Source organism: Takifugu rubripes, chromosome 5 (genome assembly GCF_901000725.2).
Source record: "Takifugu rubripes chromosome 5, fTakRub1.2, whole genome shotgun sequence".
NCBI lineage: Eukaryota > Metazoa > Chordata > Actinopteri > Tetraodontiformes > Tetraodontidae > Takifugu > Takifugu rubripes.
In genome coordinates, this window is record NC_042289.1 from 4709460 (window position 1) to 4776353 (window position 66894).

Below are 66894 nucleotides of genomic sequence, written 5' to 3' on the forward strand. Positions count from 1 at the left end.
TGACTCCAAACGCTGCTAAACGTGGCTGATCTTGATGCGGTTGAATAAAAGGACAGGTCAACCGGAGAAACTCACAACGTCTGAACAAAAATGACCCCGCGACATGATACACGAGGCTTTGTTTCTCTCCGACTCTCCTAAATTTTTTATGTCCCCAATTTATTTTGGTCCGGCGGTGTTGCTCCTCTCGCCACCTCCACCTCTCTCCATCGACCTCTGGATGACCTTTATGTCTGCCCTCCTCTGGAGTACACTCTGTCTGCAGCTCTCCCCACTCTGGCCCTCTTTCTGAGGAATGAGTGAGGAGTGAGGACAGATCTCATCTCAGACTAGCTGATTAAGTTACTGAGGCGCACACACACACACACACACACACACACACACACACACACACACAGCTTTGCGGGTGGCTGCGATGGAACAGAGACGGACAGCTCATAATGACAGACCCCCCACTGAGGCAGAGTTGTATAATCCCCTAATCGTCTATTGACGACTGCAAGTGATGAGTACACAAATGTTATCTGTCTTGGCTGCTCACTGGCTGTCTGCTGCCCCGGCTGATTGGTAACCCTCTGCTGAGGCTCGCTGATTTCCTTTCATCCATCCGTCCTATAAGCACATAGTGTTGGTCCACAAGGCAGCTGGGTGGGTGGAATATGTTCAGACTCTGTCTTCACACCGAACCTCTGACAGTGTGTGTGTGTGTCTGTATGGAGACCAGTCGTATCCCAGTCACTGTTTGACTTGGGTGTGAATTCAAATATCTGAGTTCATGTGACTTTTGCTTTTTCTGACTGCAGTGCAGCAAACTTCAAAGATTGGGGGTTTAATATTTATATTAAGAGTGGGGAACAAATCAATTAAAACCAAAGTAGATCAAAGAAATGAAGCAACCGAGGCACCCTCTTTTATACCATCCCCTAAAGCTGAAAAACCCTGCTGTTGGTAGCATAAACCATCAGATTTGATCAGGCCTGTATTGGATCAGAAATGGGATCCAATCAGGGAGTTATTGTGGTGCAAGTCCTGTTTAAAGACCCTGTTTTGGTTCCGGAACATAAAACAGCGGCATCAGGCGTGAGGCACGGCTGCTGGTCTAGAATCTACAGGATGTCCACTTGGCTGAGGGCTGAAGTAGATTTGCTTTTTCGCTGATAGCTGAAGGATGCCGTAAAGCCACATCCGACTGAATTGATGTTTGGTTCTCCAGCTGACAAGATGGATAGGCTTAAACAAATCGCTAACAAGAGTCATCGATACTTTAATGCATTAACATTAGCTATCGATCAGCCAACGGAAGGACGTTTGAGCAAACAAAGCGAAAAAGACTGACAGTATTGGACATCAGGGACGTATGTCCACCATATGCTGGCGTTATTTACTCTAATAATAAGCAACAATCTAGAGGGAGAAATTCGAGACGCACAGTATTGTCTTATGACTTTATTCGTATCCCACAAAGACACCGAGAGCGCTTTGTGCATTTGACTGAGCCTGAGTGAAAGATGAGAGAGATGAAGAAAAGGATCCCAGAACAAACTTGACACAGCTGGGAATACGATCTGGCTGGCTCAGACGGGGGAGGTTTCATGTGCAAATGAAATTTTTACCGAGAGAGAGCCGCTGCCACAAAAGCCCGGGAACATCTGTTAACCTCCAGTGACAGTGTTGTTTCAAGAACTTCTTATTTTTATCTTTAACCCCTCGATGATATTAGACACGGGTTTTTACTCATTCTGGTTGGAGATCCACAAAGACACGCAATACCCAGGATGCACAGAGAAAAGTCATTTTTTGGCAATGCTCCTGTTTAGTGACTGAAAAAAAGAAATCACGAGCATAAATGTTGAATTAATGTTAGATTAAGTGCTTTCTGACATAACCTCTGAGTTCTGTGTGGATGTAGAAGGACAGGCAGGAGGTGTCGCTAAGTTTGTGTGCGCACTCTCACACACACACACACACACACACAATAGAAACTCAAAGATGTGACAGTGTGATGAAAGCAGGACGCCATGAGAGTAGAAAGGTCAGAAAAGGCAACAAAGTGAAGGTCAAGGGAGGACATAACTGGATGTGGCAGATAAAGAGCAAGTTCATCTGTGAGACTTGCTGCAGCACAATAAAGAATCACCAGAGCAATGGTGGCAGTGAGAGGCAGCCTAATAACACTGTAATAACATACCCACGGATGGATGGTCATCGCACAGAACACTGCAGATACGACCCACAGAGATTTATCACTCATACGTCCAGATGTGGACTCCAGGTTGCAGCTGTTGGCACAATTTGAACGGAAAAGAACCTCCAGGGAAGCCCCCTCCCTCCTCCTCATTGACCCCAGAACTGCTCTGTGTTGGAGTCCCTCATGTTTAAGGGGATGAAATCACTTCTCAGACTGAGAAGATCATTGATTTTGAATTACTTTTCTTGACAGGGACGAAAAGCAAACAATTTCTTAAGCAGATCGCAGGTGCCGTGTATTTTTATAGAGATAATCCCACATTATTTTCCTTTTTAAGATTGTTTAAAAGCAAGAGAATGAAGTGCTTTATTATATTGTGGCAGCCAAACCTATGAGCACAAAGGAAATACATCATATGGAGGATTTGAAATCCTCTCAAACAGGCCTGTCTGCTGCTAGTATGTGGATCCAGACAGATGGTGGCTGTAAATTAGAGGGCTGGAAACATTTTAATAAAAGTAATGTTTGAGCTGTGCATAAGGAAGATAAAAAAGGAAAAACAGAGGCAGGGAGATGAAGAGGAGACCAGAGCCGAGCGGAGACAGACGGAGAGAAACGACCCGGGACAGATTTCCTGTCCGCTCTGTCCTCTCTGCTCCCCATTGCTCCCCCGGGACTCCTCCTATCCCATCTCTCTGCCTCTCCATCCACCTCACTTGTTCCCAGTTTGTTTTTCAGCCCGGCCACCTCACTTCCTGCCTCAGCATCCCATGGGGGTGGCGCCGGTGAGCGGAGCAGCCTCACGTCACAATCACTTTTATTTCTGCTCCCGAATGAAGGAAGACACACGTTCCATTGGAGCCAATGAGCGGAGGATGCTCGAGCATCCACACAGTGGTCCTGCAAAGCCAAAATGTGTGTTCAGTCATGGTTATTTACTAGATGTGTGTTTATCCTAGAAATGAATGTGAGCAATTTAAGTGAAAAGATCTTTTATTAGTTATAATTTCTGTTACTTTTGTACTCCTGTCACATCCTTACAAAAGTGGCCTTCAATTAGTAGCCTTTCAGAATAAAAGCACAAGTGTTTATGCTTGAAACTTTGAACTGCCAGATTATATTATAAACCAATGAAGCAACTGCTTATAGTGTCTTCGTTTTCTCTCGCTATCATTGCTAACATAAGCGTAACGGATACGCAGTATTTCAGTCACCTCCGATGTGAAAGGATATTTGCTGCTTGCAATAACCTACGAGAGAGAGAGAGAGAGAGAGAGCCGTTCATGCACAGGTTGTTGCTGGAGTCTCTGCTACATCATTCCTACACTAAGATAACAAACAGGAAGTCAGCCCGAGGTGGCAGCTGATACTGTTGTTATCAGGGGCTGTGCTAGTAAAAAGAAAATGCATGCCAACAAACGCAGTCACAAATGTAGAAATAAGGAAGTTTAAGATTTGTTGGGAAGGGCCACATCTTTCTCAAGGTTAACTTCTATGGGTCTGTTCATAACGTTATCTTGCAAATTATTTCCGACAGCATTGTCTCTTGTCACGTACCATTGACATCATGGACAGCAATTCTCACAGAGTGCATGTCTTAGCACTCCCACCTGATGGCTCATCAACAGCTTTGGAGCATCTTGATCGTTTGCAAATACCTGGCCTGGGAGGGATGAAATGACAGCAGTGACAAATGGGGTCGGACCTGGCTCTGTCTCCTGCACATTTGTAATATATCTGTCACTTTCTATTCCATTTTTAATCCCCGTCCTCTCCCTGCAATCATTCCTCTCATCTTTCCTCTTGAGCTGGCAGTCGCTCCACCATCCTTTCTCCCCTCTCCTCTGTTCCTCTCTGTTTATAGCATCACCCTTCCTCCATCCCTCTTTTCCACCCTCTCCATTTCCGTTCCCTTAAATTTGCGACCGTGTCCTGCAGCGCCTCATATGCTCCTGACATGCTTGCACACACAGTGTGTGTATGTTTACATGCATTAACATGCACACACACGCACATGCACAGACACTGCAAGTTGCTCAGTCAGCAGAGCCGTGCTGCATCGAGAAGAAAAGAAGAGAGGCGGCCAAGTAAATGGGGGGAAAACAGAAAGAATAGACTTGAATGATGGAATAAAGGACTTTAAAGATGAGGGACGGAAAAGGCAGATTGGGGAAAAAAATATGGGGAGCACAAAGAAAAGTGTCAGTGTCACAGAGAGGTAAAAGGGAGGAGGGAGCGCAGCGGGCTGCGACTATTTTCCCACAAAAACCTGTGCGAGAGAGTGAGAGAGAGAGAAGGGGGAGGGAGTGAGGGGAGGAGTGAGCAAGTGAGAGAGGGAGGAGTGAAAAAAAGAGAGAGTCGCTGGGGTCCAGTCCTGCCAGAGCGCAGCAGCATCAGCAGCGGCAGAGCAGGCATCGCGGCGCACAGGACGCAGACGCACCCGGGAGATAAAGGAATACACACTGCCGGAGAACCCACGGACTGGGAGGATGGAATTAAAAAAAGAAAAGGAAGCCTTTTGCCGCTTCTCTTTTCCCATTCCTGTTTGGAGCATCCCACAAGCAGAGCACCAGTGAAAACACATACATATGATATATATATAAAATTCCTATACATATATATCAAATTATGCCTGTTTTCAAAGAAGCTGCAGCTGGAGACGGACTCTTCTGAGAGCAAAATCTGTTGCATGAGAAATTCAGACGCAGAATTTGAATATTATCCTTGGTTTTTTTTTCTAGATTCCGATTTTTTTTAATTATTTTTTTTGCTCAGTTGGTTTTTACCAAAAAAAAAAAATGCAGTGATGCATGTGGAAATTTGGAAAACTGGCAACTGAGTTGAAGCAACAACAACAAAGAGCTTCTGCTGCAGACAGCCCATTTTTTAACAAGGGGGTTTCTTCTGAAAACAGGATATACATATAAATACATATTTTTTTGGTCTGCTCTCCGTTGCCACTTGGTTGTTTGGCCGCTGCATCTCCGCTTGTCTCTGTCGTCCCAGAGGGCTGGGGGAGCGTTATTCCACAGAGGCTTGCTGGAGCGTGTCGCTGAAAGTGCATTCCATGGGCGCCGTGACCCTCCCGTGCTGATATTTACTCAACTAAATCAAGAAAAGCCCACATAGCTGAGATGGGCAGGGTGAGGTAAGTTGTAAGGAAGGTGGGGGGGGCAGCAGATTTTTAAAAAATCAAAAGGGATACAGGGAGATTAGGATAAAGGTGTCAATAGAGAGGTGTTAAAAGCAGCAAACTGAGGAAGCAAAAGGGTTTAAAAAACGCTGTGGTGATCCATTATCTGGGACATTGCAAACAAGTAAATCCAGCATCTCCTTCTAAAGCTTCTCTTGAGTCTTGCAAGACATTGAGATCAGTGATTCAGTGTTGGCCCTCCCCTCTCTTCTTCACCCCCCCTCCCTGGATGAAGCACTTGTAAAGGCTGGATGATGCAGGTCTGAAGAGCACTCGACTGCAGTTGTCCTCTGCCGGGGATCTAGGAGGGTGGGGGTGGGGGTCACGCCGAGGAAGGACCCGGCTGATGCTGAGAGAACACTTCCACAGTCCGGGATTGTGTGCGTGACAGAGCGCACACCTCAGGCGCAAGAGGGACTGCTTTTTTGGACCGGAATTGTCAAGGGATTTACGCTTTAGGAGAGCCGGGGGGGGGGGGGAATCTTTTAAAGGACAGCTGCTGTTACCTGTTGTGTGTGGAACCATCAAGGAGATATTCAACAGAACTGCAGTACTTAACCTCACCACCACAAACGCTCTACTTTTCAAACCGGAGAGGAGGGAAAAGGGGGGTGAAGTTGCTCCGAGGTGGACTCAGGTGTGACAGAAGATGCTCACTGCAAAAATAAAACGGCGCCTTTCACACGGTGACGGTCGGGGGACGGCAGATGCCAGTTAAACTCTGATATTGAAGAGCGGGGGATGCCAGTGAAACTCCAGAGGAGAGGAGAAAGTTTTTTCCAGGACATCTGAACTAATTCGACTGCGCGTGCCGAGCCTCAGAGCCGTTTGCCCCTCGGGGGGCAGGAGTGAAGACCCCTTTATGTTGCACGAGCCTCCGAATGCGCGTGAGTTTGTCTCTTTTGCCGCTCAGAGTCCAGAGTTCCCACTTTTCACGGATTATTCATCCACTCAGCGGGGGAGCACATGGCTGGAAATGCCAGAGGCAAGTCCTTTTGTTCATAACACACCCTCCTAACTGGATCCCCTCCCTCCCCTCCCCACCTCCAGGCAGATTTGGATTTGTCTTCTGCTCTCTAATGTCACCTTTGTGAAAGGTGACATTTCCTGTGCTGGGATATTTATTTCCTTTGATAAAGACGCAGTGTCTGTCTGCGACTGAGAGTTCTTGCTCACGAGGGGATTTGCACGGCCCAGTTGGGAGCATGCTAAGATGGGAGATTGATTTCCTTCACTCACTTCCTCTTTTGTCTCCGGACGCCGATTTAGTTTTCTGTAACTGCGCGCAACAATGACTCCCACAACACTAATTAAACTCCCTTTATTGAACACGCTGAAGCTTAATGACATCTTATCTATCTGATGATAAAAACTTTGAAAAGAATTGCACGGCAACTCTAATTAATTTTCTGTTTCTTTGTTGACTTTTTCCAACCCAGGAAATCAACTTTAGCCTCGTCGTTATCTGCGCAATAACTCTGAGCCATCCAAAAACACGGACAAAACAATTCAAGATGGCTACCTCCTTGCAGCCGCACTTGGTAAACTTCTTGCTGGCCATTCTCCTGGGGTTGACCTCTCTGGGCGGACTCAACTCCCGGCCGCCGGGCCAAGCTGTGGCGCAGGTTCCTACCAATAATCAGACTGAACCCTCCGTCATTCCCGAGGCTGCACTGGCCACGCCTACACCTGAGGAAGACAAGGCGTTTCCAACCGCCGGCAATCGTTGCAGGGGTTACTACGACGTCATGGGCCAATGGGACCCGCCGTTCAACTGCAACGCCGGCATCTACCTGTTCTGCTGCGGCTCCTGTTTCTACCGCTTCTGCTGCCAGTTCAAAGGCCACAGCTTGGACCAGAATTCCTGCTCCAACTACGACACGCCCGTGTGGGCTAACACTGGGCGACCGGCCGCGCCTGTAACGGAGGTCCAGCATGAACCCGACCGCGATCAGACCCACATGATCGTGTATATTATCTGTGGAGTGGTGGCCATCATGGTACTGGTGGGGATTTTCACCAAACTCGGGTTGGAGAAAAGTCAAGGAGGGCAGACGGACATGACCAACTCCAGGTAAGGACGGAGGAAGATGGGGGACGGGAATCCTGACTCCTCAAGTCTATTTTTTTTTAGGTGTTTGTTTACGAGTTTAGAGAGAAGATTTCAAATAAAACAATCACGCTGTGCAATCATAAAGACATACAGCCGGACGTTTGAAGCAGCCGCAGAGTTTTCCATTGAGCATATTTCATATCTTGAGCTCTTGATTGCTGAGCGGATGAGCAACAGATGACAAGATGCAACGGAATATATCGGAATATGACCACGGGGGCCCGGTTCAGCAGCAGGTGGATGCTCACAGGTTATTAAAAAGAATGCAGGAGTTTCTACTCAGGCACAGTGCAGCAGTAGTGTGTTCTGCTCTGGTGTACAGTAGCTGGTTCCCATTGACAGATGATTGATCGCTATGACACAACTGTGACCGTGGAAACGCCAGGCATCCGGTAAACAATGAGACGAGATAGAGGTGGTTTTTGGAAGGGAGGATTATCGAGCGGATGTGACTGGATTGCAGCCAACGGCTAATTCTAGTACAGAGAGCAGCGTGAGTGTATGAGACAGGAAGACAGAGCAAGCGTGCAAGTCCAGGGTGAGTTATCAGCCTGTCAGGTGATTAAAGTGAATCCATGGGGGCAAAAAAGAAACTTTAAAAAAATCAGGTATTGCACACTATTTTTTTTTAGGAATGAGGACTTTTATAGTGAAGTAAAGAATAAGTCCGGTGAATGATTGAGTAACAACATTAACATCTTAAATCCAATCAGAAAAAATAAAGCCTTCCATTCAATAGAAATACAATCACATCTCAGCTGGCAGATAAACGATCAACTGTGTCTTCAGGAAAAATGTTGTGCATCAGTTAGACGTGGGGTGGGATCGCGGATGAGCTGGAAGGCATATTTTGATATTTGCTAGCTTTTAGCTATTCTTTCAGTCAATGGGGGCCACATGTGAGGCATTTCTGGGAGGTTAGCTTGGAGAGTTTGACAGTCCCGGGGCTCAATCAGACTGTCACCGACACCATCCTTTTAGATTGTTACGGGGAGCTTCCTGGTTCGCTAGAACCCATCACTGTGTGCTTTAATTGTGGTTCAATTCGGTTGGGACAGATTTTCAATTTCCTCTCCTCTTTATCTCCCTTTTACCTTCCGGGCTGGTCTGGCATGCGTATCTGTTACTATAGCGTGACATATTAAGATGCACCTTTCTCGCGTGCCAATAAATTCAACAAAGAAGATTTACACAATGGCGAGGCTGGCCCCGGTGGGCCATGCATGCTATATGGCGTGCTGACAATTTTTCATAAAACCAGACACACGAAGGACGCGGACTCTTCTCCGCCTCAGGCATAATCTCCGGGTCAGAACTGAGAGGAAAAAAGAGTTGCTGGTCCTCTTCTCTGGACCAAATGACCTCAAATCATCTAAAGTTCAGCGATAACTTTGCAGAAGTTGAAAATCAATGAGTGAATAAGCGCAGAGCCAAAGCACAACCGCGAGGGTCGGCTCGTCGGCACGGCGGAGGCTGCGGAATTCTGCCAGGCTGCTGTGTCGTGGTGCAGAAGCGATGAGCCCGGGCGAAATTGTTACGTCAAGTCACGAGCGCGGCGTTTGCAATTCGTCGCTAACCGCCCAACGTGAACAACACGCTTGAACCCCAGCTGTGAGCTAAGGTGCACATGTGGGCCGTGAAGGTGCTGATGCCTCCAGCCACAGGCAGCAGTGCAGCCATGTAAAGCAAACACACACACACACGCACGCACACAAACGTATTCAACTCTGCAACAGCCTATCCGAAGCCCCCTTTACTGCCCAACTTCTTATCTAGCACGTCTGTTGGTGCTTTGTTTCGCTCTCTTTGTGGTTATTTGGAGAGGCAATTAAGCAAAGAAGGTCTGTAGAGTTTTAATAATGGGCGTCGAAATGACAACAAAAAAGTTTTGCTTCTCCTCCTTTGGTGGCGAATCAAATGAGGGCCGTCCTCTGAGACCTCAGAGAAGTACAACAATAAGGAAAACATGCGTCTAATAAGCAATTCTATCTATATACGTAATAACTGCCAAGATTTGTTTCACGGGAAAGAATTTATTCAGCAGCACACGCAGGGTGACGCATCTCTCGCTCACTGTAGCTACATTAACACACTTAGCATAAGTTTTTCCCACCATGTGTTCAAGGGCACGGGCGATTGAATGGCACACCGGGGGATTCAAACGGCTGTTTTCATCCGCCATTTGGCTTCTTTATTGTATTGCCTTTCATCAACAATGGCTCCTATTTCCTTTATTACTCTGCTGCGGCGGCGCTCTTCATCACTGCCTGTAACAGATGTTTGGAGACCAGAGATAAACACAGGGGAACCTCTCTGCATTCGGCATGGAGGGGGCAGGCTAGTCCAAATCATGCTGTGGTGTTTTTGATCCCCTGTGAGCCGGAATAACCTGGTAATAAATGCTTTAAAAAAATATATATATATATACGTATATAATTGCATGTTTTCCCTGTAAGGTAAAATTAGACGTGTTAAGCAACACCTTCCTCCTCCTCCTCCTCCTCCTCTTCACAATAAACATTCTGATGCAGTGTATTTATAGTTAAAGTATTACGTAACTTTACCTCAGGATGCAGATTATTACTTAGTGATATCAACTGTTGGTATTTGTGTGCGCTGGAATGTGCGCTCCACCCTGGTTGCCAGCTTTGGACGGTCGTATTGTGCGTATAGGGTGTTCCATGTGTGTGTTGAAGTCAGTTTGTTCATCGCTCTGGACACTGGGTGCTATTCCTCTCCTGAGGTGTCTTCCTAAGCACTTTTATGCCACAGTGACTTCAACAGTTGTCCACTTTGTCTTCACTGATCTCGACAACTTTGTGTTGCCTCAGAGTCAGGGACCTTTTGGACATTGATAGCTTTGCATTGCTATGTTAAACAATTGGATCCAACTGTTTCATGTGAGTAACACCCATGAGCACTCCAACCTGTTTAAGTGCTGACAGTTTCTGTTGTATGCAACATGAAAAACCGACCACTATTTCCATACAAGGCAAATTACCGTCCGTAATCGCTACGGATCCTTTTTTTGGTTTTCGACTGTTGTTGCTCGAAAAGCCACCACATGTGTTACTTCTGTGGGCGGCGGCTGGGGAACTGTAGACCAATAAAAGACCAAGACATCATCAGGCTATGGCAGCTACGTCTCCCTGACGCTTGTCCTTCCATGATTGCATGTGTCCCTTTATCTTGTATTAAAAGACTGTCAAAATTATAATTTCCTCTCTGGGATGAATAAAGTCAATTTTATAGAGCCTCACTGGCTGCAAAAGCATGAAGACAATATGCTCGGTGCTAGAATTAATGTTGCACTTTTTCTATTAGGAAGTGATGGACGAGGCACTCATTCTGACATCAACCGTGCTACCTGTCAGGATGTTCCACAACCTAACAAGGTCTACGGGGGTCGGGTTGTGCTTCTCCGTAGCGTCGCAGAGCCGTGACATTTTAAATGCCACAGTGAGCCAGCAATATTGTAACTCAGCACCACACCTCAGTGCAGCACAACATAATAAGACAGATTGCTGCGGAGTCCAACTGTTGCTCATTAAAAAAAAAGCCACAGTTTACCAGCTTCCTGCTCCATGTGTCAGTATTTCTACGTGAAATAAGGCCGGTGAAGCACAAATACTGTATATTAAACCAAATAGCTACAGATTTAAGGATTTAATTAATTAGTAGCACGTTGCTTGTTACGGAAGGTAGCCCCATTTGATAGCAGCTACATGCAAAGCTAAATTAAGGACCGTGTCTCTGCCTTATTTAGAAGTTCTTATTAGCACATTTAGCATCTGATGGGGTGATAGCCAACGATTTTTTTCTTCCTCTTTGAAAGGGGGATGAAATGAAGCTGCTGTAAATGGCAAGTGATCGTTTCGTAATAGAGGGTTCATTTTAAAGCAGGGCCTCGGGCTAACGAGCATCTGCGTCACTTCCCACTGGTTTTTGGAGGCACCGTGGGAGTTGTTGTGGGAGGCTCCATTGTTAAACTGTGTGAAGATACACTCCTCTCTCTAACTCTTTCCTACAAAGACAGTGAACCGCGTGTGCTGTCAGTCTCTCTGTTGTCGTTCTTCGCTGGGCTTTTGGGTACAGGCCATGTAATGTGGACTCCATTTTCACTCCAGTGATCCCGGTAATGGTCTTGTCCCAGTAGATTGACACTAGCTGCAAGTGGTCCTGACAGAAAATCAACTACTTAGATGTAGCTGTTTGCTGGAGCGCACGGTAACAAGCATTATCACTCTCTCTGTGTTGTAGCTGGTCATCTCTGTGTTCCAAAGCCCCTCAAAATTCCCCTCCCTCATCTTGGATTGCGCAATCCCTTTAATACTAAAGACAGGGCAGGCCAGTGGTTAGTTTGTATATTTTTTGTAAGAAAAAATGATATACCTCTTGTGGAGCTCTCATATGCATTATATCATTCTCCAGTCTATAATGTATATGTACCATGTGAGGCAGCTATGTCCTGCCATTAGCTCGTGCTAACAAACCTTGACATTCTGTGGAAAGAAAGTTAGGTCACAACTCTGTATTTCAGAACTCTTTACCCAATATGAACTTCCAAAGCTTCTCAAACTGAAGACATTCCAAGGACGAGAACAGACGTGGTAACTGCTCTTGTTCAAACCACTGCAGGCTAACAATAGCAGTGATCAGGGATATCATCTTGTCATCTCCGGCATTGTCATTTCAGGTGGTTACCGAGGTAAGATTAATGGCAGAAGACAGTTAAACATTTTAAAGCTTCTTTCTCGGTTCTTCTGACCAGCAGACCAACAGTAGCTTCAAATGCAATTAATTAAAATAAAGTGTGACAACAAAAAACGATCATTAGGCTTTATTCCATTATTATGTAAGTGCAGATGATTCTTCAAAGGATTTGAATAAATCCTCATAGATCTAAAGATCTGCAACAAAATATCTCAAGTTGCTTTACAACCATGTTAGAAATAAGCATTTTTTTTCTTTGATGAAGTGTTTAAGATCAAAGCCCTTATGACTTGAAACATCAGAGAGATCAGAGATGACATAAAATTGCCAGTTACACGTTTTACGTGTTCCACTGTAACTGTCCTCTGCATCTACAGAAAGAACGAAGGGCACCATTAACTAGACAGGATGGAACCCTGAGGACAGGTTCCCCAGGCAAAAACGATTTTAATGATACACCTCCGTTCCACGGACCCCACTGGAAGCCTCAATTATTCGCAGTTGGTCTTTTTCTGTCGTCTTTCAGCCTTTCTCGCGTTGGGGAGAACTGATTCAATCCCCTCCTGAGAATCTATTCTTGCAGGCGACACGAGTGAGAATATACTCAGAGCATAGCTCCGGTCACTGTGGTCGCTAGGTATAGACAGCAGGCTGCCCTTTTGTGAACTCAGTTCAGGATCGTGAAAGTAGCCATCTTTGGGTCTATATGGCGTGAGAATTCTTACTGCGTCTCCCTTTTTGTCCTTTTCTTCCTTTCTTTTGGAACTTGAGTCCATGGCGGATGATTTCTCGTCCTTTGGATCTTCAGTCGGACCCTTTGTGGCTAATGCGTCTCCAGGTGGCGCTTTTCTAATGAACTTCTGTAAATCCTTTGAGAGAACGTCCAGCGTGGCTTTGAAATGATTGCTTTTCTTCGTGGGGGGAGCAGTGGAAGACGTCGTAAGGCTGCTCTTGACTTTGGAAGGCTGAGCCATTTTCTCTGCCAGCCTTTTTTTCATGTTGATCTCTACAAAGTAAAAGGAAAGTTAGCTAAAACGGTATTGTCTGTCGATCTAGCGTATTGGTGAATTATCTTACTCACCCCACTTATCTTTAAACCTCTGTGACAAATCTCCTATCTTCCCATTTCTTCCTTTTGAGAAATTATATAATTCCTCCGTGTATTTAAAGAGGAAGCGTGCGACATCTCTCTCATTTGGGTTCTCCAGGAGTAATACTTTTTGCATGCAGCCCAGCAAACTTCTGCAGTCGCCCTCTGTGAATTGGTCAAATACGTTAACACCCATGTTGTTAATGCAGGTGGTTATTCAAAATGTTTCAAAATAATACATATTGTACATCGCGTATTAAACTATATAAGTTGCCTTTATTTGAAAAAAAACAAAAACAACCAAATATTTAACATCAAAGCTTTAATGTAAGGAGGGAGTTGTTTTTAAATCATTTAAAGTCTTTTTTCTGCCGCCATGTTAAACTAAAGGAAACAAGAATTAATCTTTTTTTCTATTCTTTCATCTTTCATCTTAAAGCTATCTGGAGCTCTTAGATTTTTTGGCCTTTTGCCTTCTTTGAAGCAATATTTTTGATATTATTTGTCATAGCATAATTGATGAGGACCCACTATGAGTCCTAATTCCATCCTTAACCGTCTGGGAAGAGGCAGTGTTAAACGTGTCACAGTAACGTGTTTAGAAGAATGTCACTTCAGCCCTGAAAGCTTATAAATTTCAGTTGTTTTGCTATTTCCACGTCTAACTTTAACCTCAGAGCTTTAATTTGCGCCCCTCAGTCAGAATATTTCGATACAATTTTTACTGATTTGATTCAAACCTTCCATTCAAACAGCATGTTTTTAAGGATCCAGCCATTTTAAAAAAAAAATCTCCAAACAGCATCCAGATAAAAACCAGTGCGTCACTGTGCGGAGGGACGTAGGTGTCATAACACGACGCAACAGTGCGAAGGCATCAAGCCACGTTTCATGTAACCTGACTAATGCTGTCATGTCTAAAATGAGCCGTCGGCATTGAGGATCTTCTATTTAAAAAGTGCCAGCAGTCTGAATATAAAATGTGATGCATAAGTGCCCCCCCCCCCCCCCCCCCCCCCCCACACACACACACATCTGGTCGATGTTTGCATTCTAATGACACATTATCACTGTTATAAATATCAGCATGATGCAGCGTTGAGGCAGGCCGTGGGAATCCTGTCGCTGCCGTGTGGAAAGGGTTAAAGACAGATGGAAAACAACGAGGAAGCGAAAGGCATGAGGGTCACCTCGCCCTCTGGCTCCTCCCACTTCGCTCTTCGATTTCTCTGACTGCAAGTCTGCACACACATAAGAATGATGGTCCAAAACCAAACTGGAAAACAGGGACAGAGAAGCCAACCTGCACACGGGCAGCACCAGAGGACCTTTTTTTACTGTTCATGCATTTCGCTTCAGGTTGACATTTAGGATTCTATATTTGGCAGCAGGCCGGCTTTGATTGATGGGGTGAGAAGAATCCAACGCGCTGTGACACAAACTCCCAGAACACACCTCGCTGTTCCCTCCGTCTCGTGCGCTGTGCATTTGTGACGGTTGTGCATGTCGCCTCACTCATGGGCAATAATCAATAATTGAGGCTAAATAGCCCCTAACATGAAAGATCTAATTAAGCTTTTATATAACACTGGTAACGACCTCAGATATGGCTCAAATAAACCGCACACAGTAGGTCAATCAAGTACAGCGACATATACATTAATGCAAATACTAAACACAGGCATTTTTTTTATTTCCCATGTTTCCTCACGTCTTCACGTGCTGAAGCAGCCTGAATCACCGGGCCGAGGTGTGACCCAAAGGTCCACCTTTGCAGGGATCATGCGTCCCACTGCTGTCTCTCCAATGGAGGAGCGATGGCAGACGGCATTCTGGGTGATTGACACCTGACGCCTCAGGCAACAGTAGCGGTTGTCTCTCAGCTCCGGGCTGTGCTGCTGCACTTGAGACACACAGCAGACAGGTCTGGGCAGCTGCTGATGCGTTTAGGGAATCTGGAAATTTAAAACGTAATTGGGTCTCTAGGCGAAGACCTATTGTTATAGATCTTCATGGAAATGTGTTTCCCCTAAAGTGGCTGTATAATCGATGCGCTAATGAAGACCCCTGCAAACAATCGTCACCACGGAGCTTTTCAATCAGTCCCTGAAAGTAGCAGGAAATAAACAGACGGTAAAAGTGCAAGCCAATCACAGCCCGGTGGTGTGTTTGAGGGGACAAAATGATCATGATATTGTGTGTGTGTGCTTGTGGTGATGTGCACATCAGGAATACCAACAGCCTGAGCAGCCAAGAATATGCTAAATGTGGGAATTGTGTCTCGTACAGCTGGTTATCTGATCAGTAGATCAGATGATCGGTGCTGATGGGAGACGGCCTCGAGTTGTACAAATACAAGCTTGTCTGTAATGAGGCATCCCGGCCACGTCCTTTGTCCTAATTTTTTTTAAAAAGGATGGGGTGGGGGTGGGAAGGATGTTTCTCAATACTCAGTCGCTGCTCCTTCAAAAAGTGGAGCACGAAGGCAGAGCAACACAGTTACATAAGACAGGAGCAGAGAAGAGTGAGAGTAGGAGAGAATATGAGGGAAAGCTACAGAAATAGAGAAATAGCTTAGCAACAATGCTAATGAAAATAGATGTTTAGTGCTTATCTTGCTGTTATTTACCTAAAAACTAGACTCGCCTTAAATCTAATAATGTACAGACAAAATTGAGAGTGCATGTATTGCAATGTGAGTTCCAGTATGTTTGTGTGCATTAGAGGTTTTTATGTTCTTCCATAACATGGCATTCTGTACATTCTGTACATTCATTCACTCATAGCAGTCTGTTCTTCCAACCTTGGTTCTGTGTGTTTATCAGTAAGTCACATTGAACCGTTCGGTCCCCTCAACATTCCATCCACACGCCACGGCTGCTTTGCTACAAATGAGTGTGATAAATCTCCACCCAGTGGCATCACTGTATGTGCTGCATACATATCGCACAGCTAGTCCACAGCAGACGTCGCCGCTTTTCTGCCGCGTGTGTCGAAAAAGGGGGATCCTGCATCTACTCGAGAGGCAGGAAAGCACTCTGGACAGACAGATCACCAGAATCATCAGAGTCCCTGATCAACCTGATGGTTCTGGAGTCTGCGAGGAACCTGGAGAACAATGAGGACACGTGAACATCAGAAACAAAGATCGTGCTGCAGGAAGTAATCAGACTGAGCTTTAGGAGAGAATTATAAACGAGACACAATCGAGTCATTGTGTCTGAAGAAGGTATTTATGTGTATGTGTGCACGTGCGTGTGTGTACAGTCTGGTTTGTAGATTGGTTGGAGAACAGCAGCCACAGAACGAAATCCCCCCCCCCAAACTTCTGTGGGAATTACGTGTAGTTTGTTGCCGCGCAGGATGATGGATGGTTGTGATAAATCCAACGCTTAGAAAAGACAGGTGAATCCCACGTGAGGAGGTGTGCTGTGAAAACAGATATATGTCATCAGCGTATACTAAAGTGGCGTGGTGTCGGAGAAGACGACCAATGAGTTCACCCTGAAGCAAACAGCCTGGGCTCAGTTAGCAATAATTACCTTAGCTGATGAATGCTAACAGATGCCCAGACGGCGGTTCTACACAGGTAACGATAATTCCGAGTTTGAAACCGGAGAAGCATCTGCACTCATGTGCTGCTTTATATCTGCAAAAACACTGCTCCAATTACAAGAGCAGGCAGTGCTCACAGGAAATCTCCCAGCAATTAAGGGAAAAGCTACATTACTGTTATTTACCTAATTGCGAATACAATTCCAACCTCGTTTCTATGGTCTGCCTCTCTGGTCTGTCTCATTCCATCTCTATCTCCCACCGCACTCTGAGTGATGAGTATCCAAGCAGCTTAGCTCATGCTAATATCTTCAGCCATTAAGTGGATTTATGGACCTGCTCTGTGTGAGCCACAGGAACCTCGCTAAGACTCACGATCGCTGTTCTGTCTCCTTACGCTTGATATCTGCACTGCGTGCAATCGCTGTAACCTGAGGAGGAAAGCCAAAAGTTTTGTCGACTACAATCTCGTCGTATAACCCTCCAGAAAATAGCAGCAATTTAATTGCAGAGAAATAACCACATCTACTTGATTGGTTATCTGCAGAATAGAATATGATTGAACAGAATAGAATACAATAGAATAGAACCTCAGGAACCTTTTTTAAAATTATTACATAACATGCAGCGATGCAGTATGTCAATGTGCTCTCAGGACAACACTGCTAAAAGGCCGTCTGCTGCCAGGTTGATCTTTTCGATGGGTCCTCAAAAAGTAGAGCTGCTGTCAGGCCTTTACAACCAGAGCAGCGGTCATGGTCTTCCATGAGCGTGAGCCTGCTCTCACCCTCTGTGGACAAATTCTAAAGTCCTTAATCGAGTGACAAAACGCTTGAGATCAGCCTGCAGGGGGAGCTGTTATTGATAAGGGATAAACACTGTTCTAAAATAGGTCCCTCTCTGGTCTTCTATTTGCTCTACATGCACACTCATGCTGATCCACGTTGGTGGAGAGGGTGGATTTAACATCCTAATCCTGTTATGATGGCCTATTTCTTCTAAATAGTGAAGAATATTATTTCTTAAAAAGCATCTCAGGATGTGTATATAGAAACCCTTTTGACTATGTAGCCTAATTCCGGCATTTTGGAGCTCTTTGTGTAAGGCGACATGCTGTATATTCACCAAGTTGCCGACACGTGAAGGCCAATGCCACATGATGGAGCAACAACTTTCTGGGGTGTGACGATGATCAGGATATAGTCGTCGCTGAGAGGTTTGCGCGTAGGAAGACAGGCTGGAGCAACAGCACAGAACGATAAGCTAGGGAGAGGAAGAGGGCTGGTGCGGCTGGGATTGCTGAGAAGATGCTACAAGTGTGCACACTTCTTGTGTCTGCGTGCGTGTGTGTGAATCAGAGGGCAGTTTGTCATGTTGCTGCTTCACAGCCCTGATCCGAGCTGACAGGTGAAGCTAAGCGCAGCTAAACAGCACACGTAACAGAGAGAGGGAGAGAGGGAGAAAGAGGGGAGAGAGAGAGCGAGGCAGGGGAGATCAGGGAACAATACAGACAATAGGAAACTGTGGGAGATGAGAGGAGAGTGACATGAAATAAGTGTGAGAAATAAATGGAATTAAAGGTTGTCTTCAGAGCTGGGGAGCCATTAAAAAGAAGAAGGAAAGAAAAACAAGCAATGGGTTGATGGGAAGTAAGAGGGAAAGTGCACATCCTGGTGAGGAGAACCAAGATAAAGCTTTGAAAAGGACTGGTTAATTGGTGTCTTAGCAAAGCGGTGAAGACTGTGCGTTCATTTTTTATGCCATCACTCCATTAATCTATCCATCTCTCCCTCCCCCTCAGTGTTCCTGTCCCATACACTCCTTTCTCTTCCTGGAGTGGATGTCCAGAGGAGACTTAGTTAAAGGTTTGACATCATTTTCCTCTGTGAGACCTAAAAGAAGAAGATAAGCAACGTTAGCATGCTGAAATGACTAAACTAACTGGTAGAGTTCGTGAGTTGGAGAAACAGCCCCCAAAAATTGTACATTTTGGCCCCCCAGGTTGTCTGACAACTGCTTCCAAAGCATGCGATTAGCATGTTGCTTTATATCTTTATATCACAAACTTAATAGCATCAACATGTTTACTTAGTGTGATCACCTGACATTATGTTCATAAGTTGAGCTGATGTGTTGACGGACTGGAATTTAAATATTGACTTAATTAATTGGCTCCTAATCTAAGAGAAAATACAGCAAGTGTAGCACTTGAGAATGACTACCAACAGAGTGAAGACATGCTCATAGTGGATTGATGTGACATGTTTCCTTCTCATAAACCCTTATAAAAATAACATGAGAAACATATAATTTACTGGTATTCTTTTCACTTTTATCCACAAGAGTTTAGGGCAGTTAGCTTATTCAGTCTTATAGAAGGGTCTAGGTTTCTAGAACCTTCTACGTAGCCTCTCTAGCCTCTCTGTCCAGATTGGGATTTTTCCCACCACCTGCTGGGATAGACCCCAGCACCCCTGTGACCCTGGATTACAAACAAGTGTTGAGGCAGAAAAGATAAATAAAGTACTTACGGCGTTGTTTTATTAATGAATATCAGTCCTGTTGGCCTCACTGCTGTTGGGGAATGGGGGAAAATACAAAAACTGAGAGAAAGAGAAGGAAGCGAAGCCTGAGAAGAGGGTCTCCTGTTGGGGACAAGATGAAAAGAGAAATGGTGAAATGGCAACACGGACACGACTGCGGGGAAGTGGATGCATAAGAGGTGACGAAGAAGGCAAATTTGGAGTGAATACTGTAGATATGAAAATATACAGACGGACGGCAAGAAAAACAAACAGAAATGCACAGATGGACAGTCAAGATGAACAGGTTGATAGATTAGAGCCATCAATGTGACCCACCCTGTGGCCATGCACTCACTCATGCGGAATCAAATTAGACACGTACAGCCTCTGTGCAAGTGCATTTGTGCGCCGGAGCCCATGACAAATAAGGCAAATGAACTGGCTGCGAGACACGCTTATCCATTTCTGCATTATAAAGCATCATTAGTGCCCCTGGACTCGAGAGCAAAGCTGTCTGTCTTCCACGCCGAACCCCGAGACGACTGTGGTGCCGCCACGGATGAAAGTGTGTTAAGAAGGGAACGCAGGTTGACTCCTGGCTCCCACTTGCGGTGTGACACTTTTTTTTTTCAGTGGCACTTCCTGTTGCATCCCATTGCATCAACTAGACTGTAGCGCGTCAGGCAGATTATCCTTGAGATGTTTGGTTTTCACTATGAGAGCCATGCAGAGATCCGGCGAGCAGAGTTTGTTCCTTATAAGTGAAGAGGAAGAAAGGTTCTTAGGCTGAAGCTTTGCTACTTTTTGTCCCCATATCACCCATTTGTTCCATTAATGTTTTTCTGTAAGATGAAAAGTAGTTGGGGGGAGAGACCCGAGCCTGGAGCTGAGGACACTTGACCCATTGAGTCCAGTTCATGGTTGGCTAAAAACCCAGAATGCACCATTCTATCCTGCTCTGCTAAAACAGTAGCTGCCAACATAACAAATCAAATACATATTAAAGACACCGTACTATTGTGATATCGTAATGAATTTCTTCAAGATTCATAAAGGAGTGTCTGTGGCCTCTACATGCCTGAACAGGGGTGGGCAACCCAGTCGTATGAGGGCTGCAATCCAGCAGGGTTCACTGTCCCAGTAGGTACAGTGGACAATTATTTTTTTATCAGGGAAACGAGCCCCAGGTGAATTGTTGCCTAACCCTTCTTCAATATCTGGGCCAATGAGATGACCTGGGGAATCTCCCCCCTGTCTTCTTCTGGAGAGTGTGTTGTAATGTGACAGTCGTGGATGCACTCAAACCAGTCAGGGTACCTCAGGCTAGCATATACTGGTCTGTCCAATCCTCAGGCCACCACTAAACCCTTTGCTGAACCAGTCTAGCAGGAGATAGACTACTGTGCACCACATCTACAGATATACTGTACAGTATCTCATGTGTTCCTAGTGTAAATCTGCCAAGTAAAGAGGGCTCCAGGCATGTCTGTGTGGCGTTCTCTGGCTAATGCCAGTCAGGCTGCGTGGTGCTGGGCTATGAACAGAGGCCTTCATGCTGCTCCTGTAGCCTCAGTTTGGGCAGAAGAAGTCACAGGAGCATCCTGCTGGAGTTCATTTTGTGGGGTTCTGGCAGTGTTCCTTCTGGCTCTGCACAAATAAGAAGCTAGTGATCCAGCTGCCTGGCTTTTGCCCTCCTACAGCATACTCCATCTCACTCGGGGTACTGGCCCGTCTCCTCCGGGTGAAATGTGAGGAGTAGAGTGGAGGTACAACGGGCTTGTACTACCTTACTGCTCAGTTGGTTGTATCCCTACATCTCCGTCTTCCATTTAATTTGTGTGCCACCTCCCTAACGAGGAGATTTACAGAAACCCCACCAGGGTTGGACCTCTGGGTGATTTGCTCTTCAGAAGCAATTCCAACAAATACTCACATTGAGGACCAGCCTGACATCAACCGTGATGGTAGCTGACCGGAATCTGACATTATGACGTGTGATGTGAAAAGATTAGAATTGATAATCACAAGGAGTTATTGGTGGTTTCTTAATCGAGAACACAGTAGCTGGGGATCGATCCGCCAACCTTCCAATCGCTGGGCCACGCTCCCCCTCCCGAGGTCATCCATGCATCCTCCCATATGTGTGTTCTTTTTTAATTGGGCATCTCGCAAATAGCAGCCGGCATCCAGCGCCATGTGTCCACGCCTGCGGCGACAGTCCAAGGTCGCTTCACTCCTCCGTTCACGTGTGCAACCAATTCCTACAACCACTCCCGACGTCGTTGTGAGAGAGTGCCGTGATGCCGCTAATACATCATCGCTGCCCTGGTCGTGACATATTTACAGTAAACGATGTTTACAGGTTGTGTTGGTTCCACCTGGGCTTCGATAAAAGGCACAAGGGCTGGATTGATCTCAGCGTGCCGTCAAAGAGATGGATGGTTGGGATGATGACCCCTGTGTCCTAGGGGACAGCCTTCCCTTTAATAGATCTGCAAAAACCCTGGGGGGGAAATGAGCAAACCTAATATCCAAGCAGTTACGGATAATTGTTGTATGGTCACAGGAGCAGCTATTTAACCACCGCCAATCAATATCTGATAAAACGGATCGATATTTTTCCATGTCGGCGCGGTGATGGATGATGAGCACATCATAGAGTGAGCACTTGTGTGTTATCAATAATGACAAAGTCTTCACAGGATGAATAATGGATGTGTCTGCGAGTGTATGTGTGTGTGTGTGTGGGGGGGGGGTACGCAGGCGTGTGATATGTGCGACTCACTCCGCTGAACAGTTGAAAACAAATCCCCAGAGGAGTTTGTGTTTGCGCGCGTGTGCACGTACGTGTGTTGGCTTATTTCTAAATTAAAGCAGGACCAAAAATAATGCACCCGGGTGGTGACTCATTGGTTGACATATGGTATTTTTTCTGTGACATCATCCACAGTGGTGCCACAGTTTCAGCGCTGAGACTCTGCCAGCGACTGGTTCACTTTGCTTCCAGCATGCTGGCCACGAATGTGTTTATTTTGTTATTTAGCTGCTCTTTGCCTTCCAGGCACTCTGCAACACTGTGTGCTAGAAGTCGTGTGTGGACTGGATGCTGATTGGAGGGAATCTAAAGGAGACAAATTGAACGGCTGCTTTGCAGGAGGGTAATGTTTATTAGAAAACAGATGGAGGTGATGCACCGCATTCAAATATGGGTGGGGGGTGGGGGGGTGGCCAGCATTGCTAATATAAACCAAGGTCGAACTTGAGGTATGCAGAAACGATTGCACATTGTTGCAGATTAGGGAAAAGGAGTTTAAATGAATAGTTTACTGACATGTTCCATGTTAGCATAAATGCTACTCATAGTGTTCCTCGTGCTTTTAGAGGATGTTAATTGAAATGGCTGAAAGAATGTAAGTGTTCTTTTCATTTATGAATCGTTGCTATTGTGTTAATGAAGTCGACTCCCATCTCCCTGATAACACTTATTGTTTGACATTTCTGCTAATTAATTGATGGAGCGATGAGTTGAGCTGATAACGAGTGTCAGCTCTCACTTTTGTGTTTGCTTTGACCCCTCATATGTCGGCTCACACACAAAGCACACGCTCACGCAAGAGAACACAGACCGCCAGTAGCATGTGTGTAGCTCGGCCATGCCAAGGGATGTTATTTGGCAACTGTCAGCTTTAATAGGACCAGAACATGTTGGGAGGGCGATCCAGGCTCTGTACCAAGTCTGCAAGGGTGCGCTATCTGGCAGCTAAAGCGTGTCAACGTGCCTGCTTCTGCTCACATATGTGCACACAAATGCTGCGTTGGTGTGTCAGGACCTTGCGTATGAGGCCAGTGTCCACTTAGCTGCACTGTCTGCTGTATCTGACTCTGAAGGTGATGGTGCTGAGTCGCCCCAACCCCCTAAATGTGTACATCGGTACATGGAATTCAACTCTCAAATCATCAAATGTTAACCTGTTGCTAATATAGCCATTTACTTTATGTCCAGAACACAGATGAGCTGAAATCCAGTGAGGATTTAATAGTGTATTTCTGAAATTCTTTTCCGGTTCTGAAGAGGGCGCCGCATTAGATCAGCAAATAGGACTTTCCGAACAACAAAATCCAAAGGCAGAATCCAAACTCAAGCATGAACAACATCAGAAAGATACCTTCAATGTATACGTGCGAAGGGGACAAGATGAAACACAAACGCTATTGGGGAGAAATGGAGGAAATGTGGAGAACACAGATGGTTTTAGATGGAAGAAAAAAGAATCTCATTTCAGGAGACAGTAAACTGTATGAAACAATTGACCGCTGTGAATCCTGGAAAGGTCATAAATGAAACTCCAGAAAGCCCAAAAACACAAACACACACACACACACTGTTATTGGAATATAGCTAGCAGCGCTCACCTGAAGACTTTAACATCAATATGTTGTTTTGTTTTTAATCGAAACGCTGTCTCGCCGTGATTTCCCCCCCCCCCCCCGTTTTCACGTCAAAACTGTCAGCTCCGATACTGTGAAATGTCTCTAGTGAAAAGAGAAAAGTAGATTACAGAGGAGGATAAGGGCCACAGGTGAGGAGAAAAAAAACACATCAGAGGAGAATTTTATTATTTTTTAAATGTGAGGTTTCAGGGGGAAAAGACAAGGCAAGATGTCGGAAATCAAGTTGAAATACAATTTTGTGAATAGACTCACGGTGCTTCTTGTCGAGAACCAACGCTCATTGATCTGCATCGGGACTTTCAGAAGATTGCGTTGAAATGCAGTGAATTGAATTCAGTCCTGAAGCTTTGTAAACTACCAGGATATCAGAGCTCGCGGCAGATATAAACTACCTAAACAATTCAAAATACATAGTAAAACAAAACACTTGAAACTAAAGAATAAGGATATCTCCATTGATGGTGCAGAGAGATGAGTCACTTTGTAATTCTCATGGGTAGCGATTAAGAGATGTTGTGGTGGGTGGGTAGTTTGCATCCTGATGCGTGTGTGTGTTTATGTGTGTGTGTGTGTGTGTTTGAAAACTGCATCTCTATGCTCAGTCTGATGCTGCATTCCAGGCCCCTGGAATCATCTGCGGGGAGCCTTGTAAGATAAACTAACCTGCTGAGACAGTGAAGAGTGATTCAGATGGAAAACATAGACCCAGGGGAGCCAGTGTGTTTGCACCCGGAGGTGTGTGTTCTTGTGTGCGTGTGTGTGTGTAACAACACCGAGTCTCTTGTGAACAACCGTGGGGTGTTTTTCTCACTTTATTTTTAGCAGAAAGCACTCTTTGTCAACTGAAAACAATAGCGCGCACGTTGATGCACAATCAGGGTGCTGAGGCGTTGTCGTCCACTGACACACACACACACACAGACACACACACACACACACACACACACTGGTAGCCATGGTCATTTGTTTTCCAATTGTTTGACAGGCAAGTTGACCGTGACATAAATGCCCCCGATGGATTTGCCTACGTGTGAGATTTGACTGTTTCTTAAAAAACTTGCACCTGAAATGAACATTAAATCTGAGGCTGTTATTCCCAAAATGTCTTGTCTTATATTTTATTTACCCGCAAGTGTTAATCATGAGTGACCCCAGCCTGAACTGGGAAAAGATGAAGAGGAGTTGCCCTGAGTGAGTTGCCATCACATCGGGAAAGTGAAAGGACCCTAATCACATTCCAAATCCTGCTCCAGGACAGAGGGTGTGTGTGTGTGTGTGTGTGTGAGAGAGAGAGAGAGAGAGAGAGAGAGAGAGAGAGAGAGAGAGAGTGCAGATAAGCTGTGACACAACAAGTACAACGCAGAACAGAGAATATTAGCCCCCCCCAGACAGCAATTAAAAGTGTAGCTAAATCCAAATTGTTTGTTGTGGCTGCACGTTCGGTCGAATCTGCTCGCGTTTGTCACAGTTTTGTTGTGGAAAATTCATCCCAAACTACAGAGGCTGTTAAAATAGACGATGTTCGATGACGCTCATGAAGCTGCGCTCACACTGGCATCGCAGGGCTCCAAATAACCTTTTCGACACTTCATTTGAAACACCTGACAGTGGTGTTGCGAGATCTGTCTGGCACCAAAGGGGGAGTTTTTTCTCATGCCACGTTCCTCTGCATCCTCAGAATACACTGGAATCTCAATTTGTGCACTTAGTTTGTTCCAAAATGTTGTTCTTGTATTGATTTGTTATAAACAGACCAATTTTCCTATTAGGAACAATGTCAATGGATTAATCTGTCTCCCCCCAAGATAGCCCCTTTACCCTAACAAGACAGAAATGACTGGAACACCTTTACGTCCAAGAGATCGATATTTTCTTCAGCTCCTTGTGTGTGGATACGTTGAGCTCTCTGTTATGTCCAGTCACTCATATGGAAAATTGCTTAGATGTTTATTAATTGTAATTCTTTTCTAGATGGTCTCAGGAGACCCACATGCAGCAGGTGCCGATATTGTCTGTGCTGTTTCCTTTAACCTTTTGACAGCAATTAAACTGCAGTCACACATGGGCTCACTTTGACAAGTCAGTTTATTTGGGGGTGGGGGGGGGGGGACTCCCAACTGTAAACATCTATTTCCTCTATTTTCTTGCTCAGAACTGGAATGTGCCCCAACTTGAGCTGCAAAATGACAGCAAAATAAGCCATTTGTCACTATGAACCCAATTATTTCCACGACATGCAGATCAACGGCCTCAGTTAAACATTGCTGGCTGCATCTGTGGTCACGACTCGTGTTTACGTAGAAAATTAGTTGTTAAAGGGCAAAAGGGAACCTGCCTGTATGTCAGCTGCATCGGGATTTCGCCTCATCTTTGGTTTGATTCAGCTTTTCTATCACGTGTTTAGTTTTAGTTACTGCATTAGTGAGTTTTTTTTCACCTAAAGGTTTCTAGGATTCCGCTGTTTATTTAACGGAGCGCATTTCCGACCGAACGCCGAGCCAGCTCTTGTTTACAGCTGGAGTTAATTCTGCATGCTGGAGGACCTTTTTCCTGCCTGTGTTCTAGTTTCGAAGAGGCGTCCGTACTTGTTCAAAGGCATCAAACAATAAAAGATGGCGAGATGGGAAGGTACTTTATATTTTATAAATGACTGATGCTCCCATTTGGCCAACATCCAGAGACTGGAGCTTTTCATCTCCTCTTCCTCTATTTTGAATTTAAGTCGGGTTTGTTTTTGGAAGCGAGGGTAGTCTTTTTTTTCTTCCCTGTTTTACGGTGCCTTAACGTTTCTGCCTCAGTCCTACTTCCTTCAGTCCTCTTTGTGTACTTTTGTAAATTGTTGTTGTTGTCTACATTTGGTGTGTTTGTGATTCATTTTAAACAGGAAGGGCGTTAATCTCTGTTTTCCTTTCTTCCTCCAGGACTCTGACAGAGCTGTTGAAGCAGCCTGGGGAGGCAGGAGTGGTGGATGGAACCGGTGCTCACCATCCCATAGGGATGGGGACCAATGGCATCTCTGCGAGGGCCCTGCGTTCCAACAACGGTCAGTCCTCTACGCGTCCCCCATATGTCTCCATTGGCAAGTGGTGTGACCCTGACGGTGCTCTCGATGAGTAACACCATAAGAGCTGAGATAGTTTAGAAGGAATCATTTTTAAGGACAAACCATACATTTTCACAGACATTCAGAGGTCAACATTCATTTACCACCTGTGCTACTGAGTTTTTGCTTCTAAACGTAACATCACAATTCCCCCCTTCTGTAAAGTTTTCTTAGTGAGCGGGAGCACCGCGATGACATCACACCACTAATGTAGCAGATACCGTTACTGTCAGAGAGAGTCAGCAAGACTGGAATCTACCAAACTTCCTACAGGAGTCGCTCTGGCATTGGATGGAGGGTGTAATGGAAAATAGTGTCTTGCTTAACATGATTTGAGTGGGGTGAGATCAGCCTTGACTTCCACTGTGATCTTTTAAGAACCATAAAATTCAACCAAAACTGTTCAGAGTGGAACACTGAGGGTCATACAGGCTCGTACACACATGCACGAGAGGTTTGACTCTACTTCAAACACAAGCACGCGTGTCATCAGTGGACACAGAGGAGTGGGGGACAGACAGGTCATATTTAATTAAGATGTAATTAGCCATGTTCTAGTCTCAAAGCCACAGAGGGAATGCTGCTTGGCCCATCTGTCACCTATTGTCTCTAAACAACACACACACTCACACTAGCGTGCTTCGGTATCTCTCAGCTAGCCCTGCCCATCCATCATCGGCGGCCCTGTTTTATTGTTACCACCATCCAGATTGTGACTCTGTTGTCTCGGTGCTTTTATTATTAATGTTCTTCCCCAAAGGAGGCGTAAATCAGTAGAATGAAGAAACACCAGTCGCAGAAGTGAGCTAATCTACAAAGAACACCAGTTCATATATAAGTTATTACAGAGTTTCCCTAAGTCATATTTTGATCCACACACTCATACACGCAGTATTTATTCACATACAGGGAAAAAAGGAAGACAATGAGTGCATTTATGTGAACACAAGGAAACCGAATTCCTGTGGTGGTTCAAGTACATAAAATGCATGCGTGGACCCTGTAGGCCGACGAGAATCAGCCCAGAATCAGCCTTTACAAACCCATACTGACTCAGTATATCTAAGTGTTATCGGAAAGATGCGGAGGCACCGCAATGTTTCTGTACCTGAAAGTTTAGGTCAGGCACAAAATCCAAAATGGAGATTTATTTAAAAAGATGCCGTCCTTTTTGGTATCCTCGTTTCTGTCATCCTTTGTGAGCCCCTATATGTTCGCCACATGAGCTCACTCTGCCTCTTAGGTGCTTCTAAAGCAGAATATATGAAGTTTTTGGCTGTTGTTTTAGCTGTGGCGGCTCCCTCGCTGGCTAACTTGCTTATGGATTGTTGTGTGTGACTTCAAAGGTCACCTGGGGTCACGTGACTCCACCCATAATCCAGGTCCTGCAAACTCCTTTGTAAACAGAAAGTAAATTACACATCGAGCAGGCAACTGTAGTCCGACTTCAGTACGCACGTAAACACACCTAATGATGCATTTGCTTGTCACGTTGTGTGCATGCTAGCATCCATCAGACTCCATTGATTTCCTGTGCAAGTTCATTTCCTCACTGCTTCACGTGCTACCTGGCATTATCCTGTAGCCTTCAGCAACACGCTTGATGGCTGAATACGTTCAGCATTTCCATGGTGTTTTATAAAGAGCAGCAAAGGTGTTCCCTGGTTCTGTAATCCCGGCATTTGGGTTTAGTTTAGGATTACTGCAAAGCTGAATAATGTAGAGGAAGGATGAAGCCTGTTGCTATAAATGTAAAAGGGCCAAATAATGCTAAGGGAAGGTGTGAGGGGGTTGTGTGTGGGTACTCGTGTGGTGTGTTCTAGGGTCTGAGTATGGGGTGATGACACAGAATGCTCCTGCAATGTCAGCCCTCTCCACACAATCACCTCTTCTCCGTGGTCGATTTTACATTTTCCCTTTTTGATGCTCTCTTTTGATCCAAACTCCTGTGTCTCTAAAAGGCTGAGTCTTTATTGCTTTCCCTCTGCTCGCCTGGACTTTGGAAAATGGTTTCTTCTCATTTATCTATCAGCTCCGACTGCTGATGTGTTTGTTCACTAGAGTTAAACCTTTTTCCTAAATTGAATTTAAAATGGGGCACATTGCAATAAGGCTGGAGACACTTCTTATCCTCGTCAAGTCTTAAACGCGTTAAAACCTGAGAGGCCTCAGCCACAGTGCAATGACACACACCGGTACTAAAGCCTCCACAGCAGAACAAAAGCCGGATCTCCCAGGAACTGGGAGTGAAAACAAATATGGAGCAGGAACCAGCTTAAACAGCTGACATCAAACCAGGCCCAAAATGGCGTCTGAAATCTATTCAGGGTGTTGCTAGAGCTGAAGCTGCAGATTCAAATATTATAGAGAGCAGTGAAAAGCACGAGATCAGCCCATTAGGATGAAACTATTGAAGTTCCAGATCCCTTTTCTTCCATAATGAAGACAGCAGCCAAATCCCCGTGTTCCCGCGCAGACAAAAGAATCTGCTCCTTATCTGCCTTCTGCTCTCCCCTTCTTTCCTGTTCTCAATTCCAAAGCAGATGTATATTTAATACAACGGCAGAGACAAACTGTCGGATGAGAGTGCCATGATGTTAACTTTAAGCCGCGGGGGGAGCGGGGGAATCGAAGCGCAGAGGAACAACAAAGGACAAAAAAGACCTATAATGCATCGGGCAACGTGGCTCATTCGGCTCAACGGGAAGGTGAGATTGGGGCCGTTGATAACGGGACAATAGAAGTCCGAGAACAAAGTGCGGTGGGAGTGGAAGAGCGGGAAATAGGAGGGGTAAAAAATGGGGGGTTTGAGGCGTGAAGGGTGATGAGGGAGAGAACGATAGAAGGAATAGACACAAGAGACACCATGCTGCTAGCTGCGAGGGGGACAGCTGGTCAGCTGCTTGTCTCTTCTGGTGTGGAGAGCTGCCCTGAGGACAGTCACCCGGCAACACACACACACACACACACACACACGCGCACACACACACACACACACACCTGCTAATGAATGTCTATGCGCGATTCCGCACACGTCCCTGAACATCGCATATATATATTTATATGTACGAAGACATGAAAGGGTGTAAAAACATCGAACAAAGGTCACCAGATAAATTATTTAAAACGGCATGAAAAAAGGACAAAGAACAAAGCGAGAGACTACAAGAGGGTGTGTACAGCTCATAAGAACGTTGCAGCGTGGCAAAGAATGAGAGAAGAGCAGATGGCAGCGAAGAACAGACGAAAGAGAAGATCTCCAAGGACTGAGGCATCCTGATGACTTAAAGCTGCTGTCAGGCGACTGAGCGCCGTCAACGGAATCATTGAAGTCCAAGAACGTTACGATTAAGGAAGAGAAATCTGCAGGTAAACCGTTCAAATCAGCATTCCGGCACAAGCTGCTGCCACCGCTTGGACACAACCTCCTCCAGAATGTGACGATCTCACTGGGCTGATACCATAAAGCACTGAGAACATCACTGACCTACTGTGATGATCCACACGCTCGCCGCCGCCCTGATGAGTTTGAAATGATCACTCCTCCCCACTTAAATTGATGGTGTAGTTAAAAGCTGGGCAATAAGGGCTGTAAAACATTATCACAGTACCCACACACTTATGTTATTCCTCCTCTGAAGCTCATTACAAACGCTACGAAGTCACATAATCTAATAAAAAAGCAGCCTGCCAACCTGGAACCATGGAAATCTTAAATACCCTGTATAGCGCTGTGTCGTAGTCATAGCAACCTTCATAAAAAAGGTTTAAACAATAAAGCAGGCACTCAATTGCATGTTTTTATTCAGTTTTCAAGGTCACCTTCATACTACAATGATTTGAAGGCTTGGAAGCTGGGAATATTCTGTCTCCACCGGAGGTCTTCTCTGACACCGGGAAAGATTTGCATTTGTGGGACGTAATTTACATGTTGACGGCCGGCTGGAGAGGAAACGGGAGGCAGAGAGTGTAGGAAAAATATATATATAAACAACACAGCAGGGAGGGGGAAGGAGCTGAGGTGGGAGGGTGGAACTTTCAAAGGAGGATGAGCAGGAAGAATAAAGGGACAAAGTGGGGGTGAGCGGAAGAGCGCGTGCATTAGATGTAACGTGAGTGTGACGTTGAAATCAAAGCGAAGAAAGCAGCTTCATGAGAGACGGGCGGTGAGTAAAAAATGGCAATTATAGGCAGGAATTGTGTGTGAAGGCGAGTTAGCGTCCGCGTGTTGTGCATTCACTGGATTTGTGCGGCTCGTTGATACAGTCGCACGCCGGGCCGCTGCCACCTTGTTATCTCTGCCTGTCAATGGTGGCGGGAACAAACGTGGATTCATCGCACATGAATTTAGCTGTCCGTAGACATTTATCTTCTAATCCGGTCACCTCTACGTGTAATTGAGACCCCAGGGTGCAGTGTTTCGTTCTAGGCAGCCTCTGAGGTGACATCCGTGTAAACCACTGATGGTAGGTTGTGACCTCAGCGTCTTTGTGGCAGCTGCTTTGGCCTCCAGGTGACTCTCGTTGGGACCCCGTACAGCCAGGCTGATTGGAATTTGATGGGGCGACAGGAACGTCTTCAACCAGACCTGACATCTTTCTTGAAGTCAGACTCTGATCATTCCAAAGTAAGGTTCAGCTGTTCTAGGAGAAATTTCACTGGGAAATAAGAGCATCTAAGATAACCTACAAGGTGCTGAGGATCAAGTGGGTAAAATGTGGCCCAGCAGTGGCGTTAACAAGAGCCCGATGTTGCCCCAAAGCTGGTGAAATGACAGGAAGAGTCCTGCAGCAACACTAAAGCAGCTGCAGAACACATGTGACAACAAGATGCTTCTTTTTGGGAAGATGGAGGCACCGCTAGGTGTGACAGAGACAAACATGTAGTCTCAAAAGAGCCGTGGTCTGACGAAACCCAGGGTCGAACCCAACTTTTAAATAGGACACTTTTATAGTGATATTTCAGCATCTTTATCTGAGGCGGGGAGCTGGAATGCAGTCAGACAGACCTTCAGAGAGGGTAAATCGGCACCACTGGCTATCTCTTAATCTGTTAATATGCGATTTCAGTCTGGCTCTTTTTCCCGCGCCTTGTTTACGCTAAGTCACAGCCCGACTGTCTGCAGTCGGAGCGCTTTGGTGGAGGGCTGAGCCGCGACGAGTCCGAGGCAAACTTTTAACGGTTCAAGGGGGCGAAAACCCCGGAGGAGCCCGGCAAGAATGTGAACTGAGAGCGTGACAAAACGGAAAGAAAAAAGACGGGAAGAAGTGAAGTGAAATGAAAGCAAAGTAGATTGTGGACAATAAAACTCAGCTGCGTTGCGATCCGTCCCCGCTGCTGAAAGTCAAGCAACTCACTGAGGGGGAATGTTCAGGCTAAGCCTCTGAATAAGCCGAGGTTGCTTGTGGATTACAGCTTCAGTGACCGAGGCAGCGCCGCAGTCAGAAGGCAGCGGCAAAGGGGCGGAGCTCTTCATCGCAGCGACGCCTTGAAATGAATCAAGGTTTTTATCAGAATAATACCTGGACCACATGAGAAATCATCAATATTTATTAAGGATAATCACTTTTGTGCACCAGTACAAGGGTTGAAGGTCTACATTTGACCACCTGGGACTAGCAGTCTAGTCTGCTGGAAACAACTTAAAAGTTGTTGCTGCCTGACTCGTAAAGAATTTATGTTATTTGTCAAAAATGATACATGGAATAAGATAAATATCTGAAGAATGAGGAACTTGGTCCTCATCCAACTGGCACTGAAGACTGTTGGCATGTCCATGTGCAGGCTTTTGCTTATTATTCCAAATATTTTACACATTTATATATATATTTTTAGAGAGATTTTTCATTATTTTAGTGCCTGTGAGTCTCAAGAACTGTCATTTATTCGCCTTGCAGGGTGTTGATAAACGACCCATTGACAGGATTTTTTGGAGGGGAAACGCCTCATTAAGGAGATTATGACAGTAAGTGAAAAGGCTTTTCACGGTGTGTGCCTGCTGGAGCCGGTCGGTAATCCTGAATGTGTAAGCAGAGGGTGGAATTTGTATGAGTGGGGCCGAAACCGGCGGAGCCGCGGTTCAAAGGCAGCGCGCGTGTCGAAGTTAGCGCGCGTGTCTGCTGGATACTGATACCAACCGGCGCTGAGCCCCTGAGTGAGGTGCAGAGCGTGGCTATACATTAAATGTCCAGGATTACCCTCTGCTGCTGCAGGCTGTCTGATAGTACAGTATTACTGTTCTGAGGAGATTGGGATGGATCCTGCTCCATTCCGGCGTCGTTATTCTGTCATAATGAGGCATTACCCCTTTTACAGTGAGCTAAATGCTTCCCTGCATTTAGGGTCATACTTCCAGAGGAAGATGATGTGTGTGAGTGTGGTGAAAACAGATCACCTTGTATGCCCAGAATATAATTTTCTCTAACGAAATGATCATATTACATATGTTATTAACTTTGCCCAAGAATAGCTGAAATAACTCTCATGATTTAAACGGAAGAGTTCTTTGAATTCCTCTTCTTTGAGGTCCATTTTCATACAACTTGGGCCGTGCTGTTTGCAAACCCAGGCACGATCAGCATGCATCCCTAATGAAGGTATATTTTGCCTTCATCGGCTGCTGCAGTCATCAGACCGGAGCTCCCGGTGCTTCGGGATTCAGGAGTCCAGCCGATTCCGCCGCCTGGCTCCTCTGTCATGTAAATTGTGGATTTTATTTTTTAAAAAGGGTCTGTTTTGCGCTTACACTCAAGAAGCCAACATATAAGATGAAGTAAGAGCCAGATTAGTTCCCCCGTGGCGGTGGCGCTGGGGGGGGGGGGGTGTTGCACAGCCTCGCTGCAGGTGTCTTCGTGAACAATTTTGAAGGAATGGCAGTTGGATGGACTGGGGAACATTCTGTTCGTCGGCGAAGGGAACACATCGGTAGGACTGAATCGCCTGTTCACTCCCTCGGTCCCTCATCAATCCCCACCCCCAGCAGCTGGGGCCTTTTCATTTCATCTCATTGGCTCTGGCGTTACCTGCAGAGGCGGCTCACCCAGCGACTGCATGGGCAGCAAAAGCAGTAAAAAACTAATAAGCTGTTTTGGCTGCCGGTATTTTTCTACAGCCAGAACAGCTTATTAGCAGTGTTAGCTTTACAATTTCCATATTATCTCTTACTGGGGAAGGGAAAAGCAACGTGTCCTCAATTCAATAGGACAGGTTTGCACAAATGGACCCTTTTCACTACACTAAGAATGTGCACATATCTTCAAACTAGCCTGAATGTGCACGTTCAGGCAAGATTGGAGATCTGGAAATCTTGGATCAGCAATCAAAGGACAAAATGCTTCCTTTTCATTTCCGGCCAGACACAGATATTCAGTCCTCTGCACGTAAATCATTGGTAATGAACATTCAACTATCTGTTAGATGGAGAATAAAGGCTTTACCAGACACCCCCACCCCCCACACACTCACCCACCCATCCAGCACCCCACCGTAATTTCAAATGTAAAACCAGCAGCAGCAGAGGATGAAACATTCAATAACCTTCCTGCTGTGAAATTAAATTGACATAGTTATCACTAAAGAAGCAGTGGCTGAGCCCGGTTCTGTGTGTGTGTGTGTGTGTGTGTGTGTGTGTGTGTGTGTGTGTGTGTGTGTGAGAGAGAGAGAGAGAGAGAGAGAGAGAGAGAGACCTTTGTTAGATGATATCTGTGTGTGTTCTTTACCTGCTAAATAATAAGTAACAAAAAACTTGCTACCAGTGATTTGAGGACATAGTAGCTGGTCCTCACAACTTCAAAGGACTGAGGGTTCAGACATGGTTTAAGGGTTGAGGTTGTAGTCATGAGGGTTAGGCACGGGGTATGGAGCTGGGGAGTGGCATTATGTCGGCAGAAGTCTTCAGAAAGATGGGAATATGAGGATGAGTGTGTGTGTGTGTGTGTGTGTGTGAGTGTGTGTGGGTGTGTGTGTGTGTGTGTGTTATCTAATTTAAATCAGTTCTATATTGAAATTCACTGTTCTTGGAAAGCACAAGGGTGATCTGACTGACACCCTCACACACACGCTCCCCACACACACACACACACACACACACACACAGAGTGGCTTTCCCTCCATGTCCATGTAGAAACCCAAGCCATGTGCGCATGCACGCGTCCTCTCACACGCTGTCACATCAAATCATGTCGTTTCAGATACGCAAACTAATCATACGCAGCCATGTGTGATCCTCGGAGGAGGAGTCAGGTCTGTTATGACAGCTCTGTGTGACAGCCACAGGCTTTATGGTGACCAGAAGCCTGCTTTTAAAACACACACACACACACACGCACACACACACACACACACACACACACACACACACACACACACACACACACACATACACAGGCACACACCTGAGCTGAATGATGGGAGAGGCGGTCGAGCGTACAGGAGGAAGTGAGTCGACCGGACGACTGTGAGAAAGGGAGTGACTAATTGCAGGGTTCGTTTCCACGTTAGTAACCGTCGGCACAAACCTGACTACATCCAATCACACCGGACGGTTGCTGTTATTCAGAGACACGCCTGTCTGGAGTCGCCACTATGGACTTCAACCGTTAATCAACCACATGGAGATGAGAGCAAATAACAAGATGTTTAAAATCATTCAACTTATAAGATAAAATAAAGGCGTTATGCTTGTATTAATATAGAGCTGACTATGTAAAGAGGTTTGGGGATCTGACGTTGTAGCCGTTCCTGATTTTTGCTCATTGGAAGTTATTAAATATGGATCATTGTCTGAAAAATGGTCGAAGTGTCTGGCTTTCTACTGCGCAGGCACCTTAACAAGGTCAAAACTGTCATTTTCCCCTGTAGTTCATGCACAGACATTGTTCCCATTTGTAAAATGCTGTGCAAGCGTGTGTGTGTGTGGGTGTGTGTGTGTGTGCTCTCACACGTACATGTGTGTGTGTGACAAGTTGAGATTGTCATGTAACAAATTGAAGCTATTTTCTGCTGCCAGTGTACTGCTGCAGCGATGACACATGTCATTTATCTAACAGCAGCAAGTCTCTCTTCCCTCTATTACTCTCTCTGTGTCTCTCTCTCTTTCTCTATATCTCTCTCTCACACACACACACACAAACCCACGCTGCATTTTATCATCATTAAAAACAAAAATCTCCTAACTGTAGCATTAATCCGATTGCGCAACGCCGCTAATCTCGTGCCTTCCTCAGACCGTTGGACTCGTAGGAGTCTCGCCATATTTGGAGCACGCCGCTGCGTCCTCGGCCTGCCAATTACCACCCTGCAATGCGACCATCAATCAAAGCACCATTTACACCACACCTCGCATTACACCCGCACTGCCGCGCTGTTTGAATGATTACAGCAGTTGTGGTTTTTGAGGTGGGAAAATAATGTGTTGGGAAGAGTTGAGTCTGCCCTAAAATATCCTGTGAATGTAAACGGAGGCACTGTCAGATTTTAAATAGAAGCAAAAATCTGAAAGTGCTCGTCTAAGAACGTGCAGTTCTTCGGTCACCAGATGATGGGTCCCCAATGGAGCCCAAACTCTCCAACCTGTGTTTTTGAGTAGCAAAAACAACAGGGTGACGTCATTCAGACGGGTCAAAGTCACTCTATATGGTCAAAGACTGCAAAAGTGTTTTTCAACCAACTGTAGTTTTGACAAGAGGGTGGTGGAGTCTTAGATATTGAGGTTATCTCAGGTCAGGGTGTGGGTAATCAGTAATGCTAATCGGTACACAGAACAGGAAATATTAAATCAGCCTTCTTGTACCCCATGGATTTTTTACTTAATGTAGGCTAGTTAGCCACTTGGTACACAAGATAGAGGTGTTAAATTACATATGTGCATTTTACATAAAGCCTGGCTGTTGCCTTCGGAACACTGACAAATGATCTGATAGCTCTTCGCAGTGCAGCCATGTTTAATGTGCACTGTGGCGCTGACACCTGCGCCTGTGTGGCAGGAGAGAATGGGAAGAATGAAGATAAATATAAGGAGCGAGCAGAAGGTAGAACAAGCTGCAGCAAGTGGCAAAGCTTCCTAAAGAAAGATGTACAGTTGGTTTTGAAGCAGAGCCATCTTGAATATGTCTACTTCACTTATTTGCATTGCACCAAGCGATGCAATAATATTAGCGGCTATTTGGTTACTCTTGCTGCTGCAGGAATGCAAGCTGGGAAACAATGATATTCCATTCCATACACTTCCTGTTACTTCTTTGCTTCCTCTGAGTTTGAGTAAAGGTTCCTTTCATTGCTGAACAGGCTGTATGAAAGGACAGAGAGGGAAGAAGCACCAACAGGCACCAAAAATTCCCCCGTCACACTCTGCCCTTTAGATTAGCTCGTCGTTTGGACCAGATCTGAGATGGGACTGACTGCTGACAGAGACATCGTGATTTATTATGGGGGGAGACATCAAAGAGGGGCCAGCATGAAAGAGCCGATGCCCAAGGATGGGAACAGAGGATGAGGCACGAAGGGATGGAGGGAGTGAGAGGAGAAGAGCAGCGCAAGAGTCTAATAAACGGGATTCTCAGCCCGCCGATTGCTGCAGCATCGCAGACGTGAACAAAGGATCAGAGGTGGAGAAAAGCACAGGTGAAAAACAAGGGGGGGGGGGGGGGGGGGGGGGCTGGCATGAAAGATGAGGCAAAGCCCTGATAGTTGAGATGCCAAAAATAGAGCTATAGGAGGTAAAGGGCAACTGTAATGTGCTACGTGAAATTATGTGTATGGAAGATGGAGGCAATGATGTGGTGGGAAACAAAGAGGGATCAGAGGAAGAGGGCTCTGGGGGGGGATGAAAGGGAGAGTAAGAAGGGTGAAGGATTTACAAATGACTCCCGATCCCAGGAGGAAACGCACAGATGCGAATGCATGCAGATTTAATCCAAACTACAAAGTCTCACCTCCCTACAGCCCGCTGCCTTCCCCCTGATTCGATTCAATATATTATGTTTATACGGTGTATGTCACTTCATGTTGCACCTCTGCGGTAAGCGTGAAGGGAGGAGGAGAACAACTGCTTGTCTGAGTCACATGGAAATGTCACATTTATTTAAAAAACCCAATATTCTCTCATGTGCCTATTTGCTTTTTTTTTATAGAGGTAGGCAGCGCCAGCATCAGCTATCAAAAGCTAGTTTTGCTGCACCTGCAGTGAAAAGATGGACCCTGAACATCAGTCAGAATTACTCAGAAGGACACATTTTATTATATATGTATTACTTCATCTTGTCCCGCCCGAGGGTGGTTGTTTTATAACCTACCCCGGGGTGATACACCTCATCCTGCAGATAACAAGCTGAATCATACGTTGCTGACGGACTTCTGACCTTGGCGTTTGGAGTCGCAGCTCTTCCTAAACGATCTGCAGTGGCATTTCTGGAATGTGCGCGTGAGGTGTTGTGTTCTTCTTTTCAGCGAGGCAGCAGGTTTGTGGCGTGGCAGTAAACTAGAAGCGTTTTCACCTCCGAGTTGTTCGGGTTTTTTTTGTTTATCCTTGAATTCAAACCTATAAACTCTGAACCGTCAAATAATACCTGACAATCACAGAGAAAGCATCACTGATAAACGGTGGAGCCGCGCTACGCCTGAATGATTGTGTCCGACAGTAAAAGGTGACCATCGAGCAGTTGTTTACAGAAGGTGAATGAGGACGGTTGCAGAGTGCAGAATCAGCCAGTCGGACAAATCAATCGGCCTGTAAAAGAGTCAGACGCAAATCACGAGTTTATGCAGACGTAAAAATGATGAACGATGTCCAGCAGGGATCCGAGGCAAAAAGGGCCCGGCAGCACTTTTGAAATAGGCTCCGCCCTGCTGCTTTGATCCAGGCCTCAATCACAATACATTAGTTCCTAGATGAGGAGGGGTCAGAGCCACATTCAGACAGGTGGGACAGAACAGAGTGGGGGAGGACGCAAAGCTGGTTTGGAGGGAGTCATTCATGAAAGTGAGAGCGCGTGATCCCGAACGCCGGGATTATTTTTAGGACGGCGGCCTACATTTCACACCACCTAGAGGATGACAGCGCATGGTGAGAGGGGTAATTATCGGGAGGTGGCTCGACCCGCAGATCTTCACATCTTCCCCCTCTGTCTCATTTTCCTCTCTCGGTGGGGGCTGACAGATCTGGCTTCCAAAGTGTGACAGAATCCACAAATGAGCGCCTCCAGCGAGCAAAGACGCAGGTCGGGAGGAGGACTGGGGATCAAAAACGCGACTAAATAATAAAACATTCTTTAGAAAGAAGATTTACGGTTAAGCGGGAATGAAAGGTACGATTTCCTGCTTTTGTGGTCTTGAAACTGTGTGAGACATTTAATCGGAGGATGGATATTCTCCCGGTTAACCCACCGCTGGGCGTGGCGAGGTCTCCTCGTTTGTCACTCATCCCCTTTTATCATCTGTTTTTCTCTCGCAGCCATCTGCTCCCTCCCCTTCCCCTCACAGCGGGCCATTCCCGCTCCCTCCATCACGGCCCCTCCCCGGCGCCGTCACACCTCTGGATCGCCCTCTTTGTCTCGCGCCCGGGTTCTAGAAGGAGAGAAACCCAACGTGTTGATGAGCACGTGCACAAGTGAAGAAGTGTTACACTTTTACTTCTACATCCTGTCTTTCCGTTTTGTTCTATAACAGCCAATTAACAGTTGCCCCTCACACACACACACACTCATAGACGCACATACACACACACACACACACACACACACACACTTCAACAATTGAACCCCCTCCCTCCCAGGTGGCCTTGCAGCAATGACCCGGTCCTCCATGTTAATCGGGGATCAGTCCATCGTACCAAGTTGGGCGCTCAAATGGGGGCGACGGATGAGGGGGGGGGGGGGGGGGGGGGGACTGGAACAGAAGGTGATCTGAAGGTCGACCACAAGCATGCACGTGAACACACGCACGCGCACGCAAACACTGGATTGGGAGTGTGTCTATGGAGCATCAATCACTGTTAGACATGGTGGGTGGGCACACTAGCAAGAGGTTCACGCTTTAGGGAACATGGAGAGGAGCTGCTGCTGATTCGAAATGACAAAGGAGTAAGAGAGAGACCGTGTGTGTGTGTGTGTGTGTGTGTGTGTGTGTGTGTGTGTGTGTGTGTGTGTGTGTGTGTGTGTGTGTGTGATCCATAACATAGTAACAAAAAGAGGTCCTTATTGTATATTTATCAGTGGGAACTTGCCTCCCCACTTCCCTCACACTCTGATCCCAGGAGACAGCAGTAGGGATGCATTATACACGCATACGTTGATATATAGGTGGACAGTGTGCGAGGCCCTCCAGAGAGTTACATGAGCTAATGAATAATGGTGTGACCGACGTTGTGGAGCACTCCGAGACATCTCTGTGGACACGAAAGGGCCCGAGAGTTCCGCAGAGCGACAGCCGGATGGGTAACCGGTGCGAAGGGGAGTCGGGCAGCGGAGCCCTGAATGTGCTGGAGTTAATGGAGACATTTTTGGTCAGTGAATTACATAATGGAGTGTGGATGTGCACAAGCAAGTGTTCTGGCAGCAGAAGGGAGGACTGATGGATGGAGACGTTAATGCTTCAAATGAGTTCACAGAAATGGGGAGAAGTGATAAAAGGGTCGATCTCAGTACTCAGATCAACATAATTCCCGATTAGAATGTTTTCCCTTATCGAAGTATTCAAAATGAAACATTTCCTTTAATCCTCAGCTCTCCTTTTAAATCCTGCTAACTCTAGACTATTGTTTGGGAAGCTGGAGTTGTTCCAGAGACAACGACTGGTGAAGAATGCATAAATATGACATAAACGCTGGTTCATCGGCCGCCTATTTAGCCCTAAATCAGACACGCGATGGGATAAAGGGCAGGCTTTTATGTCGCTGTTACTGCCTGTATGGTTGTAATTGTCAACACTATTAGATTCCCCCTCCCCCTCCACTCCAGGGTCCAAGTTAATACGCTTGATCAGTCAAATCTGCCCAAGTGTTGTAATGGGAGCTGTTGAGAGCAGGACGGCGCGGGCTGATTTCCACGCTGCTGCGGGAGGCCCAGTGAGTGATCTCACTGTTGCTGGGAGCACCTGCAGGAGAATGTGCGCGGAATGAGCCTTCGGACCCGCAGCGGGTGCAGACGGGGAATTTTCATGATAAAGTCCAAGTCTGAGAGGGTAGAGGGAGCGTCCGGGGCCATCGCCTCCGCAATCGCGTTACAGCCGGCCCAAAATTAGTCAGGGAGTAACCAGCAGCAGCAGCTCAGAGGAGACACCGAGACGGCAGACAGAAGGACACGCCCGCGGCTGCTGACACACGGACCCGCTGAAAGTGATGCACGCCGTGAGATTTCCCCGCCTTCGTCTTGAAACCTTGAACAGCATTGCCGATGCTCTATTGTGGTTCGGTTTCTTTGTCTTCCCAGCCGCCATGAAAAGAAAAACTTGAAAAAGGGGGGACAAACGCAGTGGGAGCTTTGATTTTAGCCATTATACAAGATTATTGTTCGCAAAGTGCTACAACCAGTGTTTCACACACAAAAGCTCATATCTGTCAGATCCAGGTGCCTCACACACACACACACACACACACGCCTGCAGAGCCACTATAGATATATATGAACCCGTTTGATGGCCTTGGAGTACGCGCACGACGCATAGGAGGAGCGTTGCACTTCATAAACATCGCTCTGCGCCGCTGTCACCAACCATTGGACATCAAATTAGACCACTTGGAGCCACTTTGGCCAAACAAAACTATTAAAGTGACAAGAATCCAGGGTCATTGTCGGACTGCAGCGTGTTTCATCCGTGTAAACATACACACTCCTCTCTCTCCACTACTTTTCTCAACTTTCCAGAAATGGTTCCTAGGAGCTCTTGGAGTCTGCTGTGTTTTCTCTCTGCTTTATTTTTGCACATAATCTTTAGTCTTCCTTTTTCTCACTTATGTCCTAATTATTGTCTCTGACGACAAAGCCAATTCCCCACTCTCCTCCACCCCCTCTAAATAATCTCAGCCTCTCTCCACTTCTTTATCTCTTCTTTTAAAAAATCCCCCTTCATTGCCTTCCTGTGGCTCAATTAAAGGTCTCTTCAATAATATTTCAAAGAGAAACTAGTGTGTGTGTGTATGTGTGTGTGTGTGTGTGTGTGTGTGTGGCCTTGAGAATGAGCGTGTTTCCCAAATCCTCTTTTAAAAAGAGCTGCCGCGAGCTGCCGTCACATCAAACATCCAGATTTAAAGAGATGAAATGTAAACGGTCTCATTATCTGCTGGAAACTATGTTGATGAGGACATTTCTGAGCACCGGTGGAGTTTCAGAGGTAACACCATTGTTGCCCATATTCAACAGGAACAGAAGTCAAATGCAAATTACAGCATTATTAAAATTATCATTATTTATTTTGTTGCTTGATGCCCTGTCGAGATTTTAATGTTTACATGAGCCTCTCTTTTGCATTAATACCCCCACCTGAGGAAATGTAGTTTTCAGTGTTCTAACAAGAAAAAGTGGCGTAAGATGCAAAACTGTATAGAAATGATGCATCCATCAAGCCTTTCTCACCTTTTGTATGGGGAACAGCATTAGCATGCGGCTCCCTGATGTCTTATTGATTGGCCAAAAATTCTTTTAAATGTCTTTTGTGAGACCCTGGCCATGATTGTTAGGTACCTGTGGAAATGACGACATCAACCACACACGTACAACACACTGGACGTGTATCAAGGATCAGCGCTACAGATCCCTTTAGGCTGATGCTAAACATAGACGCGAAACACGACAGGATTAGCCATTAACTGGCAATGTGACCGCAACCAGTTTGGCCGGGCGTGACAGAAAATGAGTGGTGAGTGCGTAAGTTTGCGTGCTCTGCGTGGGACTGATCTGGTGCCCCCTGAGACCCCCAGTCTGACAGCTGAAAACAGCCAAAATCACCGTCTTGGTTTAAAAAGGCAGAAGCAAATAAACCATAATCCTAAATTTAACATCCCTTTTTTTGATCATCTATGCATTTTACGTGCTCAGTTCCATTCCTAAAGTATGCACCTACGCTCACAGTACTAAACTGGCCGCTAGCTTTGATGCCTGATCTTGAAAAATTGAAATAGCTTAATCTCATTTGATTTCCTTTTCATCTAGAATATTTCCACTCTGGTGCTGATCAATCGGACCAACGGTTGCGCCTCTTTTAACTTCTTTTTTTCCATGCCATTAAGCCGTCATGCCCGGGGTCGGATGTATGCCGCGATGAAGGAGAGCGAAACAGGAAGCAGCCGCTGACGTGCCAACAGTCGCCAGGGAGATCACACAGTTAAAGCTCCCCGAACAACAACCCGGCAGAGCGCGCAGACGGGGTTCAGAGACAAGCCCTTGGCCCAGTTTGTTTGATATCTGCGTAGGAGTGTGTTTTGGTTCTGGAGCTATGAGACCTGCGATTTGGCAGGTTTATTGATCGCTGAGACAGCACTGATTTAGAATTAAGCTGTCCAAAAAAGAAAAAAAGGAAGCTGCTTTGGGGAGGATCTGATTTATTTTGCAGCGTTTCTCAGGGGAAGGAATGCTCAGTTTTACACGGAGTAACAGTGGGTTCATCAGAGTTCACAAGTGGAGGACACAATTACGGCCTCAGGAGCAGCCAGAAAACCCACCGTCTATGACGGAAGTCGTGATGTTTGATACATCAACACTGGCTTTAATGCATAATGGATTCAGCAGGGTCTCTATAAGGAAACTGCACATGTGACGGCTGAGGAGCCGTCTCAGCTTTTTATAGCAGGACTTTGAGATGAGTTTCAGACATTTGTCGGTGTGAAGCGAAGCTCTAGACGGTGACGGAAGGGCCCACTTGGCATTCAGAAGAACTCAATAATTCAGCAGATTTGGTGTTACAGGAGGCATCAGTGTAAACAATGACTGTTGCTAGCGTGAAAGTGCGTACTTCCACCACTGCTCATTATTCATTCAGTAGTTCCTCACGTAGGAGCGTGACACTGTGTGAAAGAGAATCCTGGGTGTTTACATTCATGCTACGTCCAGGCTCCTCTATTATTAACCTCACTGCGCAGATGCTCGTTGCTAAAGCCGCCGCGTCCGCGTGAGGTCAAGTTTCAGGTGAGGTCAATTTATTTCCGAAGCAGGATGAACTCGTGCTGACTCCAGCTCAGTTTTGTTCACTCCAGCAGACACTGGTTGTGACCGAAGGCTTTTCTGATGCAGAGATATTTGGTTTTAGTGCAGAAAAGCTGCCCAAAGCCTGCCTGACAGAAAACCATTAAGACCGAACCTGCTTCAAAGCACAACAACACACTAGAGAGACTGAATTAGTTAATGACATCCTTTTAAGACGATCTCATCTACTGCATAACTTTAGTTTACCCTCCTTTTTTAATTTCTTTTTGCTCAGTGCTCATCTGTGGGGGTTTCAGGGTTCCTTTTAGTGCTTCGGTATTGTTGAGTTCCTCTGAAATGTACTCCCCTGTGGGGGAAAATAAACCCGACTGAAGAGAACTGAAATAAAAGCTGATCTTGGACTAAAATGCTGCGTTTGTAAATGAGCCGAGTTAAATAAGCGACATCAAGAGTTTAGAACTAAAGCATAAGAACACAAAGGATGCTGTTTGTTGGGGGGGGGGGGGGACCTTCATTTGACCCCTGTCACTCATCGGATCCTAATACAGATCATTATTTTCAACGCTACCACATAAGTTTCATATATAAAGGTCCAAATTGAGTCCTGTTGCATAACAAGGCTTTCTTTACCCCCTCCAAAATTTCTGCAGCTGGTGGGGGGGGGGGGGGGGGGGGGGGGGGGGGGGGGTTACATAAGTCTCTCACTCGCTCTCTCTTCCTCTCTCTCACGCACATACAAATAAGCACACACATACACACACATGCTCTGGCCCTCTCACGCACACTATCTCTTGCTTTGACCCTGATTTACATACACACTTGCACGTGCACAGTATCTAGCACGCACATACAGCCTGAAACAAACCAGTAAACCAGTAAATGTTGACGTTGTGTTGGGCCAGTAACAGACATCCACACTGTCTCATGCTTCAATTTTGATTTACTCACTCACCTTTTGCTTGTATATTACGTAACACTCAGCAAAAGCGCACACACAAACATACACGCGCACACGCACACACACACACACCGGTGACTATTGACCTCAAAGCCTAGTGTGTAAGTGTGTGTAAACAAAGAACACAGGGAGGAGATGAACTGAGATGAACAATGAACATGCTATCACACATGAAGGGACAGGAAATCAAGTGAAAATAATCAGCTGTTTCTCTCCCCTGTTAAATTGTGTGATATAATCAGACATTGTGGTTCTGTCCGTGGTGCCGGACCACACCTGACCCCAATGGTAAATGGTTCTGTCCATGGTGCTGGACCACACCTGACCCCAGTGTTGAATGGTTCTGTCCATGGTGCCGGACCACACCTGACCCCAATGGTAAATGGTTCTGTCCATGGTGCTGGACCACACCTGACCCCAGTGTTGAATGGTTCTGTCCATGGTGCCGGACCACACCTGGCCCCAGTGTTGAATGGTTCTGTCCATGGTGCCGGACCACACCTGACCCCAATGGTAAATGGTTCTGTCCATGGTGCCGGACCACACCTGACCCCAGTGTTGAATGGTTCTGTCCATGGTGCCGGACCACACCTGACCCCAGTGTTGAATGGTTCTGTCCGTGGTGCCGGACCACACCTGACCCCAATGGTAAATGGTTCTGTCCATGGTGCTGGACCACACCTGACCCCAGTGTTGAATGGTTCTGTCCATGGTGCCGGACCACACCTGGCCCCAGTGTTGAATGGTTCTGTCCATGGTGCCGGACCACACCTGGCCCCAGTGTTGAATGGTTCTGTCCATGGTGCCGGACCACACCTGACCCCAATGGTAAATGGTTCTGTCCATGGTGCTGGACCACACCTGACCCCAATGGTAAATGGTTCTGTCCATGGTGCTGGACCACACCTGACCCCAGTGTTGAATGGTTCTGTCCATGGTGCCGGACCACACCTGGCCCCAGTGCTGAATGGTTCTGTCCGTGGTGCCGGACCACACCTGACCCCAATGGTAAATGGTTCTGTCCATGGTGCCGGACCACACCTGACCCCAGTGTTGAATGGTTCTGTCCATGGTGCTGGACCACACCTGACCCCAATGGTAAATGGTTCTGTCCATGGTGCTGGACCACACCTGACCCCAATGGTAAATGGTTCTGTCCATGGTGCTGGACCACACCTGACCCCAATGGTAAATGGTTCTGTCCATGGTGCTGGACCACACCTGACCCCAATGGTAAATGGTTCTGTCCATGGTGCTGGAACATTATAGCATATATACCATATATGCTATAATATCTGTGGCATTAAACCAAAGCGCTGAAGTTTGCACCAACTAGTGTAAAATTAATTGATTCAATCTTCATCTTTAAGAAGTATTTTTTTAAATCATCTATGAGAATATAAATAAAATTATTGTACATATAAATCGCATCTTTTTTGTATCCAGAATAATCCTATTTAATTTAAACTTTAATTAATTTTAATCAACTAAGTGAATGTATGATGAATTCACCTATTATGGGTTTTGTTTGTAACAGTTTCTCGTTAAGATGAGGGACACACACTGAGGGTTGGCCTCTTTCACTTTGCTAATTTCCTTCATAAGCTATTTCCCCCGGGGCCGGAGCTTAAGTGCTAACACCGAGCCAAAAGTCGAGGCAAGGGCATTTGTTTTCCTTTCTGACAACAGCCGTCCACAACATCCTTTGTTTGGCTGATATCGAGGCCAAGAACTACAACGCCCGCATCTGACATTATGAAATCCCTTCAAGGTCTAAAGGAGACGGATGGAGACGTGGCTGGCTGGCGTGGAGAGGCGTGTCACGCTTATGAAATCCCCCTTTCTTCCATGAAATTACAGCAAATCTTCCTCAGCTATCTGAGATAGTGAGGAAGGTAAGATGCAGTAGGATCCACATTCATTTCCACTCAGGTGCTTGTCAAGCCTTTATGTTCATTTCCTGTAAAGACTGAGAGAGAGAGAGAGAGAGAGAGAGAGAGAGAGAGAGAGTAGCATTGAGTTGTGTAAAACTGCTTAGCTGAGAGGTGGCCAAAGTTCAGTGAAGCCACTGTAAAATAAGGAGGTAAAATAATGGCGTTTTCCTGGGATAAGCCCCCATTTAACCTTAAAAAAAAGACTTGTGTGAGCAGGAACCAGGGGGGAGGAGGTGGCAATGAGGTGCCCGTGAACTGTAACCAAACCACACCTCCTCCTTCAACCAAGACATAACCAAGAGCCCGGTAAAATAAAAATGGACGGATGGACGTGGCGATGGCGTGCAGTTGCACACACAGGTGAAAGGGACATCGCATGTGTTCAAGCGATGGTGACACTCTTCAGTGTCATGGCAGTACAGCTCCTAACATCTGGCTCAATGTGGTTCAAGAGTTTAGATCCACTCTAGATCCACTCATGTCCGCTCTGCCCCTTTTACAACTTGTTTCTGAGACTATTTAAGTTAGCACTAGTTCCAGTGATCCGAAGGTGGTTGGTTCCATCCAATTCCCACACGATCAATATGTGGAAATTTGAGACACAGCACCTTCACCTCACAGCTGGGTTGTGGATTACGGTTTATCCCGAACAGCTTTGGATCAAAAATTGATTGATTGGAACAGAGAAAAATGCTTTTGTGTTTCACCTCATGTTTGCTCACCAGGAAGCTAAAAATAGAGGGAATAAAAAGAAGCTGTTTCTCACACTGCGCAACAACAGACGGTCTCTTCAACACAGGTGTGTGTGACAGGGAGGAGGACGGAGAAGTGGAGGGGAACAGTGTGGAGCTCATGCTAGGAAACGTCTCGACACGCAAGCAGCATCTGTTCATGTTTTGTGGACGTGTTTGCGTGATTTGAGGGGAACTGCAGCATTAGAGCGCCGCCACAAACAAATGTTGGAGTGTGTGTCAGACATTAATGAAGGAGGCCATATGCCACTCACACGCCACCCATGGAGCACGTTAACGTGCAAAGGTTATGAGTTCAATGAACAGATGTAGTTAGCTGTCTTTACATCTGCATAAAACAAAAAAACTAATATTTAACTGTTATTATGAGAGTAACTAAAGTAACTAAATGTTGTTGTTTTCTGTATGTCTGGGAGGTCTGGGAGGAAGAGATACGGTTTTTGCGAGTCCAGGCCAATTTTGTTTCTGAAATTCTTGGACTTTTCTATAATTTATTTCATGGAACCTTTTAGATTTTGGGGTGGGGTGGGGCAGTTTTAAATTTAATGACATAATCCTGGTTGCATGCAGTGAGCACTTATGACTTTGTAGCTTCTGCTCTAATAATTTAATAGGCTCTTTGGCAAGTTCCCTAAACATCTGGTTCATGAGTTTAGCAACACGTATCTTCGATCACACAAGTCTTGTGCTTCTCTGTCCCCCTCAGATGAATGAGATGAGGACATAGCATGAGCCATGCTAAGGCTGTTGGGCTTCTCTTGATCTCGCTGCTACCCACACTCCTCCCACCTTCTCACACCCCCATAACTATTCTGATTCAACTTTGGTTAATACATGGTTATATAGTTGATGTGTGAGCTGGGTTTAGATTATGGGGGTTGCTGGGATGGGTAGGTTAGGGCGCCGGTAATGTATTATATCTATGAAAGTCCCCATAAAGATAGAATTACATGAATATGTGTCTGGGTAGGTTCACACATTTAACAGGAGTCAAGTCGGAGTGAGATTTTCTGATGCTCTTGCTGTACTCCACCTCTTTGATGTTGTGCCCCGCTGAAATAGGCCACCACACACACACACACACACACACACACACACACGGGACTCTTACAGTAAAACTGGCAAACCCAAATGCAGAAACAGGCACAATAAAGTTTCAGGAAGTGCACACATGTCAATCTGCAGCGATTTCCCCAGAAGCTTAAATATTATGCACATATGATGTACAGTTTCCATCTCACTCATCTCATGTGAACAGCAGTTATGTATCATAAGTTCATAATTCCTTCTTCACTTGTATTTGATAAACATAAATTTTAAATTTTTATGAGCGCCTTCTCCTCTGAGGCTCCGGTACTGTAGCACATCAAAGAAGAGGCACACACACACACACACACACACACACACACACACACACACACATACAAATAGAGAGCAAGAGAGAGAGAATAAAAATGTAGGACGCTTAGAGAGAATGTATTCATGAACTGAGGTAAGAATAAATTCCTTTTCAGACCGCTCTGTCTATTTTACTATTCCAATCCAATTGTAAGATTGGTCACAAAGTGAGGCAGAAAGCCTGAATTAGGAATAAAAACTGTCTGCAGGACCGACACTTTAACACCTGAACATGATAGAAATGATGTTCCGTACACGTGTTTTTAAAAACAGAACATGAACATTCTAGGATGCATAAGTTCTACTAAGCTACATTCATTTGTAATGACACAACCAAGAACATTCCATGACCTCAGTGAGAGCGGAACCACGCTGACGGTGGTGATACTGTTTCATGATTATGTATCAAGGGTCAATAATCTATAAATAACTGATTCAACAACATTGTGCAGCCTGTCTCACAGGGCTTCAGTTAGTTCTGCCTGTTACATTTTGTGGACTTTAACTCACATCTTAGTAGGAGCTCAGCAGGCAGAACTAAGAATTTACGTCAGAAAGACATCAGTCAACGTCAGCAACTTGGTTTTGTTTGAAGCCTGAGCATAATGGGATGTTGCAGCTAAACTGTCCTGTATTTACCTTTAGGGTTGGTGGAGCCCTAGAAAAGAACTTTTTTAATCAACGCTGTGCTTGGTGCCAATTTCTTTGTTTCTCATTTTAAAGAGGCTGACCTCCATAAATACTGGAAAACCAATTTGCATCACATATTTTCTTCTATTGGATTTGTTTCCTTTATAATTCTTAAAAATGATGCCCAATTTTTGAGGCGTCTTCACGCCCGCCTGCAGGGGGCACACCTGAGCAAGCAGTATAACTTTTATAGAGAAAATAAGCTTGGATAAACTAGTCTCTTCTTGCAATAGTGTAGTAATAAAACTAAATGAAGCAGGTACATTTTATGGTTTCTTAAATATTATTTGAAGCGTGAAGACCTTTTTATGGAACATCCGCAGAGGTTTTGGTTATACAGTTTAGGTGAATGAATGAAGAGAACAGATGATGCCAGCACTTCAGAAAAGACCACCCCCGGTTTTAAACACAGGCAGACACACACACGCAGAGCTACACAAGCTCACCGCACGCGCCGCGCCCAGTGTGTCATCACTACATACCAATTACACGGGGAAGCGAAGATCTGCTTCAGTCAGTCAGAACTGGTGTCACATCACTAACGTTTCGTCTGCCTCCCTTTTTATCGCTTCTTTTTCCCCCTTTGTTTCACTCACTAAGTCACCGTGGGGCTTGTGGATGCGGGTGTTAGCTTGATTGTGTTAAGAGCATTTTAAAAGACAGCTGGCTTCACCTTCTGTCTCTGGGTTTTTGGAGGTTTTTTGAATAAGCAGTTTCTTCAAAGTTTTTTTTTTCTTCAGATAGATTTTTACCGTGGAAAGACTAAAATATCCCCGTTAGTATGTGTGTAAAATTTCACTCATTTGCTCAATTCTGTGCCAATCCACAAGCAAATAAGCTGGGAGGACAATATCTGCAGAAAAAACTGCAAAAGAAATCAAATATTTGAGATGTTGCGTGAAAGTTAAATATGAATGTCTTGTTTTTTCACTGTGTTTTTTGCATACAGATCATAACCATCTGAACAACGCAGCCTTGCCCCCCCTTGGTCCAGCCATGGCCTTGTCTCACCCACATAACAACCTGGGAATTGGCTTCAACAAGTACACCTCCCTCAAGGCCACCGGTGAGTACACACCACACACACACACCACACACAGAAGGACAGAGAGAGAGAATCACTGAGGCCGCTATGCATTATTGACGTATGGGAGGGATGAAATATAGTAAACTGGGTGCCCTGGTCACCACCCAGAAGGTCCTGGGTTCAGGTCCAGGTCAGGTTTTTCTATGTAGCATTTGCAGGTTCTCCCCTGGCCTGGGTGGATCTTCTCTGTAGACTCAACCACCAGGGTGGTTCAAGAATCTTGGAGAATTGAAGTGTTTTCTCCTGGGATGGATGGATGGATGGATGGATGGATGGATGGATGGATGGATGGATGGATGGATGGATGGATGGATGGATGGATGGATGGATGGATGGATGGATGGATGGATGGATGGATGGATGGATGGATGGATGGATGGACTGGTCTAGGGAGATAAATTGCACCACATTTTTCAAAAATCAATAACAATAAAAAAAGCAATAAACTGGTGGACGTTTGTCCATCTGACACAATCTTTTATATCAGCTTGATTGTAAGGTGTGTGAAACACACTGAAAAGGGGTGTGGGGGTGTCGGGAATCACATGATTCCAGACAGTCAAGGACATTGTGATGGTGATGATGATAAATAGCGACAGTTGGACACGTGAACGTGCACTATTCATTGACACGGGGAAGCATGTCTGGCCAGTGTCAGACACATAGTGGAGATCAACTCATCGGTGTTGTCTGATGCACACGGACAATAAAACTGTGATCCTGGCCCACATAATGGTTTATTTTTTTCTAAAATTCTGATTGGTTCTAATAAATTCAATGCAAGTATTTCACCTTAGATTAAATAATCAGTGCAAGTTTAATGCTGCAATTGCGCTGTGATTCTGCACACAGTTGGAAGGTAAGTAAGCAGCCCCTTAGAGTCACCCAACCTGACCGTAACCTTGAAACCAACTGACCCTCAACCCTCAAACAGATCATTGGACTCAATGTCCTCATTTTAAAAAAATGGGTTAAATAGGTTAAATGCATGTTCTTGTCCTTGTCATGTAGCATGTACAGGAACAAACAGTAAAGCTGGGAACATATGAAAGAATTTAAATTTAAAATGAAACATAAAGCTCATAAAGACTCATAAAACTGTATGATGAGATCAGGCAGTTGGGACAATAGGTGCAACGATAAAAAATAAAAACAAAGTCAACAAGAGGAGAAATATTCATTCTGCTCCTGAACATCCATCATGTCATATTTCATCAAAGCATGTCCCCGTCACCCTGAAGGGACACATTGGTCAGGAAAGGGAAATTTAATTTAAATGGAGAAATTCTTCGTCTGTCACCAAAAATCATCAGGAGAAATAAATTAACAGGCTTTGTTGGATTTTAAAAACGACTTCCAAATTAATTTCTTCATCGCGTGCGTCCAAAGAGAGAGCACTAAATGTACAAACGTTTCAATTATCTTTTCACACATGCTTGTCAGTTCTGTGAATGAGCAATAAACGGGCCAGGTGGGCGCAAAGGCGCCGGCTGTGTGGACAAAGTGGTGGCGAGCAGACCGCAGTAGGGAGCGAAGGACTGACCGCTTGGCAGCTTTTTCATCTGTAGAAACGTGCTGGGACAGACTTGCAGAAAGATCCAAATGAGCACGTAAAGAAGGAACATGGAGGCAAAAAAGAAGCTTGGAAATAGGAAGCTGGTATGAGGGTGCAGAGGTCAAGAGGGACGACCTGTGCCAGGTACAGCAGCGGGACTCTGGCACGAGCAAGGCTGAGATATTCCTCCTAATGAAAGGAGGGCAAGTGGACCTTCAGCAAGGAAGGGGTGGACGAAGATGTCCGAGTTTAGAAAGTGAGAAGGGGAGGAGACGAGATGGAAAAGATGGAGGGGACTTCTTTTTTTTCAGGAGTTATTGGAGTTCCATTAAAAAGCTACCTTAAGAGTGAATTAGATGAGAAGTCTGGCTGTTCATTCAGATAAGAAGGAGAGAACTGAGGAGGGTCTGCAGGACTTTCACACACAACAAATTAGTCATAATTACTGTCGGGATGATGAAGGTCCAGTTACTCACCTGGTATGGTGGACTCTGCTGCGTCTGTGTGTGTGTGTGTGTGTGTGTGTGTGTGTGTGTGTGTGTGTGTGTGTGTGTGTGTGTGTGTGTGTGTGCGTGTGTGTGTGTGTGTGTGTGTGTGGGGCCTGGTGCCATATTATAGGTGCTGTGCCCAGCATGAAGGTGGGGGCAGAGGAGGACGTCCCTGCTGTCTCTGGCAGAAACGAGTTTGACTCACCTTGAATATTAGCCGAACTTTTGCTGGCTGCAGATTCTGCCTTCTGACTGTAACGCTGGACTTCTTCTCGTTCGACTGACTTTGCGTCACTTGAATTACAGGTTGAAAGATGGTTTGGCGGCACCACGGAGTGGACGAGCTTCGCTATTTGCCAGGCAGAACACTGTAGCTGGACTTTAGGCCACCCGGTGCTGCGAAATTGTATTTAATTCACACACCGACGTGTTGTAGAGCGTATAAGGAAGCGACTGTAAGACACATGTTCCACCTTTCTTATTTTCAGTGTTAAGAGCAGAACATGGAAAATGTTCATCTGCACTTCGATTCAGTGCAGATCAGCTCCTAATTCTGAATGTGCGCTTCGTTAATACCAAACTGGGGGAAAAAATCCTGTTGAGGCCTGATATTCCAAGACTTTAGAAAGGAATTTCTAGTATTAACTCAGGTTGTGTTTGAGATAAAATCGTATTAGAGAGGACCACCCAGCAATGAGTCGCTTTCCTGGGATATTACATTATCATGAACAGTCCTGAAGCTTCAGAGGTGGATTATGGGAGGTGGACCTCCAGTGGAGAAGCCTTCCTTTCTTTTTTATTTAACTGTCTTCCAGTCAAGTCCTTGTACCTGGCTTTATTAATTCCAATACCACAGGAATGGTAAAACGTGGTGCTGTATAAAGCTGCAAATGTATCATTTCTTGTGTTTTTCCAAACCGAGACTTGAATACTGGCTTGAGTTCACCTGCGTTATGGGAGCAGATAATGAAAATATGTATTATTTAACTTAAGTAGTCCAAAGTTCAGGTTCTCAGAATAACTGTAGCAACACAGTTGCATAGATTTGGACTGGATTAGCTGGAAAATGCATGGAGCCAGTTGAGCTCAGGCAGCTGTGGAGCAGTGATTCAGTCCAGGCCCACGGCCTCACTCTGGGCCGCTGCCCGACACACAGCAGATGCTGATGATGTTCAAGTGTTTGAACCAAATGAAATCCAGATGGAAAGAATAGGGAACAAGCGAGGGAGTGAATGAGCAGATGGAGAGTGTGTAATGGAGAGGAAGGTGCACGACACAACCACAGAGGACCCCGCTGACAGGTGCTCCCGCTGACAGCGTGCACGGGAAGTGGGTTTCGTTCTTTTTTTTTTGGTCCTCTGCAGCCCACATTTTTGCCTCACTGTCCAGAGGTTTGGAGAAGTGCTGCTGGATGTTCAGCTGTAGCAACAGGAATGAAGACAGAATCAAACCTCATGCACAATATCTTTTACCATCAGCAGGACGGTCCCCCTGTGTGAACCTGGTCCTTCACAAGGTTTCTTCCTGTTAAAAGAAACTCTTTCCTTGCCACTGTTGCTTGTTGTAGGTCAGGCCCTGGGATTATGTAAAACACCTAAGGACATTTCTGACAGTAACAGATGCTTTATATGAAATAAAAATGAAAAATCAAGCATGTACACTGTGACACAATACCCACTCTGCCTTTGATAGTGTTTAAAAGCTTCACTTATTTACTTTGAGCAGGCGTGTTCGAATATGATGTGTTTCTCTGCAGAATCTGCAATAATGCAGGTACATATAACATAAGCTAGTGACTGAGGTCAGAGTTTGTGTTTGTGCAGACACCCACCAACGCTCACTGGTGTTTAACTCAGCAAGTTTAGTTGAACTGTTTCTAATCTTCAAACCAGACTACAGAAATAAGCTTATTCTGAGGTTCCTGTTTGGAGTGTGATAACAAAATAAGTTTAAATGCACAAGAGGATTCAAACACACACAATAAATGAATATTACCAGCTGTTGTCTCTGGCCACATCATGAGGACAAACTGATAAATGCTGTCAGGACACGGACACATGTGACCAGGGTTAACAACATAAGTGTTAAGGCGTTTCAAAATAATTTGGCTTTTTTGTTTTTGTTGGTGAATTTACTTCATTACTTATTGAGGGAAAAGAACTGACAGAATACATTTTATCTCCATCTCTTCTTTACCTCTGGGAAGCATGAGGACCAATAATATGAGGCTAAGCTAACAAGGTTGTTGGTGTCTTCAGGGCAGTGTGTGTGTGTGTGTGTGTGTGTGTGTGTGTGTGTGTGTGTGTGTGTGTGTGTGTGTCTGCGTGCGTGCGTGCGTGTGTGCGTGTGTGTGTGTGTGTGTGTGTGGTGTTGATGACCAAACAGCAGAGCAGGCTTCCCCTCGCCGAGCTTTCCCTAATCCGACTCGACAAGCCGCAACCATTTCTATTTTTACTCACTACAAATCACACATGTTGCTCGAAACGTGCTCATATTGTATTTAACTGTAAATTATTTGTGGATGGTACAGTGCTGGTTGGCCTTACTGTCTTTTTCGCATTAACCACATGTCCATTTGTTTCCCGATGTCTCTCCAGATGCCTCTACAAGAGATTACTACAAGAGCTACCCTATGGTAGATTACACCCACCGCCAGTCTCCGCCCAATTTCCAGCCTGTCAACTTCCACCCCAAGGACAAGCCCTTCCTCCCGCCTCCTGACATTCACGCACCGCTGGCCATCACCATCAACACCTCGCAGATCCCCAAGCCCAAGATCTCCAAGACCAACACCCACCCGCTCACCTCCAGCTCGGCCTTCAAGGCGTGGGACCCCAGCAAGAGCCACATCCAGCACCCGGTGGCCTCCCACATGGGCCTGCAGGGGCAGCACCACCCCATCCAGCCGCAGCATCACCAGACGCTGCATCAGCAGACGCTGCATCAGCAGAACAGCCGACGCCAGGCCTACTCCAACAAGAGGCAGTTCAGCATTGAGACGCTGCCCGAGCTCTTCTCACAGCCGCTGGGCTACGGTCACTCGCCACACATGCACCCCAAACACAAGGGACTGCCCACCAACAGCAAGACAGAGGTCACCGTCTGAACATGGGGGGCCCTGATCTAATAAAGGTGGAAGATGAGTGGAGTTCTACCAGAGAAGCGCTGAGATATCTTTTGTATCCACAGCCAGTGTGGTTTGTGGAGCAAGTCAATATCGTGTATAATAATTTTTAACTGCGTTTTCCTTGTTATTGTCGACAACAGTAATAATAATGTGATATTTGTGTCCTTTAACATCCAGTGGATCAAAGAAAGGAAAGAAAAAGAGACACACATGAAGACGGCGGATCGGCAGCCGTGGGCCGGGAGTCTTTGAACTCCGTGAGGCTCTTCTAAATAATTGAGCTGGCTCTCAGCGTGTCGCCGCAGCTCTCTCTTCTTCCTCTCATCAGCCCCAACGGATGGCAGGGATACTCGCAGTAGCTCCGTGGAACGGCTAGAAAACACCACACGGGGACACCCTAAGTAGTCCGCGAGCATTCCACCCAGCTTTCTTTTTGAGACCGACAAGGAGGCCAGAATGGCTGGAAGAGTTTCTCTGGAGACAACGGCTTCCCATTGTGTTGTCATCTGTGTTGGCAGAGAGGAGGACAGACGTGATGGGGCTTTCTTACTCATCTCATTCTGAGGGCAAATTAGATGAAAGCGATCTGACGAACACAAACACGGACAGTACGCACTTGGAAAGTTCCCAGCGGTGTCAGAGACTACAGCCGCTCCCCACTGCCGAACAGTCACGCGCTGATCCTCTGAAGAGGGAACTCTGTTTGGTGTTGCCGTGGACGTTTAGCCGCCAAAGACATGCTAGGATGTATCACGATCCCTAGAAGAAGAGCCAGAGTCTGTGTATTCAGAAAGGTCATTGCAAAGTCATCACATTAGTCTTTCCCCTTTCTCCATCATGGCATTTACATTCTGTGGGTTCTATACAGTGTATGAACGTCCGTCGGAATTATTTTTACCACATTTTACCGCTAACATTCAACTGATCTTGTAGAGATCTTGTCTGTTTTTCTTTTTTTCTTCATAAATCACTAATGAGGAAATCATGAAGAGTTTCCCGATGGTGGCAGACGAAGCGCTGATGCATTGCAGGAAGAGCATTTTCCGGCATGTCGACCGCTAAAAACAGCTGCTTGATTCATGCGTTTTGCTGCTGCGCCGCAAATGTAAGCTGGGAGGCTGATTCCACTTGCCAGTGAATTCTAATTTACTTCATCAAATGAAGCACTTTGGTATCCAGACATGAGTAATTGCTTGCGCTGAAACAGTGTTTTAGACGTTTCATTGAGTAAAATACGGTCAACAGTTAGCTTTTCAAAATTGCAGGTTATGCTGTGTTTGCATGTTTTCAGGCAATTGTCAGCTGCCCCATTGACCTCCATCTGTGTGTTTTTGAGAATGACTGAATGATACCAAATACCTGTCTGCACTTTGGTACCAAGCTTGTGATATATGTGACTAAGTTCTAGCATGATGACACTTAGAGCAGATATTTCCGGCGCATTATCATTTCATTCGGCATCTCAGTTTTATGTAGATGTGAGTAGTGAAATCGTAAACCTTTAATTATTGGGGATAGGTAACGGTAGCTATTCGGCCGTATTGCTGTAATTTCTCTCCAAGATGCTTGGAACCTGAAAGGGGAGCAGTTATCAGGGCTGGCGGGTTGAGCTCATAATGGAGGAACACTCGAGAATGGAGTCAAAGCAAAAGCATGAATGGGAAGTCTGCGGCGTCCTTATGGATCAAAAACCTCTGTTTCTTCTCGCGCCAACTCTGCTCAGCATGCGCCACGTCCCCGCAGGATCGTTCTGCATGATTTCTGTGTCTTTTTCGACTTTTATCCCAACAAGTATCCATTCTTTTATATGGGTCATGGCAATATTCCTGGCCTACAAAGAAAAAAAAAATCAGAGTAGTCTGCCCTTTATCACTCAGCAAGCATTAGAGGTTGAGAACAGACAAGTTCTGACAGCGTGTAAACAAGCAATATGCATCAGTAAAGCAATAACCACCGCGCCATATCCATATCTCACTGTCTGTCATGGTTTCTCCTTGGAGGTCCAGAGAGGCTGCTAATGAGGGTGCGGGTGTTAGAACCAAAGGGACAGTTGAGCAAAAAGAATCAGCTCTCCACAGAACTTGGGAGCAGATAAGAGGGAGAGAAAGAAACGGGGTCACACGGCTACAGCCGATATGGTCACGGCTGTTATTCTTGTGGATTTGTGTCTGAAAGCATTAATTCTGGCTCTTATCTCCCTGATGCACTGAAATTGCCAGTTTTCAAAAGCGCTCTGTCACTGCAGCTAGCGCGGGGGAGCCGCGATTCCAGCGTTGTTGTTTTGGGTCACGTGAAGAACGGGACCCACCCGTCCTCTGGCAAATCTAGTTGATTTTTCACAGCGCTGGGAGTCAAACAGTGGCCCAGGAAAGTCAAATAAAGTCTACATTTAGAAGAAGAGTAAACTTGCAGACTGACTCTTCAACCTTTACTGAATTACTGATGCTAGCGCATCTTACATGGAGGAATGGGGGCAACAAACTCAATGTTTCCTACTTCTCGAAGATCTCGAAGACCTTCAAATCATACTTTGCTGGCTCGGTGTGCTGTAAAATGTATTTTGGTGTTACTTTTGTCAAATTCAGTATTTTTCCTTCCAGAGCTGGAGGGACTTCTACAATTCTCTGCCTGAAAAGAGCCACAAGTTTGCCCCCTGCTGTGGACTATGTACATATTTGAATACAGGGCAGAAACATACCTTACAAAACAGGCACGATTAACTTAAGCGTATATCTTCCACGTTATGTCAAACGGGACCAAACTTCTTGAATCAGGACAATGCAAATACTGACCTGATGTTTGAGCATCCAAAGTTAGTTTTGGATCATCAGTTTACAGGAGATTTTCTCAATGTTTTCTCATGACTGCGGTGCCATTTGCTCATCTTGGCGCCATCCGATTGTCGTTTGTAACACTATAATTCTAATGAAACCATGTGAGTATCTTTCTGCAGGTCATCTGAATGCGACCTGACATAATTGGGCACTACAACCTGTAGCAATATTTAGATTTTGATGTGTGAATCACTAGTTTCTGTTGGTTTCTGTCAGTTTTTGTATTGTGTCCGTTCAAAGATTAAAACACTTTTCGACAACGACAACAAAAAAGTGAATTTGACTCATGGAACGTGCTTCCAGATTTTAGTCTCATGACTGCGAATCTTCCCGCCCCACCTTTCTGTCCTCCTGTTACCATCGGACAATGGACGACGTTATGTGATTCCTTTTGAGTTACACTGTAAGTAATATACATACACTCATGTAATTATTGTTAAAAAAAAATAAAAAAAAGATATTGCATTGTACTCAAGTGCTTTGAAAGACTGAAGAAGATCCAGTGATTTCCTGTAAAGATTTTGCATCCGCAGAAAAATTAACAAAAGAAAATAAAATAAAAATCATGCGTTGTTTCATGATCATTTGTATTTTGCAGCAATAGGCTGCCTTGGATTGCTATATACTACTTGTGTAGACATGTATGCTGTACCACTCGTCTGCTGTGAATTTTGTTGAAACTCAGCTTATATAAAGGGCTTTTTCTAGATAAGCAGACTGGGTAACCTGATGTCACTCTCTGTAACTTAAGACAAATTTCTCCAGAATTTTTTTTTTTTTCATAATTTTTAGGGATGAAGGGGTGTGAACAGAATTTTCATGCATACAAAAATGCTATATAAATAAAGTTTTGCCTGACTAACTGAAAGGTCTGCACGAGTGGCCGTGATTTGCTGAACATTCACTCGATGGCGTTTTAGGGAAATAAGAAGAAACACTTCATAAATGACATAAGCTAGGAATTTAACCATGGTTCTATGAATTCTGAATGACTGCCAGAGGTGGTGCTTTAAGCAGTGAATATTCCCCCTCACACATGCACAGTTCAAGTATTTATACCAACAATGTCACCGTGATCCCTGGATGAACCAAAGGAGAAAGCGCCTGGTGATGTTCACGAGTCCTTGGGACAAATGTCCTCCAGAGGCATTCCTCTCAGGGCAGCCCATAATGTACCAACATTTCTGGTGGATTGGCACCTCACACTGGAGGGCACGAGATGGTTACTTGTCCAATATATATGGGTATTGACGTCGACAATCCAGAGGGACAAACACTGTTTGGACCTATTAGGGCCACCATGACTGAGAAAGCGCTGATCTGTATGAATGAAGTAGCTGCAGTGGAGACCCTCAGGGCCTGTACTGGACAGAACAGCTCAGGCTCATTCCCTCTCTACCCTGGTAGGGATCAAACTGTACCAGGCAAATAAGCTGGTTAAGTAACGTCACCATAGGGATAACTTCTGCGTTCGGCCCCAGAGGGACCCCTGAGCCAACCAAATTCCACCTTAAACATGGACTACCGATCGACAGGATATGTGGGTCACTGACATGAGATGGCCCGAAGGAACGCAGTCTTATGTATCCCACTTCAGCTCTGCTTTTGCTGATGGCTCAAAAGGGGAAGATCCCATTCTGGGGCTCTGATGGCTCTTGGAGGATACAGTCTCTGAGCCCCCTTTAAGAAGAGGGGCACCAGACTATGGCTCACCACTCTGCCATTGTTGATCCTCACACGTCAACAAGATGTTTCATACATACACGCTCAAGGTCAAATGAGACCGCCTTGCATCTAGAACAGGGCTCAGCAACCCGCGGCTCTCGAGCTGCATGCGACTCTTTAGCGACGCCCTAGTGGCTCCCTGGAGCTTTTTCAAAAATATGAAAATGGAGAAAGATGGTGTGAATAAATTTTTTTGTTATAATATAATTTCTGTAGGAGGAAAAACATGAGAAACATTCTTAAAGTTTTCCAATGCTGTAAAAATGTGTACGATAAATTTTTAATTTCAACATCTCTCTCAATGAAGATTTACGACATAGCTTGCGACACACGTTTCTTTCAGCTCGTTTCTATCCATGGTCATGGGCCATGGATACCAAAGGGGAAAAGAGAAAGCTAGCTAAGGGGAACAGAGGATTCAACATTTGCACCATCGAGTGCATCAGAGTGGTCACATGGTGCGTCATTCTCTCCAGGATGCGCCGCAGTGAAAATAAATATTTAATCATGAATGCTTATTATGTATTTGTAGCCTACTTATCATTTTGATAGTAGGCTAATATAGCTGATATAGACACTTACAGCGTGTGTTGCCTTCATTATAAGGCTTAGATAAGGCTTTTAAGTTTTTGCGGCTCCAGACAGATTTGTTTTTTGTTTTTTTGGTCCAATATGGCTCTTTCAACATTTTGGGTTGCCGACCCCTGATCTAAAAGGTACTGGAGGAAGTCAAGAAAAGTTGGCATGCTGACTCACACACTGGTCCGAAAACAGTTTCCACCTGTTCTCCTAGTGGAGACAAGTGGACGGCGCTCCTGCGTTCTCCTAGGGCTCATCCAGGGCTCACAGGGGACATCACTGGGAAACATACTTGAACTGCACATGTGCAAAAGGGGAATATTCAGTGCTTAAGACATCGCCTCTGGCAGTCGGCAGGGATGGAATGGAACAGATTCTCAGGCAGCACCAGTATTGTTCCACAAGAAAAAACTATAGTAACTTGAAGATACACAGAGTTCCAGCAGCTGACATTCCATCCAATATTTGGATTAGATTGACTAGATCATATTGTTGGATATCATATAAACACAACATTATAGAGAGCATACAGTGCAATTGTGCAATAAAATATTGTCAAAGGTTTAAAAAATCATGTTCAAAAAATAAGAAATCGCTTCATTGCTTTAAAAAAGAGGTACACAATTGTTTTTAGGTCTTGTGGTTCAGTCGTACCTGTTTTGTATGTCTGCAGAACAAAAACCCGACCCGGTGAAGAGTTAAAGAGACAATTTGTTGAGAAAAAAAGTGAATCTAAAGCAGGAAAGAAGGGAGGCAGCAGGAGAGGAAGCAGGAGCGATCTCATTGAACAAGAGTTTAAAAAAAACACCCACCACCACCCACTGAGAAACAGACAGGAAACAAGGGAATAGGGCGATATAAATATAAATATAAACATTACAACATCTTTGTCTCTGCAGTTTGTGAGTCAAGCATGAGCTGGTGGAAGTATGTCGCCCCTCTGTTCCTGGCACCACATACACATGCTGCTCCTGTGTTCTTTAACAAAGATATGAGCCCAAGGTCTTTACATGAACCAGGAGTCGGCACACAACAAGAGTCCCCACAGCAAGCGAAGTTGCTTTTAACAGGAAGAAATCCGGAACATGACCCGGCTCATGTGGGTGAACCTTCCTGTTGAGGAAGGTGGAAAGGATGGGAGGCAACCTGTTTAAATGAAGTAATAGTGAACTGAATTATTAATGTTGTGACTGATGAAAGTGACGTATCCACGTTGAATAGGCCCCTGACCACTGTCATACAGTAGAAGGACATGTCATATACACCCCGTCCTTTACATTCGTCATCTGTTTTATTTTAAATGAGGGCCTTTTTGAGATGAACAGGAAGCCCAAGGAAACTATAAATTTGCCTTAAAATGCTTCATTTTTAGAAAGGTCAGCATTAAGTCATGAACTCCAATAATTACAGTAAGTAACGATACATTTGTTGTTGTGCGTGTTTCTATCCATCCATCCATCCATCCATCCATCCATCCATCTCCATCCATCCATCCATCCATCTCCATCCATCCATCCATGTCAAGTTTTCGGTATGGGTTCTATCCCAATGGGTACTGGGATGCATCTTGTTACCATCAAAGGTCCTTCTCTTAGTCTCCCCTCCCTGTTTTTATCCTGCAATCTGGTCAAACACATTGCTTGACACAGTGACACAGAGACATTCAGAAATCATTCTCAAGGGTTTACTGAAGTCAGATGGAGAACACCAAAGAAAAAGAAACATCTCCAAGAGATAAGACTAAGGATGAGCCCAGCTAGCTCAATAAATTGATATTTATTCTGTATGTTTCCTTCCGTCTCTCTGACTGCAGGTCAGGACCTGGAGGATTTTCTGTGTGTGCGCGTGTGTGTGTGTGTGTGTGTGTGTGGGTGTGTGTGTGTGTGTGTGTGTGTGTGTGTGTGTGTTTTCAAGAGTTATTGGCTAGATTTAACTCTCTGTTGAACTGGGAAACCACCGGAATTTTCACAGGACACCGAGCCTCTGTCCATTTTTCTGGAGATAACAGATAGCTTTGTCCGTTAAAAGGTGCAGACATCTCTGAAGACCCCAAATTAAGACTGTCCCTCTATCCAGTTTTACCATCCGTTCCCATCCATCGAAGGAAAGTATTTCCATTCTTCTTCCTGGTCTCTAATATTCGTTTCCCCCGTCTTGGTCATACACAGCCTGAAATCTGGCTCGCCCAAAGAGGCTTGCTGCCGGTTAATTTGTTCTGACATCATCTGGGATTTTGCTGTATCCTGTGGGTTGTGAGGGAGTTGGCAGAGAGCCCCAAGTGTGTGATGTCATCCTTCGGCACATAAAGTCTTTTGCGCCGCCTTGCTTCCTGCAACCCGTCAAAAGACTAATCCTTGCTCTAAACACACACACTCACACACACACACAGTTCATTTTAATGCAATGAGAATGGTTTAAAAGCCTGTTTAATTTGCGAGCGAAGAGACAGTAAACATCACTCAGGGAAATCATAACGCAGTATCAGATTACGCACCATCTTTTACTGACATCCAGTTAAATCCAGCTTGTTTATCTGGAGCAGCACCCCTTACTGATGAAAGGATCCATACGCTAATCTGGTTAAGAATGTCTGCAAAGTTAACATTCTATTCACTTCCTACATGATGATTAAATGTCATTATCATTAAGTGGTTTTCCCTATTGATAAGATAATTACTTTCTTTTCCCCTGCGGAAGAGTAGGGCTGCTTTTCTTTGTGGGGAGGGGCAGAGAAACAGTATGTTGATGTATTTATGTATATATATATAAATATTAAAGCGACTAATGTTGTCATTTAAGCTAGGGACTGAGAAAAACGGAGCAGAATCAGCATAATGTATGTGAGAAATGTCAGGACAGCAAAATAAAAGGAGACGCGGCAGAGCAATGCAGTAAACAGGGTCTATCTATGGTGATAATAGGAGGAAAAGACTGCCCTCAACATGGATGAGAGGGAAAATGGGAAGCACTACATGTCAGCGAGGGCACGTTCAGCCTCCAGGAAAGACACGTTTGTTCCTATTTTAATCACAGCATTTAACTGGAAGATAAAATATGCTTAATGTCTTCATAAGCAGCGTTTCTGTGGTCTTTTAGCTATGTTAGCGTTTGAAACAGTGATCGGGGGATACGGCATGGGCGGCATTTGTGTGCGGCGGTGGGGTGCTCAAAGTGGGGTGTCGCGTATGCGTGCGTGTGCACGGCCAGGGCAGCGGGCATCATCTCCAGCTGTCAGTGATGTCACAGTTCATTTGTGTGTCTCAGGGGTTTGGAGCAAATCCATCACGGAGAGCAAAAAGCCAAATGCCACTAACCATGTACACAACAGCTCCCTCTTTCCCTCTTCTCTCCTTCATTCTCCAACCCCCTCTCTCTCTCCATCATCCTGAGGCTCCCTACCAGAGCATAAATGTTCTTATTCAGGTCAGAGGATGGAATATTGCATCGCCATTACATATTCACCCACCGTGCTAATGTAAAGACCACAATTGCATCGCCGCGGCGTTGTACACAAACCTTTCAGTGACCTTTTATTTTTATAAGCAGCATTAATGACTTCCCTCTGAGACGAAGCAAAACATTTAATTTGGAATGCAAAACAAGTTTTTATCAATCTAATTATGTAGAAGGGATTTAATAAATTCTATCTTCTGAGAAGGCAAAACAGAAGTGTGCATTTTGACTCATGTTAGGTTAAATAGTAATACAGATGATGTACCACCACTTTTAAAGGTCAACGCAGCCTAATGTGACTTCCATCCGTCGTCCCACCCATCCATCCATCCATGCATTCACCATCCATCCAGCCAGCTATTTTTCTATTAACCACCGCTTATCCTTAATCAGGGATTCAGGGGGAGCTGGAGTGTATCCCAGCAGCCATTGGACAAGAGCAGGAACATATCCTGGACGGATCACTGGTCCATCCCACACACACACACACACATATATATATATAAATTCTATCTTTCTATGAATGTATGTATGTATGCATGTATGTATGTAAATTATTATTTTATATATATATATATATATATATGCACAGTGAAGATACTGGAAGAGGTGGAATTACAACTGACAGCAATAAAAGCAGGAGAATAAACATAGACGGTTTTAGTGCTTTATTGTGTACACAATTTTAGCATTCCTGGCATTCATTTTACCATCCAACCTTTGTGCACCTGACAAAGCCAGATAAGACAGGAACTGCCACACAATGTGGCAGCGGGTAAGGATAGGACAGAGGACCACATGAATGAAGCCAGAAGAGGAGACTGAGAGAGAGAGAGGAAATGAAAGAAATATAGTCAAAGAGGAAATGATCAAAAGAATACTTGAGATAAAAGCCAAGACAGGAAGCACAAAAAAAGTGTGTGTGTGTGGGGGGGGGTGACATTTGCAGAGAGCGGAGCTTGTGAGAGGTAGTTGGCACTGAGCAACATAAGCTGTGAAGATGGGAGGAGACAAAAACAGGAGAAGGAGACATCACCAAATCTTGTGCTGCAGGAGACAGACAAAGTTGGGAGGGAGATTAATCCATCTAATGCTGCGGCCGACTGGAGGGAGGGCAGCTCAAGATAAAGCCAGTGGGAGTGAAGGAAGCACGGCTCCTTCTGGAATTTGACAGGGCACAGACAGGGAACGCCAAAAGCATGTGGACTTGGGCTTTCATTTAAAACCGGTCCTCCAAGCGGCTCCAAGACTGACAAACGCTGTCAGCCCATCTGACAAAGCTGATTCCGATGAGGATAGACACATTTTTCTGAACCAAGAAGCAGGCAAAGGACCAATTATACAGAGTTTTATTAAGAAAACTCTATAATTACTACTTGGAAATGCAAACTCCAAGTGTTGAGCAATGTCCAACAGAAACAGATAAGAGCAGACAACCCAAGACAGCGTTGGGATAGATGCAAAAGAGGATGATCATCACCTGCATCTTAAGAAATTACACACTTTTGTCCACCTGGGGAGTGAAGGGTCTTTGGTTCCCAGTGAAGCTGACCGCATTATCATGATAGATGGACGCCTCTTAAACACCGGTACAATCAAAATGCCGACCTCTCCATTCAACCCTCCCATGGTCACAATTGTGACATGTCTTTTTTCCCCATTCCCATTATTTTGTGTCCACGTTTGTTTTCGTGAAGGGAATTATCATGATACCCACTGCTTTAATCATATGGAGGAGCTCGATAGGGCGGCAGAGGTTAAAGGAGCAACAGCACGCACGTGTAGGGCAGGTAAATGAAAGTAACATGGGTAAATTAATGTAATAATGCGACACTTTATTGAAATCAGGAGAGAGGAGGAGAGCTGTTGGGGGGAAGGTGGCGCACGGTGGTGCATGTTAAATACAAGATTTTCTCCAGATTCACACACATTCACTCAGCTCATTTATTCACGCAATATGCATTCATTAGCATATCATTTTCCCCACATTCCCGTTGCTTTTACATTCAAAAGGCTTTGCTCCATTTCTTCCTCATGCTTTAATCTTGGACCATTAAATTCTAATGAAGGCACCGACGCAGCCCAACCAGGCACAACCACATTTCAGGTCAACAACACTGCAAGCACAGTTCTAGACAGTTCTATTAAGAGCTCCATCGTTTTGCTCTTAGTTACGTGGACAACAACTGGAACTCCAATTGGGGCATGGCTTTACATCGTGGTGTGCAGAAATTTTGTACTTGCTGAAAT

At 45.3% G+C, this 66894-nt stretch overlaps 2 protein-coding genes across 4 annotated transcripts; one reads left to right on the plus strand and one right to left on the minus strand.

Annotated features, from left to right (window-relative positions):
• Positions 1-4618: 4618 nt before the first annotated feature.
• On the plus strand, positions 4619-59753 carry LOC115249998 (protein shisa-8). 3 transcript variants are annotated; one of them, XM_029836782.1, is made up of 5 exons: positions 4619-5336; positions 6821-7455; positions 26751-26872; positions 50746-50862; positions 55524-59753. In XM_029836782.1, the coding sequence occupies exons 2-5, from the start codon at positions 6896-6898 to the stop codon at positions 56030-56032; spliced, it is 1308 nt and encodes a 435-aa protein (XP_029692642.1). In that variant the 5' UTR covers positions 4619-5336; positions 6821-6895; the 3' UTR covers positions 56033-59753. The 3 variants fall into 3 exon arrangements, with proteins under 3 accessions (XP_029692642.1, XP_029692640.1, XP_029692641.1); XM_029836780.1 differs by lacking the exon at positions 4619-5336 and adding an exon at positions 5349-6366; XM_029836781.1 differs by lacking the exon at positions 4619-5336 and adding an exon at positions 5349-6268.
• On the minus strand, positions 12320-13502 carry LOC115249999 (uncharacterized). Its single transcript, XM_029836783.1, has 2 exons — positions 13289-13502; positions 12320-13213 (listed from the first exon to the last, which is right to left on the minus strand). The coding sequence occupies exons 1-2, from the start codon at positions 13491-13493 to the stop codon at positions 12699-12701; spliced, it is 720 nt and encodes a 239-aa protein (XP_029692643.1). The 5' UTR covers positions 13494-13502; the 3' UTR covers positions 12320-12698.
• Positions 59754-66894: the final 7141 nt, after the last annotated feature.

Bases quoted from the DNA above. Each gene is read 5' to 3' on its own strand.
- LOC115249998 (XM_029836780.1), top strand. From the start codon at position 6,244: ATGTTGCACGAGCCTCCGAATGCGCGTGAGTTTGTCTCTTTTGCCGCT. The intron at 6,367-6,820 runs GCAAGTCCTTTT...TTTCCAACCCAG, and splicing joins CATGGCTGGAAATGCCAGAG to GAAATCAACTTTAGCCTCGT. The intron at 50,863-55,523 runs GTGAGTACACAC...ATGTCTCTCCAG, and splicing joins CACCTCCCTCAAGGCCACCG to ATGCCTCTACAAGAGATTAC.
- LOC115249999 (XM_029836783.1), bottom strand. From the start codon at position 13,493: ATGGGTGTTAACGTATTTGACCAATTCACAGAGGGCGACTGCAGAAGT. The intron at 13,214-13,288 runs GTGAGTAAGATA...TTTACTTTGTAG, and splicing joins GAGGTTTAAAGATAAGTGGG to AGATCAACATGAAAAAAAGG.